The sequence below is a fragment of the Arvicanthis niloticus genome, chromosome X, assembly GCF_011762505.2.
Source record: "Arvicanthis niloticus isolate mArvNil1 chromosome X, mArvNil1.pat.X, whole genome shotgun sequence".
NCBI lineage: Eukaryota > Metazoa > Chordata > Mammalia > Rodentia > Muridae > Arvicanthis > Arvicanthis niloticus.
The window spans coordinates 120,950,827-121,022,915 of record NC_047679.1 but is presented as its reverse complement, the minus strand read 5'-3'; positions in this window follow the sequence as shown (position 1 = coordinate 121,022,915).

The following is a 72,089-nucleotide window of genomic DNA, read 5'->3' as shown; positions in this document are numbered from 1 at the left end:
TGAGAAATACTTAATATTTCTAAAAAGAAATTCAAAATATTCTTAGCCATCAGAAGAAATGCATATCAAACCTACTTTGAGAGTCCATCTTACACATGCCAGAATAGCCAAGATCAATAATTCAAGTTACAACTCATGCTTGCACGGATCTGGTGGGAGGACAAACTTATACATTAACTAAAGAAAACATGATGTTTCCTCAGAAAACTGGAAATCAATCTACCTCAAGATCAAATTATACCAGTCTTTCACATATACCCAAAAGATGCTCCTTCCTACCACATGTATACTTGCTCAACCATGTTATTGCTGTTCTATTCATAATAGCCAGAAGTTGGAAACAACCCAAATGGCCCTCAACATACATTCACACAATAGAATATTATTCAGCTGTTAAACTACATCATGAAATTTGCAGGCAAATAGACAAAACTACAACATCCTAAATGAGGTAAACCAGACCCAGAAGGATAAATATGGTGTGTGTTCAATTATGGATATTAGCTGATGTAGGTGGTAGCGGTGGGAGGGAACTTATGGATCTCCCTGTATAGAGGAAACAATAAATTTTATGGGTGGGTTGTGATCAATTTCAGCTGTGGAGTTGGGTATCCATGAGGAGTTGAGAAAAGGTAAGGTGAAAGGTTATTATCAGAGATGGCTGCAATTAGGGGACTTTGGGGGAGTGGTATGGAAGCCTAGTGCAGGAGAGACTGCCTACAATTTATGAAGGTCTTATTGGGAAAGACAACACCTATACAATTTATTGATAATGGAGAAGTGGAGCTGGGACTTACATGAAGCCTTCACTCCTACAGTCTAGTGTCTTTAAGTGTTGCAAGGTACTACAGTGGTTACCAAAAGAGAAATGTGAACACCAACTCAGCCACAAAATACTTTACCTAAAATATGTCCTGACTGTATAATATTCTAGGGACATGGTAGGACAAAACTTGTGAGATTATTGAACCAATGCCTGATTGGATTTAAGCCACATTCAAGGAAAAGGTACTCATGCCTGCCACTGCTGCCTTAACCAAAATCATACACTACCAGATATCCCAGAGACCTAGGGCAAAATCAAATACTACTAGAAAAAACATATTCTGCTATACTCATCAAGCAGTAACTTATCCAGCTATCAGAGAATGTAACTCAGGCAGCAGATGGGAACAGAACCAGAGACTTACAGACAAAGAGTATTTGGAGTGAGTCTAAATGGGAGGTCATCATAAAATCCATCTCCTCAGTTCTCAGAGAACCCCAGGGTGACTATAATTCAGAGGAGATAGAGAACATCAGGAGAACAATGCCCTCTGAATTAACTAAGCAAGATGCACATGAGGTCACAGAGACTGAAGTAAACACAGTGCCTACATGGGTCCTCTGTGTGTGTGTGTGTGTGTGTGTGTGTGTGTGTGTGTGTGTGTAAGTTTAGTATTTTTATTGGACTCCTGAGATTGAGCAGTCTTTGTCTCTTGTTCTTGCTCTTGGGACTCCCTTTCATCTGTTAGGTAGCCATGTCCAAATTATATATAATAGTTTTAACATATTTTATTTCACCATATTATATTTTATTTGTTCATGTTTGGTAGTTATCTCTTAGAAGCCTGTTCTTTTCTAATGAGAACCAGAAGAGATAGTACATGGGGAGAAATTGAGAGCAATGGATAAAGGGGAACTATAGTCTAGATATTTTGTTTGAGAAAAGAATCAATTTTCTTTCTTTTGTAAATTTTTTATTAATTATTTTATTTATTTACAAGAGCTCCTCACCCCATTTCCTTCCCCTCCATCTCTACAAATGTGCTTCCCCTTCCACTCACACATGCCCACTTCAGCCTCCCATCATCTCCCTTCCCTGGATCATCAGGTTTTTACAGGATTAGGTGCATCCCCTCCCACTAAGGCCAAACAAGGCAGACCTCTGCTATATATGTGCCAAGGGCCATGGACTAGCCCATGTATGCTCTTTGTTTGGTGGCTTAGTCCCTGGGAGCTCTGAGGGGTCTAGGTTGGTTGATACTGTTGTTCTTCCTATGGGGTCACAATACCCTCAGCTCCTTCAGCCCTTCCCCTAACTCTTCCATAGCAGTCTCTGACCTTTGCCCAATGGTTTGCTGTGAGTATCCACATTTGTCTCAGTCACGTGCTGGTAAAGCCTCTCAGAGGACAGCCATGCCAGGCTATTCTCTGCAAACACAACATAGCATCAGCAATAGATAGTACCAGGGTTTGTTGCCTGAGCATTAAATGGATCCCAAGTTTGGGAAGTTTGGGAAGTTTCTGGATGGCCTTTCCTTCAGTCTCTGATCCATTTTTGTCTGTGCATGTTTTTTAGACAGAAACAATTATGGGTCAAAAGTTTTGAGATGAGTTGGTGTCCATATCATTCCACTGGGGCCTGTGGATTACTGGAGGTAATCTCTTCAGGTTCCAACTCCCCATTGTTTGACATTTCATCTAAGGTTATCCCCATTGGGTCCTGGGAGCCTCTTACATCCCAGGTCTCTGGGACTTTCTAGAGGTTCCTCCCATCCCATACTGCTGCATATTTCCATCCATTCTTTTGGCCCTCTGAGCTACTCTCTCCTCCATATATGATCCTGTCAACTTTTCCCCTCCACAACCCGTCTCCAACCCAGGTCCATCCCTCCTTCCTTCTGCCTCCCGTGATTAATTTGTTCCCCCTGTCTAAGTGGGATTGAAACATCTACACATGGGCTTTCCTTCTTATTAAGCTTCATATGGTCTGTGAGTTGTACCGTGGTATTATGAAATTTATGACTAATATCCACTCATCAGTGAGTACATACCAAGTATATCCTTTTGGGTCTGGGTTACCTCACTCAGAATGATATTTTCTATTTCCATCAATTTGCCTGCAAATTTTATGATGTTCTTGTTTTTAATACCTGAGTAATAAGAGTCTATTTTCAATAAGAGAAAAAAATAAAAAAAAATGAAACAATGTTAAGGTTAAAATTGTAAACTTTGGCCTTAGAGATATATAGCACTTGTAGTGAGAGGATTATCTCACAGATTCAGTCTCTTTATACAAAGGAAAAAAATATCATAATGTATGCTGAATAGAAATTATGCCATATGAATTTTCTTCTTTTGGTAGATTTTTGAAAACCATAGACATCAAAATAAATATTTTAACTAGTGATAAAAACTATGTTAAATAGTGTGGACAAAAATTTTACTAGAATATAATGTCTTCCAAAGAACCTTATGGTGAATTAATTCCCCAGTGATAAACATTTCTTTATAGATTCATTTATCTATGTATCATTTGTGCTCTACTCTTTTAGTATTGAACACTGTGAAAAACCCAAGCATCTTTCATTATTTGATTTACAAAAATCATTACATGATGCTGAATCTTCATTTCTTCTTGTGATATGAACAAATTGTGCTTTCATATTCAGGGCTTCAATTCATTGCATCTAGGAAGAAAGAGTTATATAAACTCTTGGTGGATATATGCATATTAAACTAAAGTCTGGACAAAGAAGGGTCTTATTTAGAAAGGATCACCAAATTTGCATACACCAGTATACATAAAATTTCACTAACAGATTTGGTCATTTTCTAAACTGTAAACCCCTGTAGTTAAGGTTCTGTAAGGATATTTCTAACCTTAAGGAATAGAAATTTTGCTTTCCATATACTCTGTCAAACTAATCATTGCTAAGAAAAGGAGGAAAACAAAAAGACATGGATTGAACTTAGTGTATTTAGTGTCTAACATGAACCTAAAATGATGTAATTCTTTTGTTTATATTAGCTTATTTAAATCATCAGAAGATATTCTGACTTTCTCAAACCAATATTTGACTTTATTCATGCATTTAATTCATGAGAAAACAAAATATGTTAACACTACATACACAAAATTCTTAGTACTTTTAGGAATCTTTCCTTTCTAAATACTATTATATCCTGAGATACAGATCATTATGATTGGATTAATTCTCTTCTAATAGAGACCATAAAATGCTCACTCACATTCTCCCATGTGAAGACACAGGAAGCCACTAATTCACATAAACTAGAATTACTGCTGGAATCCTGACATGCAGTGAGCCTGATTTTGTGATTTTGGCTTCTGGTTTTATTAGAAATAAATTCATTTTTATAGGTGAAGTCTGCAGTTCTTTCTTTAATAGTTTGAACTAGGATATTATGATTTCACTTATACGTAGTTGCAGGGAAATACTCACTTGAAATAACTTTGAGCAAAGTTGTGAAGCTTTATAGATGTGTAAACCATAGATAGCTCTGAACCAAGAAATAATTACCTTGATAGCAGTAAAAGTTATTTTCATTTCACTCATATATGAAAATTTGGTTACAGTTATCTATTTCAGTTACTGTTGATACTGAAAACCAATATCTAAAATAAACTCCAATTTAATAAAATGAAGTCTTTGTTACATGTAGTATATGACCTTTTCTACAGGCATACACACTTTCTCACAAGTACTAGACAATGTTTTTTTATTTTCAATGCCAACAACCGTGCTTTGTTGATTTAATTATTTCAGTCTCACACTAGTAACTTCCACAAGTCTCAATGATAGTTATTAATTTCAGTCACTACAATTTTAACTAAACTGTCACATGAACACATTTCAAACCTTAGCTAGTAAAATATACTAACAATAAATACAATGAAAAAGTTTCAATTAATTTTTAAGTCAATAAATCATTACATATATAAAAAGATGAAAAATGACTAGTAGCTAATCATATTAGTTCTTGCAAAAGAATTGTATCAATTCTTTTTTGCTGGGTATCTGTTATTAGTTCGCATAAAGGCAGAAAAGTGTATAGCCACATTCATTCCTTACCAGATAATAATATACAAATGAGATGTTATGAATAATTAATTCAAAATTATCCCAAAAGATGAAATTGTTGCAAATATAAAGTAGGACTAATACTGAAAATACTAATACAATTGAGTGCACAAGCAAATGTATATATGTGGGGATACATACTCGTAGAATATTTTCTTTTTGTAAGATCATATTTATATTTTAATTTGTGTGTGTGTGTGTATGCATTTAGTCAGTATGTGCATCTGGATATGGTTACTTGTAGTGTCCAGAAGAGGGTTGTATATCCCCTGGAACTGGAGTCACAGGTGGTAATGAGTTGCCTGCCTATTGAGGGTTTGTGGAACTAAGTAGCAATCTTTTCTATAAGAAATGCAAATCCTCATAATAAGAGCTACATTTTCAGCCTTTTTTCTGTGTTTTGATAATATATTTATATCCATTTTATCTCCCCCCTATACACATACACTGATACATTCTTTTTATTTCTTTACACTGGGAGTCAGAAAACACCTTTGTATTAGAACATATACTAAATATTTTAGGGTTTGTGAGCCTGGTGGTTACATAATAATAGCTATTCAAACTCATAGTTTTATTTTGAAAGTGTACATTTGGCAAAAATTATGATGGCTATGATTTAATAAAGTTTATGGACAAAACCCAATAACTCTTGGAATCAACAGGCCATATTTCACTGACCTCTGGCTTAAAAATCTTTATTTCAGTATTTATCTTCATAGGTATTAGATCCTCAGAAACATTTAAATTCTACAAATAAGTTTCTATTACTCCCATGAGTGAGTGGTAGGGCAGTCTCCTGTGGATTGCTGGGTTGTGTTCCTTTCCACTTTGCAGTTATATTTTGTCATTCTAGTCTTACTGCAAATGCATTTTTTTGCAGTCTTTAGTCCTGGGTCCCTGTTGCTGTAGAAAGGTTTGATTCATGTTTAATTTCCATGCTTTTCTCCCCCATCAGAGGATGTGCATGAAATTTCTCTTGCCACTGATTTTTAGAAAAAATTGTCTGCCTGTGTATTGGATCCAGTCTTTAAATGCTAAAGTTTTCATGCTCTTGTGAATCTACTTCTGTGTGTTGATGATTTAGTGATTCCTATCCATTACTTTAAATTATTTTCTTCCCAGACTTATAATTAATCTCACATTAGAATTATATCATTACCCTCTAAATCTGCTATATTTTGTCCCCATATTTTACTTATATTATTTTGTTATATTTTTGTCTAAAACATTATTAAATATAATTATATTTTAATCTGATTTGTCTCCTCCCCCAATTCCTTCCATATCCTCTTCTTCTCCATACCCACCCAACATTAAGTTCATTCTAAAAACCAAACCCAAACACAATACAACAAAATATTCAAAACTTAGGAAAAAAACTTGCCCCCCCCAAAAAAGCAAACTAATAAACAAAACAAAACAAGCCAAATAGAAGTACGCAAAACAGCTGTGGAGTCCATTATATGCTGACCAGCAACTCCTAAACATGAGACCTGCCTTGTAGTCGAGGATAACCTTTATTCTACTGGCTAGGTTTTTATCATTCATATATTCATTCATTCATTCATTCATTCATTTTTACATATAACAAAATAAAATATAATAAGATAAAAAAAAAACAGTACCACATCAAAGTTGTCAAGACAAACCAACAGAAGAAAAACAGCCCAAGAAAAGGCAAAGAATCAGGATTTCACTAATTACATACTCAGGAATCCCATAAAAGTGCTAAACTGGAAGCCAAAATATAGACACAGGGGAACTGATAAAGACATATGCAGGCCCTCTGCATGCTACTTCATTCATTATGAGTTCATATGTTGTATTTATATTTTAACAAATTTCTTTCAGTGGATATTTCAAGACAAAATTGATTTTAGTCTTTTCTAAGTATATTTTACAGAAAGATTAAAATAACAGTTCATCTAATGATTATGTAACTTTGCTAGAAGATTTTCAAATATCTCATTACTTTCTTTATTCATTTTAATAGCAAACACAAACATTCATGCACATGTACCTATACTCACACACACCCTATAGTACATATTTCCTCAAAATCAGTTTTTAGTGTCATAAAAATTGTAATTAACAAAATAAAAGTATAATTAACACACAATTTCTTCTATAAAACATATAGGATTCATTTAATATTCAGTTAATATTTCATCCATTGGTTTATTGTAGCCTAGATGTGAAATTAGGATCATGGCTATCACATAATTGATGTTTATATTTGGTCCCTTTCAATAAGTAGGAAATGCACTGTCTTCTTATATAACATAAAATTTCAGAAGAATATAATTAATTATAGAACATTTCTCAATTTCTTGTTCCTGCCAATACCAATATTTTGCGAGTCAGGTTGACCTGACATCAATTTTGATCTTGTCAAATTTTGCTATTATTACACTTACCTATTAGCTATTCGACAAATATTTCATAATTTTGTCATCTTTACACCTACTCTAAAGACCAAAATCTCATCAACTTATATACTGACTTATAGAACACAAAATTACTGAGATTTCAAAACTATAATGGTTCATACTTAATTTAAAATTTTATTTCTAAAATATCAAGTTTTTTCAAACATTTTTTCTTTTTCATATATCTTTATTTGTTCACTTTATAGCCCAATCACAGCACCCCTGCCTCATCTCCTCCCAGACCCACCTTTACAAATCTCTACCCCACTTAACCCTCGACTTCTCAGAGAAGGGGAAGGCCACCTTGAATATCACTTCAACCTGGGACATCTATTTTCACCAGGAATAAGCACATCCTCTCTCACTGAGGCCCATTCAGGCAGTCCAGTTAGAGGAAGTGGATCCAATGGCAAGGACAGCCCCTGCTCCAGTTGTTAGAGAATCCACATGAATATAGAATTGCACATTGTTGGGAGCTGACTTTTAGCAGAAAGCGGCTATCAAGTTTGCAGCCATCTTGAGCCATATACCCTGACAAGAGACTTGTTTTTCAACAGCCTACAACAGTTGAGCACACTCTGATAAACATCTTGCTTATCCCACATATCTTGTTTTGCTGTTTAGTGACCCCAGCTGCATGATGCATGTGCTAAAGTGTCTTCATCTCTGTTCCCCTGCTTGTGCTTATAAATGCCCAGGATTTCCTTGCAAGGTAAGTGAGAGAGAGATAATAAAGGAGAGAATAAGAGAGGAGAGACAATAAAACAGAAACAATAAGAGAGACACAATAAAGGAGACAGTAAACGAGACTTAGTCACACACTCTGGCATGTCTCCATTCTTTGTGTCTCTTCCCCTACATTTACCACTCTCTCTCTCTTACTAGACCCTGACCAGCACCAAAGCAGCACCTCAGGATGGAACATCTTAGCACCAAAGCGTGGGGCTGTGGGATCCTCAACAGTATATTTGCTTCAAAGGTGTATGCTAGTTCCAGCCCCTGTATGTTTTTTGGTTGGTGATTCAGTGTCTGAGAGCCTGCATGGGCCCATACTGGTTATCTCTGTAGGTCTTCTTGTGGAATCTTTGACTCCCCTGTCTTGCTCATTTTTATTCTCCACTCTTCTACGAGACTCCCCAAGTTCTGACTGATGTCTGCCTGTGGGTCTCTGCATCTGTTTCTATCCTCTGTGGGATGAAGCCTCTCAAGCATAGCAGAAGACTATTAATAACATCAGGAGTTGGCTGCCTTACATACAATGGGTCTCAAGTTGGGGCAGTCATTGGTTGGTCATTCCCTCAGTTTCTGCTCCATCTTTATCCCTGTATATCTTGTAGCAGGACAAATTTGAGGTAGAAGATTTTGTGTGTAGGTAGATGTCCCCCTCCCTCCACTGAAAGTCCCATTCTACAGGAAGTGGCCACTGCAGTCTTTATATATCCTGATGCCAGGAATCTCAGCTAGAGTCAGCCATTAGACTCCTCTGAGATTCTCCCTATCCCAGATCTCCAGCTAGTCTCAGAGATGCACCCCAATAATTTCCATTCTCACTCACAGTCCTCTGCTGTCACTCTCTCCCCACACCTTATTGTTATCCCCCTTCCCTTCCTCACAGCCTCTCCCACCTTGGTCCTTCTTTTTATCCACCTCCAATGAGTATTTTGTTTTCCCTTCTGAATGATACTCATGTGTCCTCCTTCAAGCCCTCCTTATTACTTACTTTCTTTGGGTCTATGGATTGTAGCATGGTTATTCTGTAGTTTATAGCTAATGTCCATTGTAAGTGAATACGTATATGTGTCTTTCTGGGTCTGGGTTACTGCACTTGGGATATTTTCTAATTCCATCCATTTGCCTACAAGTTTCATTATTTCCTTTTTTAATAGATGAATATTATTTCATTGTGTACCACGTTTTCTTTATCCCTTCTTCAGTTGAGAGACAGCTAGATTGCTACCAGTTTCTAGTTATTACAAATAAGGTTGCTATGAACATAGTTGAACAAGTGTCCCTATGGAGCATCTTCAGCTGTAGAAGATCTCTGATAAAATTTTGGGGGTATTTTTACCTCTTTTTTTTCAAATTTGTGTCCCTGTGATTTTCCTTAATTGTATTATGCTCTGGATAGAAATTCAAGTTCCAAGTTGAAGAGATACAAGGGACAGTGAACAGCCTTGTCTTGTCCTTAATCATGGTTGGATTATTTTAAGTTTCTCTCCATTTATTTTGATTTTGGCTACTGGCTTGCTGTATTTTGCCTTTATTGTGTTTAGGTCTGTGCCTTGCATCCCTGATCTCTCCAAGACTTTTAACATGAAGGCGTGTTAGATTTTTGTCAAAGGCTTTTTAAGCATCTAATGAGATGATCTTGTTTTTTTTCATTCAGTTTGTTTACATGGTAGATTAAGTTGATAGATTTTCATATATTGAACTACCCTTGTATCCCTGTGATGAAGCCTGCATTATCATGGTAGATGATGTCTTTGATATGCTCTTGGATTTAGATTTGGTTTGCAAGTATTTTTATTGTGTGTTTTTGAATCAATATTCATAAGGAAAATTGGTAGGAGATTCTCTTTCTTGGTTAAGTCTTTGTGTGAGTTAGTTATCAGGGTCACTGTGGCTTCATAGAATGAGTGTATCAATTATTCCTTCTTTTCTATTTTGGGGAATATTTTGAAGAGTATGAGTATTAGCTCTTCTTTGAAAGTCTAATAGATTTCTGAGCTAAAACTATTTGGCCCTAGGCACTTTTGGTTGGGTGACTTTTAATGATTGTTTCTATTTACTTAGATATAATAGGACTATTTAGATAGTTTACTTGATATAAACATTTATTTAAGTTTAGTAACAGGTGTCTGTCTAGACAATCATCTACTTGATTTATATTTCCCAATTTGCTGGAGTACAGGTTTTTGAAGGGAGACCTAATGATTCTTTAAATTTCCTTGGTTTCTGTTATGTATCCCTTTTCATTTTCGATTTTGTTGATTTGAAAATTGCCTTTCTGTCTTTTAATTAGTTTGTCTAAGAGTCTGTCTATTTTGTTGATTTTCCTAAAGAATCAGTTCTTAGTTTAGGTGATTCTTTGTACTGTTCTTTGTTTCTGATTTATTTTAGCCTAGAGTTTTATTATTTCATTCCATCTACTTCTCTTTGGGTATGTTTGCTTTTTTTCCTTTTCTCTTTTCTTTTCTTTTCAATATTTTTGAGAACTTTCAGGTATACATTAAATTGCTAGTATGATAATTCCCCAGTTTCTTTATGAATGCACTTAGCTCTATAAACTTTCCTCTTTGCATTGCTTTCATTTTGTCCCATTATTTTGGGTATATTGAAATTTCCTCTTAACACTGCTTTAATTATGTCCCTTAAGTTTGTGTAGCTTGTGCCTTTATTTTCACTGAATTCTAGACAGTCTTTAATGTCTCTCATTATTTCTTCCTTGATCTAGTGATCATTAAGTAAATTTGTTCATTTTTCATAAATTTGTAGGCTTTCTATTGTTTCTGTTGTTGAAATCCAATTTTAATCCATGGTGGTCTGATAAGATACAAGGATGTATTTTAATTTTCTTGTATCTATTAAAGTTTGCTTTGTATTCAAGTATACGGTCACTTTTGTATAAGGTTCCATGAGTTGCTGGGAAGAAGGTATATTATTTTTGTTTGGGTGAAATGTTCTGTAGATGTCTGCTAGTTCCATTTGTTTCATAACATCAATTAGTTTCATTTCTTCTTTGCTTAGTTTTGACTTGATCTGTGAGTTGGTGAAAACAGGGTGTTGAAGTCTCCCACTATTAATGTGTGGGGTTAGATTGCAATTTAAACTTTGGCAGTGTTTATTGAGAAATGTGGGTACACTTGTATTTGGAGCATAGATGTTCAGACTTGAGAAATCATCTTGGTGGATTTTTATTTGATGAGAATAACGTGTTCTTCCCAGTCTCTTTTGATTAAGTTTCATTGAAAATCTATTTTATTAGCTATTAGTATAGCTACCCCAGCTTGCTTCTTAGTTCCATTTGCTTGGAAACTTTTTTCCAGGTTTTGGGTTCTAGTATGAACCAAATGATGTATCCTGGTTTTGCATCTATCCTTTTAGCCTGTGTCTTATTATTGAAGAATTGATTCCATTGATTTTAACAGATATTAGTGACCAATGTTTATTAAGTCCTCTTATTTTATGTTGACTGTATGTATGTGTATGTTTATGTATGTGTGTGTGTATGTTTTCCTTATTTTGTTTTGCTGCTTTGGAATTATTTATTTACTATATTTTCTTAATTGTAACTAATATCCTTGAGTTGGAGATTCCCTTCTAGTAGTTTTTGTAGGGCTGGATGTATGGATAATTGTTGTTTAAATTTGGTTTTATCTTGGAATATTTTCGATTTACCATTAGTGGTGATTGAGAGATTTTCTGGGTATGGTAACATTGGTAGACATATATGTTTTCTTAGAAGCTTCAAGAGATCTTCTCAAGCCCTTCTAGGTTTTATACTCTGTTGAGAATCCAGGTATAAATCTGATAGTTCTGCCTTCATACATTGCATCACTATTTTCTCTTGCAGCTTTTAATATTTGTTCTTTGTTATACAGACTCAGTGCTTTGATTATTTAGTTGCAGAACCATTTTCTTTTCTGGTGCAATATAAATCTGTACGCTTCTTACATATTTATAGGCATCTCTTTCTTTAAGGTGGGACACTTTTCTTCTTTGATTTTTTTGAAAATATTTTCTGGTCCTTGGAACTAGGATTCTTTTCTTATTTCTATTCTTATTATTCTAAAGTTAAGTCTTTTTCTGTTATCCCAGATTTTATGGACATTTTGTGTGCAGAAGTTTTTAAATTTGACATTGTCTTTGATAAAAGTGTCAAATTCTACTGTTGTATCTTCTACACCTGAGATCCTCTCTTCCATCTCCTGTATTCTGTTGATCTGTTGTTCCTATTCTCTTCCCTGGGTTTTCATTCTTCAGGATTTTCTTTGTTTATATTTTCTTTATTGCTTCTATTTCCATTTTCAGGTCTTGAACAGTTTTGGTTTTATTCATTTCCTTTACCTATTTTCTTGTATTTTGTTAATGTATTTATTCATTTCATCTTTAAAGATCTCTATCATCTTTATAAGATTGGATTTAAGTTCATTTTTTGTGATAGGGTTGTGGTGGGATATTCAGGGCTTGCTGTAGTAGGATAGCTGTACTCTGAAGGTGCCATGATGTCCTGGCATTTGTGTATTGTGTCTTAAGCTTGTCTTTAGCCACCTGGTTGTCCCTGGATATCCCTGGTGTGGCAGATATTTGGAAGCCATGCATAACCTGTATGTTTCTGGTGTAGCACACCTCAGGTAGCCAGCATTGAGATGAGTAACAGAACTTGCCAGTGCATGTCTAAGAGTAGGTTGGTATGCTCCAAGAGACAAGGCAGGCAGTGGTTTAGGGGTGTGGGGAAGGGTCTGACCTGGATGTTCCTGGTGCTGCTGGCTTAGTGAATTTGGGCAAAGTAGTGGCTGGAAAATGGAGCTCAGGAGAACAGTATGCAGCTCTGGGCAACTGGGCATGCCTGGGGGACTCAGTTATTCCTTTATTTAATGGCCATATATAGACCACTCTAGTGCAAAATATGAAATGAGACCATATAATTTCGATACTTAAAAGGTTAGTGAAGTGCAAAATCTGTTTTTGTAAACATCAATGCCCATCTAACAAATAATCTTTACAGTTATTACTGTACCCAAATCACAGATATTGCAAGATACTTTTTACCCATAATGTGCCATTGTTTCTAAGTGGTTATTTCCTAGATGTTGCACTGCTGCCAAAGGGAAGAGCTGTAGACACATTTAGCCAAAAAGAGTTCCAAGCCCAAAATCAGATCTTTACCATCTGTTTTCCAAGACTACTCAGAGTAACAATTAAGATTTATTGGGGGAGGATTATGATCTACTGAAGAATGATCAGGAAACAAGTCTAAGAAAGCAGGACAGAGGAGGTAAAACTGCTGCATAAATTGGGGTTCACAGCTTGAATCTACATTAGATTTCAATATGAAAATTTAATTCCCTCAATGAATGTCAACATTTAAGTGCTTAGAATGCATAGTCAGTTGTAGTGTAAGTCACATTACAACTTTAGGAATAAATATAATCATTGTTTCCATTTCAAAGTGAAGACAATGCCATAGATAATTTAAGTGACTTGAGTGCCCTGACCAAGCCTGCAAAATTCAAAACAGGAATTCTAATCCCAAATGCCTGTTACTGTAATTTAAACATGTAACTTTCTGGGTTGAAGTTTTTCTGAGAGGAAGTATGATTTCTTTCTTCTTTGATGATTTTTTCCAGTGTCTTCTGATAGCTAAATTATGTGGTGTTTCAATAGCAAGATATATTGTATCTCTCATCCAGAATAAGTCTTCCTTTACCTATTATAAATCATTAGGAATCTATGTTGAAAACTAAAAATTAAGGCAAATACAGAGATGAGGGCTTTCTAAGTACAGACATTCTTAGTTCCTTGCCTTGAAGGTGATGATTTATTAGGCCAAAATTGGCATAAGAAATGGTGTTTTAAAAATGTTTCTTATGTTATTTATTGTAGACAGTGAATTTAACTGAATTTTCAAGAGACTTAGCCAAAAATCTCTGGGCCCCATTTTTAACTTAATTTTACTACTGAGATAAATGTTTTAAGCCATACTACTGTTTAATAGAGTTTAAAAATAATGTTTCCATAGTTCTTAAAAACAAGACAATTCTAACTTCAATTAAGTACTTTTTCTGAATGTTCTTTGACATAATTATACACTGTTGCTATAGATTAATTCTTAAAAATTGGTGCTGGTTCAACTGGATGTCAGCATGTAGAAGAATGCAAATCGATCCATTCTTATCTCCTTGTACAAAGCTGAAGTCCAAGTGGATAAAGGACCTTTACATTAAACCAGATACACTGAAACTAATAGAAGAGAAGGTAGAGAAGACCCTTGAATACCTGGGCACAGAGGAATTTTTTTCTGAACAGAACATTTATGGCTTATGCTCTAAGATCAAGAATTGACAAATGGGACTTCATAAAATTACAAAGCTTCTGTAAGGCAAAGGACACTGTCAATAGGACAAAATGGCAACCAACAGATTGGGGAAAGATCTATAGCAATCCCACACATGATAGAGGGCTAATATTCAATATATATAAAGAATTCAAGAAATTAGAATCTAGACAATCAAATAACCCTATTAAAAATGGGGTACAGAGCTAAACAAAGAATTCTCAACCAAGAAAAATTGAATGACCAGAGAAGCACCTAAAGAAATGTTAAACATTCTTAGTCCTCAGGAAATGCAAATCAAAACAACCATGAGATTCCACCTCACACCAGTCAGAATGGCTAAGATCAAAAACTCAGGTGGTAGCAAATGCTGGTGAGGATGTAGAGAAAATGGAAAACTCCTCCATTGTTGGTGGAATTGCAAGCTAGTACAAACACTCTGGAAATCAGTTTGGCAGTTCCTCAGAAAATTGGACATAGTTTTACCTGAGGACCCAGTTATACCACTTCTGGGCATATACCCAGAAGATGCTCCAACATATAACAAGGACACATGTTCCACTATGTTCATAGCAACCTTATTTATAATAGCCAGAAGCTAGAAAGAACACAGATGTTCTTCAACAAAGGAATGGATACAGAAAATGTGGTACATTTACACAATGGAGTATTACTCAGCTATTAAAAAATGAATTCATGAAATTCTTAGGCAAATGGATGAAACTAGAAAATAATAATCCTGAGTGAGGTAGCCCAATCACAAAAGAACACACATGGTATGCATTCACTGATAATTGGCTATTAGCCAAAAAGCTAGAAATATCCAAGACGCATCTTACAGACCACATGAAGCTCAAGAAGAAGGAAGACCAAAGTGTGGGTGCTTTGGTCTTTCTTAGAAGGAGTAACAAAATACTCATGGGAGCAAATATGGAGACAAAGTATGGGACAGAAACTGAAGGAGAGGCTGTCTGGAGACTGTTCCACCTGAGTATCAATCCCATGTGCACTCATCAAAGATAGATTCTGATATGGATGCCAGGAAGTACATGCTGACAGGAGCCTGATTTAGCTCCTGTCAGAGGTCTGCCAGAGCCTGAAATATACAGAGGTGGATGCTCATAGCTAACCATTGAGCTGATCATGGGGTTCTCGATGGAGGAGTGAGAGAGAAGACTGAAGGAGCTGAAAGGTTTTGTGGCCCCATGGGAAGAGCAACAATACCAACCAACCAGAGCTCCCAGGGTCTAAACCACCAGCCTGGGAGCACATAGGGAGGGACCCATGGCTCCCGCTGTATATGTAGGGGAGAATGGCCTTGTTGGGCATAGGTGGGAGAAGAGATCCTTGGTCTCTTGAAAGCTGGATACCCTAGTGTGGGGGAATTCGTGGATGGGGAGGTGGGAGTGGGTAGATGGGTGGGGACACATCCTCATAGAAGCAGGAGGAGGGGAATGAGATAGGGGGTTCCTGCATGAGGAGAAAATGGGGAAAGAGGATGACATCTGAAATGTAAATAAAATATCCAATAAAAGAATTTTTAAAAAAAGAAGTCTCATGCTATCAAACAGTAATGAATACACTTTAGGTGAAAACATGAGGTAGGATATTGTAAATGCAATGTCAGAAATTTTAGAAAAAAAAGTGATTTGTTCTTTACAATGTTTTCATTATCTTAAAGTTGTTATGATGTGTTTTTCTTCACAAATCTGTCTTTATCAAAGATCTCAGACTAAGGTTTGGAGGCTGAAGCTAGTGTATGCATCAAAACTATAGCCAGCACTGCTAGGGAGTGGCTTTTCTTCTGTCTAGAACAAGACTATTTAAACTCTCTAAAGAGAATACTAAAAAATCTAATATAGAATGAAACCTCCTTTCAGTTCAGTATAGTTTTTCTGTGTTTATTAAATTACTTCATTTATTTACATTGCAAATGTTTCCCCCTTCCTAGTCACCCCTCCCAGAGTTCTTTAAGTCATTTCCCTCCCTTTTGGCTCTGAGAGGTTTCTCCTTCACCCACCCATGTCCCACTCACACCCTGAACCATCTGCACCCACCTTACTCACCCACCTACCTCTACCTTACACCACTCAGTATCACCCTTCCATGGAACATCAAGTCTCTACAGGATTAGGTACATCCTCTTTTACTGAGGCCAGACAAAGTACTCCTCTGATATATATGTGGTGAGTGCCATGGCCAGCCCATGTATGCTCTTTGGTTGGTGGCTTCTTCTTCCTATGGGGTTACAATCTTCTTTATATTTCTCTGTGTGTGTCTATCTCTGTTTGTCTGTCTGTCTCTGTCTCTCCCTCCTTCCCATTCCCCCTCCCCCTTTTTCCTCCCCACTCTCCTGCCAGAAAACAGGTGTTTACAATACCATTTTTTTAAATGACAATTTTAGCTTAATGATAAAACTTTCTCATACTATCTATTTTGTCCAGAATTTGGTCCATATCAAACACAAACAGATGGGATTATTCCTATGTGGCCTGTTCTTTCAAAAAGTCTATGCTGGTATAAATCACATATATTTATTGACTTGATTAAGGAAGATGTCATGCAATCAAGGCATAGAATAGAAATGCATATATATATATATATATATATATATATATATATATATATTTGAAGAAATTACTTTCATAATGATTTTGTCACCAAAGTAATTCATAAATATAATTAATTCTGATAAGTCTGTGATAAGACAAAGGCTTCTGAATAAAGTCTTTTAACATGTCTCCACCAGTCAAAGATAGTTGATACATCTACGTTGAGTATTGGGTTACACTTCTGATTGAGCATTACCAAACTTATAAAGCTTGGATTAACATTTTTTAAAAAATTGTATAAAAGCAAAAAGGAAAAGGGGGCATGGGATAGGGGTTTTCTAGGGAGGGGAAATAGGGAAAGGGGATGGCATCTGAAATGTAAATAAAATATCTAATAAAAAAAGAACAAAAAATATTAAATATTTATAATATCAATGTTGTAAATATTAACATATTCTATATGACATACTTAACATGAAGAATAGGCCTTTTAAGATTCCAGAGCAACTTTTTGATAGGGCAAAATGTAAGGTACATAAATATGTAAATATTTACATTACATTGCCCTCTCTTCTGCAAAATTTTAGGAGCCCATTCTGAAATTTGGCTGTGAATCTCTGCATCTGTTTGCATCAATTGCTGGGCACCAATCTACGAATATAGCAAAATATCATGCAGGATCATTTCACATAAAATACTGTTCCTGTATGGTTTTATCCTGGATTTTTATGCTATCCAGCCTCTGATTTCTGGCCCTCTAGTCAGTGTCTAGTCAGGTGGGGACTCCTTCTTACCACATAGGTCTCCAGTGGACCAGTTATATTTTGGTCACTCCCAGTTTCTGTGCTACCTTTACCCCAGTACATCTAGTGCTCAAGACATTATTGTAGGTCAAAGGTTTTGTGCCTGGGTTGGTGTACCAGTCCCTCTTCTGGAGGTCTTGCCAAATTATAGGAGATGGCCAGTTCAGGCTCTGAATCCCTCATCGCTAGGAGCCTTAACTAGTGTCACCTTCATAGATTCCTGGCGGTTTCTAGCTGATTCCAAATATGCCGCCCCTCCCCCAAATTACAGTTGTCTCTCTCAGTATTCTCTCCCTCTATCCACCTCAAACCCTCCTGTTCCCATTCCCACCTGCCCCTGTTCATGTGTGTATTTTGCTTGCATATGTGAATGTACAACTTGTTAGTATATGGTATCTCCAGAGGACAGAAAAATGTGTTGTATTTCCTAGAACTGGAGTTACAAGTGGTTGTGAGTTGCTGTGTGGTTGCTATGAATGAAACCTTAGGTTTATTATTGTTGTTGTTGATGTTGTTGTTGTTTGTTTTTCAAGACACGGTTTTGAGCCACCTTTCTAGCTCTTTTCACTGTATTTTATGTCAAAGCATCTCTCCCTGTATCTGGAGCTCACCAATTATTCAATTCTACCTGGATAGTGAGCTTTAAACCACAGCCTAAGTAAGTCTAGGAACAAAATTACAAGACCTTATGATTGCATTTTTAGCTTGATGATAGAGATTGAACTAAGGTTCTCATGAATTGTGCATACAGTACTGACTTAAGTTTCCTTTCTTTCTCTAGCAGTAACAGTTTCAATAATAAATATTTGTCAAATGTAATTATCTTTCTTATTTTATTCAAAAACAGTGGTAATACTGGTAAACTCTTAATCATTCCTTTAGTTTGATTTTATTTGGGTGTTATTACCCTATATGGAAAAGAAGACTATGCCCTAAACTATGCCCTAAACATAAATGATACAGTTCTGTTGTTGATGACCATGTATGATGCCCAATAAAATCAAACAACATAAAATGAAGAAGGACCTATGCACAGTGCACACTGTGTCTACTGACTCTGCACTTGACATATTGTATGACTGTTGTCAAATTTTTATCACTATTTTCTTGTACTTTATAGATCATAAGATATAAGATATGGTCATATGTCTAATACCTGTCATAGATTTGGTAAGAAAAGAATTACTGTTTTTTGATTTAGGAATATGGGTTTGTTTGTGGAGTACAGGGCAATATCACTAATCATCATATTTATGAAATATAAACCATTCCTACATGTCCTTTTAGGTAGTTTAATTTTCATGAATATCACCATTTACTATGTCTGTGAGATGTTCTCTCTACATTTCTACACACCAGCAGTTTGCTTTGTTTTCACTTACCACCCTAGCAATCTGCATGGAAAATTTTCTTTTACCTTTCCAATATAGAGTTGTTTTCTTCCTGTTGTTTGTTTTGTTTCATGTCAATCAGTGAGAAAAAGCTACAGAAATTTCAATTTTATGAAAATATGTGTATATTGAAAAGAGATGTAGAAAATCCAAATATGCATGTTTTATCTGTTTGAAATGTGTAAGAGAGTAGGCTGGACTTTGGTTTAAGATGGATGTATTGCATTGAATCTGGTAGACCTAAAAATTATTTTCTTAAGAAGTAATGTGAGAAAAATAAGATTAGAAAATGAAACTCACTAAAGATGATCTAAGAGCCTGCACAACAGCTGTTCATTCCCATTGTTTCAGATTGAAGCCTCAACCATTGCATTAGGAATTCAATCAGGAAGCATTGCAAAGAGGACTTAGATTTGTAAGCAAAGCATCTCTCTGCCCCTTGGGAATGGGTTCCTTAAGAGAATAGGTGATTAATGAACCCTTGTTTCCAGGGAGAACATTTCTGAACTGTGTCATTTAATTTAAGATTTTTTTTTTGCAAAAGTAGCATGAAATGTAATTTGCAAATATAAATATATATTTTAATATATATTATTTATTATTTATCCTGTATTTTGAGATACATTTATATATTAATATATTTTATATAATATAGTATATATTATATATTACTATAATTTATATTAGTATATAAATATATATGCTTTTATATGTTTATATGTTAATATATTATATTAATTATATATTATATAATATGCACACTATCAATCTATCTATCTATCTATCTATCTATCTATCTATCTATCTGTGTGTGTGTGTGTGTGTGTGTAGTGCCCACAGTGTTGTTGTTTGTTACAAATCAGTTTTTCTTAATCTTTCATTAAAGTAATTATAGGTAAAAATATGATGTATATGTTATTGAGTTTAAAATTAAATTCATGTGTATGAAGTACTTTTTAATGCAGGTTGCTTTGTAACTCATTTAGCTTATTTTTCAGTCAATAATTTAAAAGCCTATATGGGTTTCTCCTTCTAAACTTTTTTGCCTTTAGCTACTAAGAAGGGTAGAATTCATTCCTCAAAGACTTTGTAGAGATAAGTCCGGTATGCTTTTAGTTGCAGAGTTAATCACACACAAACTTACTATCTTCTGTTACAAATCATCAGTGGGAAACTACAGTAAATTCTGTGTCTATTTTCTACTCAGGTATTCTTTTGTGTTTTAAAACTCAGACTTCTCCTTTTTCCCCACAGGTGGAAATTTTTAAAGTTCACCCCCCCAAAAAAACTTCTGTAATGTTTTATGTTTAAGTTCTGAAAACTTTAAATTAAAATGTAAATCTAGAACTACATAAACACTGTCTAAAATAAATGCATTATGAAAGGTGTTTTATATTTTTGGTTGTGAGCCTAGCCTTTAATGGCTGAGCCATCTCTCCAGCCCTAAAGGTGTTTTATTTGTGTGGCAGTGGAATTTAAAATAGACAATCATTGCTCCAGTTAAAAATACTCTAGAAGTTATATTAGAAGGTGACTGTTCAGAGTAAAGGTGAAAAATCATAGGCAAAGTGTTGTAGTTATAGCTTATTAGTCCAATGAAGAGATTCACAGTCAAAACTGCTAGATGTCTGCTCATGGGGGTAAAAATTCTCCTGATACATTCTGAATGCTGTTGTGGATTTAGAAAAGCAGAGCAGTTTTTAGTTGATTTTCTATTCTAATTTGATACAGCATGAAACACAGTTAATAGACTTATTTTGTGGCTCAGCTAAACATTTAAAAAGTGTGTGAACTAATTTTGTAGAAATGCCTTGATTGGTTCTCAGTTGAGATCAGCATTCCTTCAATGAGTAGTACTTTATCTTTGAAAATATCTAGGACGTAAGTCATTTCAACAGATATTAATATTTTTATACTATAATATAAAAAGGACATACAATAGAAAATATCCAATTGCCTACCATGAGGTCAGCAATGGAAAGACAACTCAATCAGAAGCACACTAGCTGACTGTATTACCTTCCCTAGTTTCCTGTTTTGTTCTCTCTCTCTCTGTCCAGATCACTTGCTATTTTTCTTTCCATTCTTTTAGAATGGAAGCTTTAACTGAGAGAACATTATACTCTTCCTGGGACTATAAAATATCACATGAATATGATATCATATTAGTCCTGGCTGTGGAATGTGGGGCTGTTTCAGATTGTCCACAGCATGTGACTATGATATGCCTCGTGCTCTAACAGGCACATGATTTTGCTCCCTGCAAATAGTTTCTTTACGTGTATGATGTTTGGAATTCTGGGGACATTTCAGGGGATATATAAATGTTAGGGCCCTGAGAGGTCATGGGACTGTTGTTGTTGCTACTGGTTGTTGTTGGTTGCAGTTTATTAAGTAGTAGTGAGCAAAGAGGAAACAAAACCAATTAGAAATTAAATATCCTGGTGGCAAAGATCAAACTTGCCCCCAAGGAACTCAACACCCCTAAACAGCAGGACGTGCTCTAACAAAATTGAGGCTAATTTCTCCTCTATCGTTTTTTTTTCTCCCTTATGTAGTGTTAGAGGTGTGAAAGGTTGGAAACAAAAGGAACCTACAAAGTACCAAAAAAAACAGTTACAGAACTCTCTCAACTGAAATCACCAGGTGACTGTTTCTAAAGGAGACTCTCTAGGTTATTTCTACTAAATCCTTTGAGCACTCAAATTGATGATACTTGTTATCTGTCCATTTCTTTGTATATTTCTCCAAACACTGTAGCTGCTTATATACTTAATTAACTCATTTATTCAAAATTGAAACAGTGGTTTACCTATGTCCTTCTCTAGACCATACAGAATACCTTAATTAAATGATCCTGAAGATTGTATCAGAAGACTATTAGATCTAATAATAATTCCATCAAATCAGTTATACAAAAAAATAACATATGAAATAATAAAGATACTGAGCAAAAAATATAAGTAAATAAAAAGAAGAAAATAAAAAAGTTCCAGTCACTATAGCCTCAAATCAAGTAAAGAAGAAAAGAGTAAAATCAAAACAAAAATTAACTAATCCTAACCAGTGATGAGAAAGATCAGTATAAGGAAGTCTCTAAAACACTGAAGAAATAATATGAACATTTGGTATTAATAAGAGTAGACTATTGTTCTATAACAGCATCATACAGAAGCACTCATCTTTTTACTGCCTCTTCAGTTTACTGTTTACAAAGTGTTATAGAGCTGGATAGGATCTTTTAAATGGTTTCTTTTAATGTAGCAATGCTTTAATTCTATACAGATATATTTTTTATTCATAATTTCATAATTGCATCATAATCTTGCATATGATATAACACAGATTTTCCCCATTCATTTAATATAAAGCATTTTGTATCTTTAATATTTTGGCAATTAGATTTATAAAAAGTTTCTATGTATGACTTCTGGTTTTTGTTGATTTTTTTCCAGTTTGGGGGGAAGTGGACAGAAGTTTTCTTCTTGTTTCCTTATATTCAATGTTAACTACTAATGGATAATATAGTGTTGTTATATTAACTTTTTAGAAAACATCAAAGCTAACATCCAAATCACTGTATCAGGTGCTATTCTTGGTAGCAGTGAGTTAGAGCTACTGTTTCTCAATACACTTCCAATACTTAGTATTGTATTTTGTGTGATGTAATATTTGTGTTTTCTTTTAATCTTTAAATGCATAGTGGTATTTGTAAAGTACTTTTAACATGTTTATTAGTCATCTGTGTATTTATTTATATAGTTATTCAAATGTTTTTATGTCCAATTACTTTTTACTTCGAAAATATTTTATTAGTTCTTGGGAATTTTTATACAATGTACTGTGAACATACTTCCCTCCTTTTGCCAGCTCTCCTAGGTCAACTTCTCTACCACCCAGCTTAATGTCCAATTGATTTTAAAAAAAAGATTAATTTGTGCTGTGCACATATTCTTGAATGTGTTGGATTCTTCTGAAGGATCTTCAACTTACAGAGAACTGAAATCTTATCAAAAAATGTCTTTTCCTTCCTCAACAGATAACAATTGTCAGTATTTGCTCAGTTGGCTAGTTTTGTTCCAGACTTCTATCTCAATGTCAAAATTTTGTTTGGCCTAGGATTGAGCAGTTCTGTGCATGCTGTCATAACCACTGTCAGTTCATTTATTTGGGTGCTCTGTAATAATAATAATAATAATAATAATAATAATAATAATAATAATAATAATGTTTTCTTGGAGTCATTTACCATATGTGGGTCCTCCAGTTTTTTCATTCTACCATATACAGTCTCTTTTTGTCACTTTGATCAGATATAGGACACAATTTTAATTATCATCTACTATAAATAGATGCTTCTCAGAAGAGAGCTGAAATATTGTTTTATCAGTATAATGATCATTCTTTAGGATTTAATCTAATACCATTTCTATTTCACAGAACAATGGTAATAAATTCTCCCCCAGTGATTGTCGCCTGTATATCCTTAGGACTCGGATTGATAATGGTGCCATGTGACAGCTTCATCTTTTGAAGTAGTTCTTAAATCCAATCAGAACATGGTTGATTATTCCCATGATGTTTGTGCCAATATTGCACCCATGGGTATATCTTTCCAGGCCAGTCATATTGTAGCTCAAAGTGTTTACACCTGGCAATAATTGATGCTTATTTTTCTCCTCTGGTAGCATGCATACTGCTTTCCAATATTGTAAAAGCTAGTTAGTAGAGATGAGTCTTCCAGGTCAGTGCCACGTTGATTTATTTTTTCTTGATTCAAGAATATGATGCTCTCAGCTATGTTTTCTACCATTTCATTTCAAAAGTACTTTTAAATTTTTGAATATTAGACTATTATTTCCTAAAGATTATTCTAAACATTCTCGTAGTATATGACTTACCATTTTATGTTCTTATTTTCTGTATGAGAAAATTTTATATCTCATTGTTGTTTAAGCAATAATTGCATATTTTATACTTTCCCCCATAGACTTTGCTTTTGATTTAGTTTATAAAACATTACAACCAAATAAAATCACATAAATTTAAAAAATCTTAATACTAATTTATCATATCAAAACTCATATATATAGTCCAGTATTATTGCATTTTGATACTTATAAAAAGTTGAAAATCATGTTATCAGATATTTACTTTGTAAGATCTTCCCCTAGTAAGGGGACTGTCTTATTCTGTCTACGGTGCCTTTAATATAGTTTTTCAATCTTACTGTGTTTTATTCTGTGTGATATGTAAATTATAGTGATTTTTTTTACTGATTTTCTTACATAGCATGTTCCAGATAAGGAGTTCCCATTAGCATTTTGTCTATGATTTATTTTGAGTTTACTATTTAAATTGTAGTCTCTTTGTCTGAACTTAGTATTCCCTGCTTTTATGAGTGTCTAGTGTTAGCATCAATGATTACAAAAATATATTTTTCTTCTCAGCTGAATTTTTAAATCTTTTCAAAATTTTCATTAAACATCAATTGATTGTACTGTGTCTTTTTTATTATAATAAAATGCAGAGTTTATCTCAAAGCTGAAAATGGTGAGGAATATTTGGGAAAGATAGAGTTCATCACTTGTCTTGCTTTGTTAATACATGTTTATCCACTTGGTACAGGGTTTCTCACTAAACTGAATTTCCTTTTTTAAAAAAAAAAAAAAAAAACTAGAATGGCTGTCCAACACATCCTACTGATCCTCCTGCTTTCAACAACCTGATGCTGGAGTTGCAGGTGCATGTGATCACAGCTGTACTTTATATGAGTGCAGAATTTGTTACACATGATACATTTGGACCTACAAAGCTGTCGCCATAGCTCACAATTAGTTTTAAACTAGATCTTCATATTATTAGTCATGATTCTTCACAATATAATTTTATAGCTCAGTATTCCAGTGTTATCCTTTACTATTGCTCTGTGTATACTTGCTCTTACCAAATAAGCTACTCCCTCTATAGAAAACATAGCTAGCATATGTATTTTTAAATGTGTAATCTTCTTATAGTATCACATTTACTTGAATTCTTGGGTTCCCTAAGACTTCACTTGAAGTAATATGTTAATTTTTTTGTGAAAACCCAATCTTCTAGAAAACCATTCCTGATTACCACAAGGTGTGTGCTTCATTCAGTGTTTAAGCCATCAGAAAATGATGTTTTTCATATTTTCTCTGTAACTGGAAAATGAAATATATGACTTATTACTTTGCCTATTTAAATTATTTGTCCCTACACTTGCTTATTTAATTACATCTCAAGCTTATCACCTCTCCCATTTTGTCACACAGCACATACATTTAAATATAGATAGACTGTTGCTACTATAGTATCAACCTGTCAGAGTGAGGTTTGGGAGAAGCACATAACCTGCTGTCTAGGTGAACTAATATGGATTGAAACTAACATTTTCTTGCATATAAGAAAATATTTAAAATTGAAATATGTACCTATCTTTTTCAAGTTAAGCACAGGAAATTAACTTTTGGTACTAGGTATATTTGAGCAAGTGCTCTTATTCTTGTGTTCATACAAAAATAAAAAGTATAATGTAAAAGTACCAGAAAAAAGATTGGTCTAAAGTTTGAAAGATATTTATCAATTTATTGACTTTCAAAGAGCTATCCTTTTGAATAAACACATAAAATGATTTTATTTGTAATTCTGGTGATAATAGTTAATCTTAACAAAGTCAGCTTTCTCAAGTGTAGGGTTGTAAGAGAGTGCCTCATCAAATTGCAACTCAATTTCTGAAACATAATAAGGAGAAAGAGATCAATTCTACAGATATGTATATCATTTATATATGGGCTGAAGATGCAATTCACTGAATTGTTGTTACTTTAAGAAATACTGTTAACTCTGTATACTTGCTTAACATACATTGGGAAGATTAAGGTGAGATACCTAGGTATCTCTAAATGAATATTTATAGATTTATAGATTGGATATAAAGATTTATAGATAGGATCTAATATCCAAACTATACAAATTCTTTACAATATGAGTGTCTCTGCCCAAATAACTATGTATGTGGGAGTTAGAGATGAGAGGAAAAAAATCAGGGTTTAATTTTATATTATAAGTACATCAGAATGATATAGAAGTTTGATCTGTTGAATATGATTTGTTGAAACAATGTAACCATAATCAATATTAACGGTTGTTATGAATATTAATTATTAGCTATTCACTATATTTCATGCCACCATAAGCAAAACCTCAAGAAACTAAAGTTAAGTATTCATATTATCATAGTTTTGATATTATTTGTTGTAAGATTGTTGACAATATACTAGAATATAGATTTAGTTTATCTATAATAATAATATATAGAAAGCGATATGTGTACAATGAAATAGTATTATAAATGATAAACACTTTTTTCTTTAGATGTAGCATAAACATAACAATGGGTTTTATGTCATGATTAATGAGAGGTAAATGCAATCTCAGTAGATTTCTTTCATAGATCTTTAAAACATTCATTCTGGCAATTATCTATAAAATCCTATTATTATCTGTATATAAAACTTATACAAGCTGTATCCAAAGACAAAGCCATCTTATATTATGATCCCAAAGCACAGTTGCTTAGAGACTTAAAATAGAAAGTAATTTCTAGTGAGCTCATCCAAGCTTTAGCCTACGCAGTTCCTTTTTTTGAACAAAATGACTTGGCTAACATTCCAACCAAGGACCATAAACCAGCAGTGTGCATAGACACTGAGAATAAAGATATATTTAGATAGATTGCATGGATTGAAGAGGCCCAGACCATCTGTCTTTAACACAGTAGAATGTCATTTTTATTCCTGTCAAAGGCCAGTATTTTCCAGCAATATTCTGTAGTTAAAGATACAAAAAAGGTAATTTAACAATTAGATGTGTATCCCATTCACAGAAAAGAAAAATACATCTGTGTCTCTAATTATTACACAATATTATGAACTGAAAGATGTAGTTCTAATTTCAAAAATAATGTCTTAGAATTTTTTTTTTTTTGCTTCTTCACAATATGTTTGTGTTGCTATTCTAAACATACTGGTCTGTCGGAAGTTATTACCATGTCTACCTCTTACCCTGGAGAGTGAGTTTCTCCAGAATGTGGAATGTCTTTTATTTCCTCTTTCTCCATGTTTCACAGTAGTTAGGATGTGATACACAACCACTTGTAAATTTCTGTTGAATGAAATGCATATTACAGAACCCAAGTTGGCACTCTTTGTTCTATGGAAACAGTTTAAGAAATAATATAGGTGGGTTGGCTGGCTACCTTTAGCTAAAATGTGGTTCTTTAAAAACTGCTATTTCCTCTATAAATAGAGGGCATAAAAGAAAAGTAGGACACCAACATATTCCTTAAATCTTCCATTGCTTTTCATCTGTAATTCAAACTCAATTCAGAAACTTGTAGTTTTGCATGTTAAATGGGGAAACATCCACCAATAAGAGTGGGTTTTCCAATGAAACATGACATAAAAGAGGGATATTTCACTCAAATTATTTACTGAATTTAATTTTACAATTACAACCAAATTATTTAAAAAGGATTATAGCTGTTATTTTGACTTTATTTATTGTGATGCATCTTTCACTGAAGTGAAAAAATGAGGAAAGTTTAGTGTCTAAAAGGACTTACTGAAAAAATTCTACTGAATAGATGAGGGAAGATATAAGTTAAATAAAGAACCTTAGAGGGTAATGATATAACATAAAACCTGTGGAAAAGCATACGATTATTTGCATAAGTTATGAGTAATAATGAATAAAATATGTAGTTCACGTAATGATTATTTAGTAATTTTACTATAAAAAATTATTAAAAATGTTCATCAATTACCAGATAAGTACGTTTATGTATATATGTGATGGTGACAAAAAACTTTTTTCTCCAGAGCTGCCAATGAAGTTTAGTTTGGAGAGTTTTTGCCTACAATGCACAAAGCTCTGGATTCAATTGCCAGTACTACAAACACTGGGAATTCCACAAATGTAATTGTCATCTCAGGGGCTTACTGCTGAATAAGCTCACCCTTAGTACCTTGTTCTGATCTCTGATTGGCTGGTTCAACTCAGCTGTTCTGGCTCAAACTCCTTTCCAAGCTGACTGATTTAAACTAGCTTCTCCTGGCTTTCCTAAATTGCTCTGCTTAGCAAAGGTGCCTCTGAAACTCCATAAACTGAACTGTGCTGACTGCGTGAAACTGCACTGAGCTCTACTCAACCAAACTGTTCTGCACTCAAATAAACTCAGCAGAACTGACTTTTTCTCCCTGCACTCTTCTTTTTAGTTGCCTTTCTTTCTTGTTCATTGGTGTGAGAGTTGAATGTATCCTATCTCTGACTCATTCTATCAAACCTTTCTGTGATTCATTACACTGTCTGCCCCTCAATTTAACATCACTTTCAAGTATGGCTGTTTCCTTCTATTAACTATCCCTACCAACATTGTGATTAAAAGTGTGTACTAAGGAAGTGTCCATATTCCAGCCAGAGGTATTAAAGTATATAGCCTGTCTGCATTCCAGACAGATCACACAGACCTAAAAGGTCTTTGCTAGATCAAAATTTCTCTAGAGAATATAGATCAAATAAATACTTATTAATCAAGCCTAATATTTTGTGGTCAAAATATATCACAAAGAAAACATTTTAGTTTGTATAACAATTGAATAGGAAAAAGACATAGCATGTGATGATGCTCTTTAATTTGTGGTAAAGATTAATTATTCCTTTGTAATTCAAAAATGCCTCCACATTGAACTATTGTGGTCTCTTAACGTAGTTTTTCATGTTAGAATAATAATTTTAACTCAATCTATGTAAAGTACAGTATGCATTCCAAAACACTCAGGAGTAGAAAATAGTGTAGAAAAAGTAAAAGAAATAATAAAGCTTTCAACATACTATAAAGTTAGTGAAAGAACAAATAAAATATGTAGAAAATAAACATAGTGATCTATCACCAGCATTTGTCTACTCTACATGACCATCAAGAGTTCAACCTTCTGACTTTAATTACTTTCAATAGACACTATCTCTTTCTTCCATTGGCAATCACCAATTTTCAAATACATTTTTATCTTGTTGCTGAGCCTAGGAAAACTTCACTGTATTCTTTATAGCAGAACCATTATTTATGCTTAAATTATGGTCTGTCTGAAGACATGGCTCCATTATTAAAAGTGTATTATGTTCTTCAGCAACTTCCTATAATTTCCAATCCATTGAATCCAAGAACCCATCAGGCTTCTGCAGGCACCATCATACATATGGCAAACATTCATATAAACAGTTATACAGTTAAGTAAAAATTCTAAAAAATTATTTAAATGTATTACTGTGTTTAAGGTACATGTATAATATATCATTAAAAATTTGAAAATTTTTTCATAAATTTTATATATATATATATATATATATATGTGACAGTAGCAGTAAACATGAAGAAATGTGAATTATGTGTGCTCTTTCATACAGTGATACAAGGTGACTTGTGTTTCTAAGGCTTTCTTGTAACAGAGAGTACCACAAGGTGAGAAGTTTAAAACAGAGTTTGTTATATTATAGTTCTTGAGGCCATAAATTAAAAATGATCATGCCAGCAAATCCATGCTACTTACTACCATAGAGCTTTATCCTGCTTTGTTCTGCACAATTGAATTTTGTCAGTAATTTTGGGTATTCTTCAGATTTCAGCTCATATTTATCTCTGCTTTGATCAACACATGTTGTTCTCCGTGACTTTCATTTTGCTTTACATGGCCATCTCATTAAATGGATCTCTGTCATACTAGAATAAGTGCCACCTCTAACTCAGGGAGATCTCTTACCTGCATAATTCCAAAATAAGGTCAAATTATAAAGTAAAATTCAATATATCTTTTATATGGGAAGGCAAGAGATATAAATCAGCCATAAAGCCAATATCCCAAACAAACTGAAAACAAGTGGAGAAAAAGTAGGATATCTGAGTTTTTTCAATACCTGGACTTTTATGATTTCATTTGATTTTCCGTTCCATTTCTCCTAAGAATACATCTACTTACCTGCTTTGAAATGTGAAGTCTTACATAATACAGAAATAAATGCTTGACTATTTTAAAAAAATAACATTCTTAATTTACATAGAAGTGAGTTTAAATTTAAGAGATTAGGGAACCTTTTATCTATAATTATCAGCTTTACATTCCATATTATTGTCTGGTTTGGTGAAGATATATTTTCTTACTAAACACTTAATTAAAAGTTTTAAAGATTATAGTATTTGAGTTTCTGTAATATGAAGTAGTATATGACTCCAACTTCAAAACTGTTTATATAGTATTCATGGATTCATAATGCTTGTATTACATGCATGCTTGTACAAGAAAAAAAAAAGAATTGTGGAAGACCTCTAAGTGAAGAGAAAGTGTTTCTATTTAAATAAGAGTGTATGTTTATAGACAGAGGCAGTTAGGTGATTTTCTATGGGATTCTGAAGAAACTTTGACTAATTCAAGGAAAACCATTGACTGAAAATGAGAAAGAGGTGTTTGACATTTTAGAGGAAAGAAGATAAATATTAGATATAACTGTCAGATACTAAGAGGAAAATGGAGTAAGAAATAAACTACAAGGTAAGACTAAGAACTTTTGGGGATGAATGAACAAGAATTTAAACTGATAATAACCATTCTTCTTCTCTGAAGGTGTGTTCTCCTGGTCTTTTTGAGAAGAGGAAGTGTTTGCTATGGAAAAGTATGAGTAAGATAGAACAAAATGAGTTACTATGGATGAGTGCTTTCCAGTAGTATGGAATTGAATAAATTAAGCTATATCCAGGGAGTGGAAATGCTGTCATATGACTTAAAATGAAGAAGTGAGTTGTAAGGGTTAGTAGTGCCATGAAGACCAAACACTTTTATAATGGAGGGACTAGAGGAAGTATCCTGAAGTCCTGAATTTAGAATACATCAAAAAATGTAGAGAGATTAGATTCCCCTATGCTGCTTCCTGTTGCTATGATAAGCACTACTACCAAAAGCCCTTTAGGAAAGTAGTGTCTGTAGGCATAATTTTATTGTGCAATGTGTAGCAAATAGCCTTGCAATATTCAACGGCTGAGTTCTCTGCCCCCAAGTCTGCTTGCAATCATGACATAGTATTATAATCCTTATTCTAAGTGTCTCCTGTCTCATTGTTATGTAAACATTGCTCCCTATTTATTTTCTGATTTGTCAATAAAATTTGATCAGCCAATAGCTGAGCAGAGGGATTTCTGATCCCAGCCAGAGGAGGGATAGAGGGAGAGGAAAAGAAGAAGGGAGAATGAAAGGTAGAGGGAAAGAAGAAGGTAAACAAAGAGGGAAAGGGGGAGGAAATACCATAAGAACTTAGCTGAAGCAGAGAGAAGCAGATCAATATTAAAATGCACGTATCTTAGGGATTTTGGCTAGGAGATAGCTAGATTAATTTAGAGGATTAAAATAGATAAATACTGCTCAGCTAATGTGCAATAAATCTTGATTTAATAAATCCTACAGTCTCTGTTTCAAATTTAGGAACTAGCATGGATAAAGATATATTACTTTTAAAATCCAACTAATAAAGATCTTATTATATTTTACAGGTTATATTCTTTCACAGAGTAACTCAGGGCAGGAACACATGAGAGAAATCAGGATGCAGTGACTGAAGTAGAAACCAAGGAGGAATGTTGTTTACTGGCTTGCTCCATTTGCTTTCTCCCACAAGTAGAACCACCTGCTCAAAGCTTATACCACTCACAGTAAACTAGGCCCTCCACATCAGTCATTAACCTAGAAAATGTACATGCATTTCCTTGGGCCAATCTGATAGAGAAAAATCTTCTGTTGAGGTTTCCTCTTTTAGGTTCATTTCAAGTTAACAGCTAAAGTGAACTATTGCAATATTTTAATGACTGAGATGTTCTTCCTTCTTTTCCATACAATATAGATTTTAAAAGTTGATGTCATATGTCCACAATTGATTAAATTTAATAAAATGTTTAAATCATGACTGCTTATTTGTTTTTTGATATTTCACTATGAATATAGTAATTTGTCAAGCTGGTAATCATTCTTTGATATTTTTACTACATGATCTAATCTACTGGTGATATTTTCTATTAATTTATTTGATTTATTGAGGTGTATATTTATAAAACTTCAAGATTTCCTTCAGGATCTCTGTCTCCATGGAATTTCTAATCTGAGCCTGCAATTGATTTCTTTACTTCATCAGTTTAAGTTGTCTTTCAGATTTCTGATCACTTTAAATTCTTCTATTTGTATTCAACAATTTCAATTCTTTACATGTAATTATGAAAATTTAAAATTTTCAGAGGTTCATTAGTTTGCTTTTTATACTTTTTGTGTATCTGTTATGGCCTTCACATATGTTGGATGGATCTCTCTTTGGATTTTAGTGAACAAACTTCTTTTGAGCTCTAAGCTCCCAAAGTCACTGCTCTAAAATCAGTAATCTTCCCTGGGAGGTCTGGAGGGGTCTGGTTGGTTGATATTGTTGTTTTTCCTGTGGATTTGCCACCAAGCTAAGAGTACACATGGAGAGACCCATGGCTCCAGCCACATATATAGCAGAGGATGGCCTTTGTCTGGCATCAAAGGGAGGGGAGGCCCTTGGTCCTGTGAAGGCTTGATGCCCCAGCATACAGGAATGCTAGGGTGTGGTAGGGCAGGAGTGGGCAGGTGGGTGGGGAGCACTCTTGTGGAGGTAGGGGGAGGTGGATGGGATGGGGAATTTTCAGGGAGGAAGCTGGGAAGTGTGGATAACAGTTAAAATGTAAATAAACAAAATAACCAATAAAAAAATTAAAAAGATCAGCAATCCTCAGGGGAAAAAAGAATATGCGGCATAGATGTGGATTTTGGAAATATTTGGAAAGCTATTTTTCAATTTCCTTTTCATAATTGATGAGATATTAGTTATTTAGCCAATCTTTATTTCAACATACCGTTAATAAAAGATTAACAACACTGGGGTACAATTTTCTTCTGAAGGTATTTCTTCAGTATTAATAATCCACAGAAGCAGCTGTTCAGGGCAACAAAATTATAACCCAAGCTGGTCACTGAAATTGGCAATTTAAAAGTAGGCAGAGTGGATCTAGGAGAGTGTGGAGCTGGGAGGTGGGAGGTTGGAGGTGGGGAGTAGGAGGAGTAGAGGAGGTTGGAAGCAATTAGAATGTAATTTATAAAAGAAGAGGTCAAAAAATAGAGATGCCCACTTAATATTGGCTTTGAAGGCATGGGGAGGTCATGGAGGGCACATGAGACTTGTGACTGTGTGAAGTTTCTTTAGATATGCCAGAAAAGAACCCTGGTAAAGAGCCCGCCTCATTAGTAGTGGAGAAACCACGACTGAAAGGGGTCCTTGAGAGAAATGAAGCAATAGCACTAGTTGACAGTGTCAGAGTTTCTCAATAGAACCAAGGTAAAGCCATTGATGAAGGTGTGATATTTGGTTGTTGAGGTCCACACTAGCCCCACGTTGGGGCGGCCAAAATTGTCGCAGCCCAGGCAAAATGTTGAGGCCTGGGGCGACCCACATTTGGGCAGCCACTGTATCCCGGCCCAAGCTGCCGCTCCGGTCGGAGGGTCGGGGTTCAGCAAGAGCGAGGGTGAGGGCAGCTCAAAGAATGGAGACCAGACAGGGTGTGATTCAATCCCGTTTATTCTTCAGTCTCTCTTCCTCTAAGTGTCTTCTTCTCTGCCTCCTCTGTCTGCTGTGTCTGATTCTGTCTGGAGCCAAGTGTCTTCTACCTAATATCTGATGTGTCTGATTCTCCCTCTATAGTCTGATTTCTGATCTGTTCTGTCTCTGCCTTTTATATGTCTCACTTCTAAGGCACGCCTCTAAGTTACACCTATAATCATGCCCTTAGGTCTTGTCTCTAACTCTGATCTCTATACTTCTAAGTCATACTCTTAAGTCACACACCTTTAATCTCACACACCTTTAATCTCACACACCTTTAATCTCAAGGTATCTAAACCAAGATTATCGAAGTGTGCTCAGCTGTTGTAGGCTATTGTAATCCAAGTCTCATGTCAGGGTATATGGCTCAAGATGGCTGCAAAGCTGATAGCCGCTTTCTGCTAAAAGTCGGCCCCCAACAGGTCCCCCTTTTTAATTTTTTTTTTTCAAAAGGGAAGGCTGGGAAAACTTACGGAAACCGTGCCTGTCCTAGGTTGGAGCAAAGGACCCCAGCCTTCCTTTCCCGTCCTTGGATACTCAACAACCATTGGTTGAGCTCCTGTCTTAGGATGGTGAGGCCTCCCTTCTTTTAGGGGCAAGGGCCTCGGTATGCTCTCTTACCCGTCACTGACTATCCAGCTTAGCGCGTAAGTTAGGGGATACACCTCATTAGTCTTGATGACAGAGGTTTTACAATCCCTTACTTCCAGCCTGTAATAATGGACCTGTGTGGGTTTCATTTGAATAGCATCTCATACAAAAAACATCAGTTTGTTGAACTGCATGGACCCAAAAGACAAGAGACTTAACGACGCCTGAATAGTTAGTATGACAGCAGCACTCTTTTTAAAGGGCAACATATAACTCCCTCTATCAGAGGAGTAAAAAGTGTAAGACTCTTCTATTCTGTTTAAAAATGTCTTATATCAGAATCTAAATCTATATACATACAAAACTGATCATAGTTTTGATCTAAAGAAAACTAAGGAAATCCCTGTTCCTGCTCTAGTCAATCTCAAACCCAAAAAAACAACTATAGTAACTGTGATAGTGGGTTTTCTCCTAGGTCTAAACAATCTAAATTCCCACTAAATCTAAAACAATCTTGTTCCCCACTAAATCATACGTCAGGGAATCAAGAGTCCAATAGAGCCACCCTGGAGATTCAGGTGGTGATGTCTCCTTCAGCACTGATAACTTCCCAAGTCAGGTTTACTCGTTGATCTGTTCCAGTTTGAAGGCAATTGTGAAGCATCTTTATGTTTCCTGTGAAGAAAAAATATGCTTCTCAGGGGGTTTCTCCTCCCTGGATTTGTTAGTGTTGTCTATTTGTTTAATCAGTCTCTCTGGCAGCCAACATGCAGCATCTGCAGTTTGGGAATATATGCAAACAGAACCTCTTCCCCAGATAAGCACTGGATCTGGCCCATTCCAGGTTCCAGTTAATGGGTCTTTCCAGAGGACTGTTGCAAAATTCTTTTTGGTATCAGGATGCCAGAATCTATCTGCGGCAGATTTTCCTTCAGAATCCAAAGTTAAAAAATTTAAAATAAAGAGTGCATGATGAAGGATATTTCTGGGGGATCCCTTGGTAGGGTACCATTCCCCCTTTTTAATTTTTTCAAATTGACATTTAATGGTTTGATGTGCTCTTTCTACTATACCTTGGCCCTGTGGATTATATGGAATACCCGTTTTATGTAGTATTCCCAATCTTTCACAAAATTGGTGGAAACTGGAGCTTGTATAACCTGGGCCATTGTCAGTTTTTATCTGTTTAGGCATACCCAATACAGCGATTGTAGCAAGCATATGAGCGATCACATGCTTGCTTGCTTCTCCAGTTTGTAATGTTGCATAAATGAAACCACTGTATGTGTCTACACATACATGTATATATTTTTGCTTGCCAAATTCATTATAATGAGTAACATCCATTTGCCAGATACTATTTGGTATCAGTCCCTTTGGATTTACACCCAAATGAGGAACTGGTAAAAGTTTAACACATGATTGACATTGTTTAACTATTTGTCTAGCTTGTTCTCTGGTAATCTTAAACATAACTTTTAAAGTTTTAGAATTAAGGTGATGTAACTCATGAGCCTTTATGGCCCAATCCAAATTAGATTTCAAATCTGATAAAGCCACTTCAGTGGGTAAGGCCTGAGGTCCCATTTCTGGGGTTAATACTGTGTGGGTGGCAGAACTAAGGTCTAGTCCTGCACTTCCTGATGTTGCTCCACTAAGTTCAGAAAGGGATTGGTATTTGCTGGTAGGACACTGACTGCTCCATAAGCCTGTTTTGGCTTGTGTCGGTTCGGGGCCTGGAGCTGGCCCCTGTTCCCATTTCCCTGATTATGGGAAAGGGTATCACCTTGTGCGTCTTGTTTAGACCTACAATCACTAGCCCAATGCCTTCCACGTTTGCAAATTGGGCAGAGCCCAGGCTGTTTTCTGGGCTGCCCCTGGCTTAACTCATTTTCTACTTTGCAATCTCTTGCAAAGTGTCCAGGCTTACCACATTTAAAACATGCCTTTCTGTCTTTACTTGGCAAAAAATCTCTTACTGATTTTCCTTGCATGGCAGCTGCCATAGCTAAGCCCTGTTGGTAAGAAGGACCTATGTCAGAACAGAGTCTGATATACCCCACGAAAGAGACACGTGAGGCAGTGTTCGGGTGGTTACCACAGCGAGGCTTTATTCTTGTATAAGCAGAAGCTTAAAGACCCAAAGCCTGGAAAAGGCACTGCTTATATACACCCTAGAGTGACGTGTTCACTTCTGATTGGCTGTTCACTCATTACCCATAATATGCCCCGGGATGTGCAGTGACTTTGGCGTGCTTTTTGCCTTTTTCACCTGCACTGTCAGTTGTTTACTAGTGAGAGGACAGGATGCCCGCGCCATCTTGTAATGGCAAATGCTATCATGCTCACGCGGATCCTAACATCTCCCCCTATCTATATATTTAAGATGGAACAGCCTATTGCCTATCAAGCACGGCACCAACTCAGTGAGGGAAAGCAGAGGCCTGATCCCCTGTGCAAAATGAGATATTGTAATGGGTTTCTTCTCTCTTTGTCGTGCAATGAGGAGTACTTCCCATACCCATCTCGGGGAAAGGGAGCCTCCACCCTGGGGTGCCATCAGGGGAGGTTTCTTGGCATCAAACCTTTGTGCAATCAGGCATACTTTGGGGAAATCTATCCAAACTCGTGGAACATTCCCTGTCAAGTACCCACTCGTAACACCTCTAGATATTCAGGTACCACAGTTATTCAGGCAAGGGCTGGCTAGACTTAGACCTCTCATCAACCCAGTGCAATGGGCTGAACCCTTGGGGTGCATCGACTGAGGGTCTCAGTCATCAGCTGCTTTCTTAGCCTAGATAGCCAAATTTCAGGGAGAGATGCTTGCTCAAGGCTCCGAGTGCTTGGGTGATAGCGACCTTGTCACGTTTTTGTTGGGCTCTGAGCTTGCAGACCAATCATAACATGAACACTAATCCACAACATAGGGCTGCACCAAACAGGCCTATCCCCACCCTTTAAGAAAGAAGGAAAAGGCAGAGGTAAGCCAAGAAGTAAAATCGCCAGGGGTAACAGGGTCCACTCGTGTTCCATTAAGGCTCGAAATCCGGATGTGCAATTGCTGCTGCACCTGGTCCAGCTCCCCAGTCCACTTCCCTTGTAAATAAGAAGAAAGATTATGGCTTTGAATAAATGTATCATTCATAAATCTCTGAGGTGTAATACCTAGATGTGGGGTTGCTGACACGCAGCTCATTTGAACCACATCCGTGAGCTGCTCCACATGGGCTTGGAGCAAATCAACTCTCTGATTGACCAACAGGATGCCTGATGCCAGGTATGCATCCACTTTCTGTAGAATGGTCGAAGCCTCAGAGGTCTTTTCTGAAATTTGATTAACAAAAGTAGCTGCTGTAACCTGATCAGCCAAGGCTGTGCCGGCTGTCACAGCTGTAGTTGCAGAGATGGTAATAGCAGGGATAATGGCTGCAGTAATGTCAAAGTCTCTTTTATGTCTCAATAATGGTGTAGTAGGGAAAGTTTCAGGATCAGCTTCTACTGGGATGGGTGCAAAGGTAGGCACATGCACAACCAAGGCTAGGTCTAGTGATCCATTCCAGCATTGTGCCAAAAGGCATGTAACATTCTTACAATCCAAGATATCAGAATTATTTTGAAAGTTGGATAACATAAAGAAAAATGGGGGGTCCACACACACCAACACCGGTTGTGCAGATGCATTCCTAAACACCTTATTAATTTTAATGTTATTCAAATGGCTAGAGATATTAGATCGTGTAGTGGAAACATTTTGTACCTCATGAAATATACCATTCAACAAGACAAAGGCAAATACACCTTTTTTTTAACATTGTAAACAGTGGCTATAACACATAATTTAATTGTGTTGAAGCAGGGTAAACTCAAGAAAATACACATATGATTTAATTACATATACTGTCTTCTCAATAGATGAGGCATCTGTAAATATAGTAAATATAGCAAACATCTTTTCTATGGTCTGCATGCATAGTAAATTTTAGGAAATATAAAAGCATGTATAGAGAAAAACTGTAACATATGATTATCAAATTTGTCTAAAATGTTTGTCATGTAATAGGCCAAATTTAATAATTCAATTACCAATTTAATTGTTATGTGGAATAAAGAATAAACCTTTTATCTAAAATGTTTTTAGGATTTTATCATATAAACTTTATTTGTAAATGAAGAAAGACAAATCCACATTAATGGTTTCTTTTGTCAAAAGGCTGTTGTGGACATATGAGTAGTAATAACACAAACAGCCAACAATTTATTATAGTCTATATAATTTATCTGTTGATAACTAACAGCTTACTTTATTTTCAGCAAAGCTATCTATCTTTTATTAGTTAATTGTCAAGGGGAATTAGGACTTGCATCCCTTTGAAAATATCAAACAGAGGTTTAAATCCTCCTATGGTATGCTTAAGATGAGGTTTTAGCCAATTAATATCTCTAAACAACTTTTAAAAATCACTAAGAGCAAATCAAGATTAAAAGTAAACCATTTTCTTTTTGCATGTACACTCACAAGCCAGAAGATGGCGTTAGATCCCCACCACAAATGGTTGTGAGCCACCATGTGGTTGCTGGGAATTGAACTCAGGATCTCTGGAAGAGCAGTCAGTGCTCTTAACCACTGAGCCACCTCTTCAGCCCCTACTATCTATTTTTATTAGAATTTTCTGTGTCACAATCTGATTAGGATATAACTGAGATCTCAAATATTGAAAGACACTGTCTTTGAATCATTTTTGGAGCAACAAGTACTCTAAAAAATTTTTTTAAAGCTCGTTATATTGAAGCAAAGGCTTGCTGAAAAAACTTCTTTAGAGAAATCCACTAATAAAGTATCACACAATGAATAATATACACTAAAAGATTTAACCTCTTAATTTTTTGTATTAAAGCAACAACAATATTTATATATATAAAATGTAAAACAATTAACCATTTTCTGAAGCAATTATTTCTAACAAATATCGCTTCATGGGCTCTTAAAAATTATGAATAAATTTACTGACTGTAAACCTCTGACCTTTACCAGAAATGTAAAGGGATGGTATAAAAACATCTTTTATATCTATAATAATTCTATAAGCATTTACTGAAATGGCAGCTGGAGTAGACAAGTTAGGCTGTATAAATCTTAAATTTGAACTTTATTTTGGATTAATTTAATAACCAATCTTTTTTAGTCCAATGAATATATCGGATAAAAGCCAACCTTATTCTCTAATAATTGTTACATATATTAGAGGAATCCAAAGCATCTCATTTTTAACAACTTTGAATATAAAGGAATTAAAACAATTTAAACAATATTTTATCAGCAGGTACAGTTATACTCATGGAGGGAAGTAGGCATAATTTTAATGTCTCCAGCATAATCATAACTTTTAGCCCACAGACTGTTGTAAAGTCTTTGGGTCTTAGATTTATCCCTCTTCTCACAAGAAATAATGAAGACAAAAGACAAATTCCAGTAAACACATTTCTAGGACCTGGTCGTGAAGACCCAGGACAAAAGGAACTTTTGGCACCTGAGCTGCAGAGCTCAGTCTGCATTGTCTTAATTCAAATGTAAATGTTCTTAACCTCCCTCTGGCCTGTTCTCTGAGGCTTGGCTAGGCCTGAACTGTGCGATTTTGACTTTAACTTTAACTTTAAACCTTAAATTTAAAATGTAAACTTTAAAAGACACGTGTTGTATCTTTTCTCTATAAACATAGGCAAATCAAAATTTTTCAAACTCTCGGTTGAACTACCAACTGTAGCCAATGGAATATTGGCAGTTTAACTATGTTTTTAAGCCTCTTTTGTAATATTAGAGTATAACCATATTTTTGAGAAACAAACCCAATCTTTAACGATGTAAGCAATCTATTTTCTCTAAAATCAACACCAAGTAGATTACCTTTATGCTATAAAGTTTTGCTGCCACAAAAAAAAGTGTAAAATTTAATGGAAAACTTGTAGCATTATATAACTCAGGCTGCTGGCGTGTGCACCGTGAGGATGGGGCAACCAAGTAACATTCAATAGCTGTAAACAACGTCAGCACTGCAGAATTTGAATATACTGGCATGGGAACAGGCCAAGATCTAACTATGGCCCATAGTGGTATACTTATCCCCAAATTGAACATCAGTATCAGGAGAATCAGAGCCGTCATCTTGCAATCTAGCTTCATTCTTCACAATCGGCACCAGCCATGTAGGAACCCAAATTGGATTGTCTTCACCTGTGGAATAAGCACAAACAGCTCCCCTCCCCGGCCATGGCGGGGGCCTATCGCGTCCCTGACCTTGGAGAAGGGCTGCAGCCATTTCTAAGTTTGCTGCTGCAAGTTCTGCCTTAGTGAGGAGGCCTCCCAGGCCGCAACAGGCTCTCAGCCAATTTTGTAGCCCCTTGTTCCTACGAGGGACAATGGCTGCATGGCATTCAGCTGTGGCATTTTCAAAGATCATCTGTTCTATCCCTGGCATTGCTTGCTCTGGTTCCCCAAAGATTCTGCCATAAAGGGGGGGGGGAGTCCGTTTGTCCTCCACTCTCTCTCCACCAACCGGTGGAGGGTCCTTAACCTTAATAGGCTCTGCAGTAGACCTTGTTTCTTTTGAGTACTCTTTTCTTTCTCCAGGCTCTTTGGCCTGATCCTCAGGCTCCTTGGCCTGATCTCCAGGCTCCTTGGCCTGATGCCGGCTAACATGCTCTGGTTCTGGTATGCTAGGGTGGCCCTCTCCTGAAACCTCTGGACTTGCACTAATAGCTGAAAGCAAAAGCAATGCAAACAAGAGGCTAGCTAGTAGAGCGGCAGCGGTGAGTGAAAGTCAGCTCGCAACTAAGGCTTCCACCCCAGGCATATCTCTCAGAGACGTACCTCATTCCTGTAGTCTTTTCACCCACCCCAAGTCTTGGGGGTCATCCACGGCACCTTGAAGATCCTGGGTTTCGACACCACATGTTCCGAGCCCCTCCGTGTCCCCTTCGCCTGCGAAAGAGACACGTGAGGCAGTGTTCAGGTGGTTACCACAGCGAGGCTTTATTCTTGTATAAGCAGAAGCAGAAAGATCCAAAGCCCGGAAAAGGCACTGCTTATATACACCCTAGAGTGACATGTTCACTTCTGATTGGCTGTTCACTCATTACCCATAATACGCCCCGCGATGGGCAGTGACTTTGGCGCACTTTTTGCCTTTTGCACCTGCACAGTCAGTTGTTTACTAGTGAGAGGACAGGATGCCCGCGCCATCTTGTAATGGCAAATGCTATCACACTCACGCGGCTCCTAACAAGTTACCAGAATCCGCAGTAAAGAGTTCACAGCAAACTCTAATTGCAGCTCCAGGGCATTCAACTTTTGATCACTCTTCTACACATACTCACACAGAAATGCATTAACATACACATAAGCCAAAATATATATAATTTTTAAAAACTGGAAGCCAATTTTCTCTAATTTAGAAGTGAATTGCATTTCGGTTTTTGCAAACCTGTTGAAATATTCCACCATTCTCTTCTATCCATGCATTTTTTCCATGGAACATTATTGTAGGATGCAGCAACTTTGTTGATGGTACTATGTACTATCTTATTCTTTGACATGACACGCTGCCTATTTAAAGGATGTCATACGCAATTTTGACACACATATTATATGTAATCATGTAATGTTTGTATCAAATTAAATGCATCTGTTTCTTCAAATATTAATATCTGTTGCAGTGGTTCTCAACCTTCCTAATGCTGTGATTCTTTAATACAGTTACCTATATTGGAATGACCCTCAACCATAAAATTATTTTCATTGTTACTTCATAACTGTAATTTTGCCCTGTCATGAATCATGATGTGTTGTGCTGTGGCAAGAGCATGGGCCTGGGACCTGAGGGCTGAGTTGTGTGTCCCGTGTCTCTGCTGTCCCAAGGGGTTGGGGCCACAGATCAGAGGGGCAGAGGGGCAGGAAGTTGACTGTGTTTTCTCCACACCATGCCAAGTGGATGTTCGGCTGTGAGAAGCCACAGGGCTCTGCTCCAAGGGTAAGGGAACACAATCTGGGGTCCCAGTAGGCTGGAGATCTTCTGTTGGGAATCTGAGGCCAGGAGGCACCAGGAGGCAGCTGGGAACCAACTGGTCTCAAGCCCTTGAGCTCTCAGGCACCGCTGAGAAGCCACAGAAGGGCAGCGATGGGTGCATACAGGCTAGATCCACCTGTAGCCAAAGGGACAAGGGGGACAAACTACAGCAGCATCCCACCTGGAATGAGACTCTTGGTCATGGCAACTTACTTGGCTGGGTCACAGCTGGCTTGGCTAGGAGTTGGTGGCCTCTGTGGCAGGAATGTAGAGAGGTTGTCAGCTTGGTAGTTAAAGACCTTCTCAACAGTTCCCCAAGGCAGGCCCCAAAGAAGAGAGGTAGTCCATGGTCTTAAAATGTTTATTGTGATGGTAGAAAATAGATGAAGCTATACTCTGCATTCTGATTTGTTTTTTAATGTTAACTAACTCCATTTTTCTTTGTCTACTTTGATTTCTATACTTTGGATGGTTTACTGAAAACTGTTGTCTATGGTAACATCTTGAAACTTCCTCCTATGTGTACACTTCTTAAATTTTGACATTACAATATGATTATATTTCTTCCTTCTCTTTCCTCTCTTGAATCCCTTCCATTTACTTCTCCTTTCTCTTTTTCAAATCATGGTACCAGTTTTCATTAACTATTATTGCATGCATATATTTATTCTTAAATATAACCTGGTTAATTCATGCAATGCTACTTGTATATATGTTTATTGCTTGCTGTTTTACAATTTTGTGATCTCAAATTTAAGTCTTTAATCCATCTTTTTTGATAATTGTGAATGCTGGAAGTTAGAGTGTTAGTTTCATGCCTTATAAATATTCAATAAATGTTATCTAAATAGTTGTAATTTGGAGAAAAATAAGAACAAATCATGTCTACTAGTGTTCAGTAAAGATAAAATTAAATAATTTTAATCTATATTGATAAAGCCTGTGAGTGTGAAGGATAAAATTTATAATGAAGAATATAAACACACAAACATAAGGAAAACAAAACATCTAGTCAGTAGAAATTCTTTTACTGTCTCCGGTATCATTAACCACCAATTTAGCACAGCATAAAATATCCTAAAATACCATCTCATTTAAGTCATCATTTTATCATTTTTTTTCCTGTAGAAATGTCTGTGTGATATTTTCTTGATTGGGTTAAGTGATATAGAATGGACCAGAACATTCTGGGTAGCCATGTTTCCTGGGTAGATGGCCATGGGATATGTAAAATGACCAAATAAGCAAGAAACTGTGCATGAGCTAGAAAAAAAAAAGTTTCTTCCATAGTTTCTCCTCCTAGGTTCCTGCCTTTGATAACTGCACTGACTTGCCTCAATGATGGAATGCAACCTGGAAGCAAAAGCCAAATGAACACTTTCTTTCCTAAGATTTTTTTATGGTCAGAGGGTTTATCATAGAAACAGAAAAAAACAGAACTGTATCCAAGAGCCTCTTTTTTCTTACATTTAATTGTAACATCAAGCAATACTGTTGACAATAGATGTGTTAGAATGTGGTATTCATTAATGAATGCAGAATGAAATGTACAGCATAATTCATCTTAAAATATTGAATAATTTCAAGCAGGTGAATTTGATGCTGATTTTAGGGATAGCCAATATTCTCACTTGAAATATATAAATAAATATGTGAAAATATAGGTTATGTTTCAGAGTATACTATATGAGCAACTTATACAAAAAGATTTAGGTTGGCTCCATCTAAAAATGTCAAAAATAATAGAATATTGTAACTGATTCTTCTGTGAGTGTCACAGAAGAAATCACCTATGATAACAATAATATATGAAACGTAGCTAATTCTGAGTTATATGTTGTTCATAACTTTAGAAACTACATCCATTATATCAACACTCTGACTTACTTTGCTTCATAGCACTTATTACAAAAGATTCTTATTCACTTATTTATTTTCTTTTTATGCTCTTATGAAATATTATTTCTATGAGACAGCTGAATTTCTCTATTATCTTACCATATAGTCATTCCCATACATTGGATACTCACTAATAGATAACACTTTCAAAATAAATAATAGTAGAATGAATAATTAAATGGATAAATTTGTACCTTGTATTATCAAAGCACCCAGAATGATGGATATATACTCCAAGGTTGTGACTTCTTTGTTTTGCCCTAAAGATAGAAACCAAGGTTTTTGTTCATATAGGCAAACACTGTATCACTGAAATGTATCCTTGGCCATAGGATTTGTTTTATGAAGAATTTGCAATAGTTCTAGTTACAGTTTTTTTCTACTCTGAAAGAAGAAAATGACCTTACTTATTATTTATTGTCCTCGATACCTCAAGTAAATTCTAAAATCATTTTGACCTGGTTAAAATTTACAAATTTATCACAATGTTTTCCAAGTCAGCACTGGTTTATTAATGTTTCTTTCCTTAGATTCCTCTCTTAATAGCTAAATGTATTATTGAATCAATAAAAAGAAAAATCAATTGCCTATAATACTGATGGGAACTGGTATCCTTGAATAGTGGGTGATCAGAGAGTATTCATTGCAAAGGGCTTAGTACTGTAGAATGAAAGGAATTGGAATGCAGTTTCTATTTCATTCAATAGCTCAAAGAATTTTACTTAAGAGTGATAAGGATTTCCTATTGGTACTGTATTCTTACTCATGGTAATGACACATTTATAAAAGCATTTGGGCATAAAAATATAAGAAATCATATTGCAGTTCTATGGCTATAATGCAGTTCTTGTATTTAGCAATGCCCTCTAATGGGGTATGTAGGGCAGAAAAGCATAGGATTCTCTTGCCTTTTGGTTAACACATAGATAAGGTTTCCCTTATTGTTGTTTAATTTAAATTTTATTTGCAAATCAATATTCAAAGGAGTTTCAGAGCCTGCTTGAATTAATTACTTCTGTATTGGGCTCCTTATTGTTAAAAAAAATTCTGTTGGCTTTTTGTACTTATTTGTATAGGAAATGGTAGATACTAATATTCTCTAAGATTATTTGTCCTTTATGGAAAAGAAATGAAGCAATGACAAAACACTCAATACTTTTCTAAAGTTTTAACATGAAATGTTTTGAGCCCTTACTCTTTGAGCATTTAAAGCACTATGCCTTGTCTCAAGGACAATAGGAGAAGGTTACTTCTACATTTTTTGTTGTTGTTGACTGCATTGTCCAATTTTTAAAAACTTTACTTTTCTTTATTTTTCTAATTTTATTTTATTTTATGTTTATTGATATTCTACTTACATGAATGTATATACACTACCTTTGTACCTGGTATCCCAAGAGGCCATCCTGTGTAACTGGAGTTATAGATTGTTGTGAGCCACTATGTGGATACTGGAAAATAAATCTCCATCTTCTGGATGAGCACCCAGGGCTCTTAACCACAGAGCCATTTCTCCAGCCCTCTGCTTTTGATTAATGGAATCTCTGTTGTATCAGTCATTCAAATACAAGACTCTGCATTATATTTGATTTATTTATTTATGTTTTTGTATTTATTTACCCACCTACTAGTATGTTTTGAATACCTACTCTGCATAAGAGAGTATTAAAAAACAGAAGAGACAGACTGCATAAAACACAAAAGTATCTACTCTGCTTATCACTGAGATCTACAGATTTCACCTTGGATAAGGTCTATATTATAGACCTTGACTTTTACAAATGTATGTTATTTACTCGTCTTCTCTTATGTGCCTTTGCCCTCTATTCTCTACATCTGATACTTGTAAAATACTTGGCGAATGATTTCTAATCAAAGCTATTAAGCACATATTGCCATATTCATGATTCATATATAATATAACTGTATTTTACTAATGGTATATTTCTGAAATATAATCTTACTCACTTATTTTCTCCTTTACAGATATGAATAAAATGAATATGCTTTCATTTAATTTGTATGCAATACTCTGCTGCTTTTTTCTAAAACGGACACACCACAAGAACATAATAAAATGTTAGCCTTCCTTTTTCTGGGAAGTCTTCTCTTATCTTATTAGCTGCCAGTAGTTTTGTCTGTAGCTGTCCTTCACAATGTTGTATTTGTGTCTCCACTTCAAATTTTGATAGAAGTATCTGTGTATAAATCTACCTTTGGTATTAGACCAAATACTCCTCCTGTGGGCAAGGTCTATATTTTCCACCATTTAATATTCTTCCCAAGGGCACTTTGAAGAATTGTTTGATAATTGAATAAATAGCTTATTAGGTTATACAACATGAATCTTCTTATATGCTTATTTTCCATACAGCTTTTTTCTTCTGACTGTGTACAATTAAAGCTAAGTAGGCCAACTTATTAAATTCTAATCATTTGGATGAAGAAAAGCTGACTTCATAAATCATAGCTTAATAGCCTGTCTACAATTTCTTTAGTGTTTCACAGCTGCATGGTAGTTCTTGTTTAGGCAGTCACCTCAACTATTGAAATTATGGAGTCTGTAGTCAAGGTAGTAAATAGCCTCTTTGCATTTTATCAACAAGTATAAGTCAATGGATTTCTATGCTGAGAATTCTCTGATGATTGTCATATCTCATGATAGTCTCCATATAAAAGAGTATGGAATATATTATATGGAAATTTTCTCGGTGTTCCTTGATTAACCAAGCTGAAATTCTATAGTTCATGAAATAAAGGTTAATGTAAGTTCTCTAATTTTTTACTTAGGTATCTGAAGCTCTTACAAAAAAAAAAAACACAAATAAAAACAAAATTAAGAAGAAAATACTATATTTAGCATCGAGTCATGATTAAATCAATACATTTGTACATGCACTCTCATCTTTCTTTCATCCTATCAGGAGCCTTTACTTAGTTGGCTTTGTAAGAATTTGGAACTTCACTTGCCTACACTCTCTTTTATAATAATAGAGAATTATGGGCAGTAATCAAATATACAGACTATGTGGCTAACAGTACAGATGTAAGAAACTAGGATCAGAAACAATGGATGTTCTTTTACTGGAATAAAAAAACCTACAGATCTTAGTAAGAAAACACCTCAAATTTCTGTACAATATTGACCATGTACTTTCTGGAATGATAAATTATGGACAATCATATGAATAAATTGCTTGCAATTTCTGAGGCTTGTGTTTTATATACAGGCTGAAGATGACTTTTGTTCACTGCCCTGTTTTAAAATTTAAATTAAATAAAGAATGATGAGCTCTGTTATGGCACTCACAGCATGTGTTTCATCTAACCTGTCCTCTCTTCAGTGTCTAATCTTGATAGGTAGTTTGATTAGATCTGGGATTAACTTGAAGCCTAGACTTTGTGCACATCAGTGAGAGACTTCCTTGATCAGTTTGTTTGAAGATAGCCCAACCCAAATGGAGCAGTACTGTCTATTGGCAATTCAAATAAAAGGACTTGAAAGTAGGAAAGTTTTGCTTTTGCCTGCAAATCTGTACATTTAGAAGTTCATGTATCTTGATGATGTAGCACTCCTCCAATGATATAAGAAATGATTTCTTCAGTGTTCTAGGACTCCAATGTAGACTGATTCCATACAGCTATCTGTGAATCCCCCAGAGCTTCAGAACCACATTGAGATAGATGAGATACTTAGAAATACCACTCTCTGTGTAGCTGCCTGCAGCTATGGGAAACCGGTTTCTCCTGAGAAGAAGCCTGGGAAAGGAATGGGAATGGAGGGCAAGAGAAACATGAGGCCAAAACAAAGTATTCTGATCAAGGCCCATAGTTTAATAATTTGCTTTCACATATAAAGGGAAGCCCCACCCCCCAGAGTCTCTTCTTGGTTCAGCCCAGGGTCTGGGCAAGGAGACAGCAGTCCCAATAGTGTCAAGGCTAGCTCAGCAGGCAGTCCATTCTTCTTAGCTCAGGTAGCAGGCTCCAAGGCACCAAGGCTGGTAATGCAATGCATCTCAGGTCCTACTATTGCTTGGTCTATTGTGGTAAAACTCACAGGCCTCCTCAGGCCTGGGGGAAGGGCACAGTTTCCCTCTTAATTTTTTAAGATGGCAATGCCAATATCTGGACGGGGCACAATATTTCATCCTATCTAGGGTCTAGAGTGGCCGGGTGACCATGCCTGGCTTAGGTTGGCATTTAAATTACTCCTATTGTAAGGCTCGGGAAGCCCCCAAAGGGGACCCCACTCAAGTCACAGGATGGCATGCACCCAAAGGACACACGAAAGACCAACTTGCTGCAAGAACATGAGGTAGTTTAATGGCAGAACATTCCGGGCCAACACGTGTCTCAATGTAGGAGACAGAGGCATTGACCTCGTGGCTCCGGGGTTTAGGGTTAATATAAGCTCGGGGTGGGGAAAAGGAGAAACTTTCACGCAGGTGCACACGATTGGTTGTTTTCTAATTTTTGAACATCTGGCCAAACTGGTCCATGGGGGCAGGGAGCAGTTCCTGCAGGCAGATGTTTATCTCTTATCTTCATTCCTGGGATGACTCAGTAGCCCATTGTCCTGTAACTCTGCATTCTTTGTTAACGGATTAACTGGCCTCTGGTTGGCAAACCAGAATGGCGGCTTTAGCTACTCAGGTTAGGGAGAAGGAATCTATAAGGCCCTTTTCTTTTATATATGTTTTTCATGGGACCCATAAAATTTTCTTTTACTATATTACCCGTCATTGAGGAAATCATACAAAGCATATTGATGTATGCCTCTGTCTTAGGTTGATAGGAGCTAAAAATTACTCCTATATTACCCGTCATTGAAGAAATCATACATAGCATAATGATGTATGCCTCTGTCTTAGGTTTATAGGAGCTCAAAACACTCTTATCCATCATTGACTAACCGGCCATCATTGGCTCACTCTTTGGACAAGACCACATTCAGACCAAAGGACCTGTGGGCATGCACTAGATGCAGTTCTTCACAGTGATGTGTAACTGCCATGATGAATAGCTGAGCTTGTTGAGAGCGATCCTGTGTGAGGGCAACCAATCTGCTTAAAATACAAGGTTCAAAGGTTAAAAGCAACATAATTATCCAAGTAATGTAGAAAATAAGGTTCGAAGTGGAAGTATTTCAGTATCTAATCCAACTGCTAATTAGCAGGGATCAGATACAAAGTCTGACCAACAGGTATATAGTAGGTGGCTTTGTAATGATAAAAAAAAAAAAAAACACTCTCCAGTAAGAGTGGATATTATATATCAAGTTAAATCAGTTGATTGATAAAGATTTTGAGCCATCTTTATCATTAGAATCATAATTATTAGGCTCAAGATCTGTGTCCATTTGACAGACCAGTCTTTTAGGCAGCCATCAGGCTCCAATTTCTTTTTCTGAAAAATGTAGACTGACCCACGACCCCAAATTAGAACAGGATCGAGACCACACCAAGTATTGTTAAGGGGGTCTCTCCATAAGACCCTGGCAAATGAGTTGGAAGTAACTGGGTGTCAGTGGTGATCTGCTGCAGACTGACCTTTAGCATCAGTTTGCAGAAAACTTAAAACAAGACAAAAACAAGGTGTGATTTGGGTGACCTTCTGGGGTATAATTACCCTTTTCTAGTTTAAAAAAGCCAATTTTTTAGAATTACTTGTAAAACCAGGGAAGAAGACCAATAGCTGCTTTTTCCACACTCACAGAGTTATGAAGATATTATTTTAAAGTCTCATAATCTCTCTTTTATAATTTCTTGTCCTTGAGGATAATAAGCAAATATCAGTAATATTAAATTGTCAACAAACATCTCAAATGTTTGACTGTAGCCAAATAATTATAATAGTCAGTTCCATTACCTATCTTAGTCTGATATGGAACACCAAGCACAAGAAAATAATATAGGCAATAACTAATTATATTTTTAGTTGCTTCTCTTGTTAAAGTAGTTGCAACTAGAAAGTCTAAAATGTGTCAAATCACATGTACATATTTTAATTTTTTAAAATCACAAATGAGTAACATCTATTTGTCAAAATTGATTACATATGAGTCTTTAAAGCTTAACACTATTATGAAAAAATTAAAGATATTGAGAACAAGTTTTTTCAATTTAACTTGCACACTTTTTAGAAATGACAAATTGTTGTCTCAAGCTATTATTATTTTGATGTTGTAAAGAATAAGATTGTATGGCCAATTATTTTTTGAAAGGCCTAGAATATGTCTAGCATATAAATCTGCACTGGCATTGTCCTGGGGTTCAGTCAATCCAAAGAGCTTTTGAATGTCTTATAAAGTTAAGAAACAGTACATGTTTTGTAAATTAAGGTGTATTTTTATAAATAAAATTTGAGAATTAGCTATATCTAAAGAGAAAACAACTTTAAGCAATTATAAATCATGAGCCTGGCTGGGCGGTGGTGGCACAGGCCTTTAATCCCAGCACTTGGGAGGCAGAGGCAGGTGGATTTCTGAGTTCAAGACCAGCCTGGTCTACAGAGTGAGTTCCAGGACAGTCAGGGCTACACAGAAAAACTCTGTCTCAAAAAAAAAAAAAAATCGTGAGCCATATACTGGCTATGAGTATATAAATAGAAAGCTTGATTTCTCAGCAAATCAAATGGTGGCTACAACAAATAATTTAACAATTTGTGTTGAAGCAGGGGAAACTCAAGAAAATAATCATGTGATTTAATTACATATACTGTCTTCTCAATAGATAAGGCATTTGTAAATACAGTAAATATAGCAAACATCTTTTCTATGGGCTGCATGCATAGTAAATTTTAGGAAATATAAAAGCATGTATAGAGAAAAACTAACAAATGATTATCAAATTTATCTAAAAAGTTTGCCATGTAATAGACCAAATATCATTATTTTTCAATAACCAATTTAATTGCTATTTGGAATAAGGAATAAACTTTTTATACAAAATGCTTTTAGGATTTTATCATATAATCTTGTATTAACACAAGTATAATTTTATAAGAGAATGTTTAAACTTTATTTGTAAGTGAAGAAAGACAAATCCACATTAATGATTTCTTTTCCAGAGGGCTGCTGTGGGCATATGAGTAGTAACAACACAAACAGCCAACAATTTATTATAGTCTATAAAATTTATCTGTTGATAACTAACAGCTTACTCTAATTTTAGCAAAGCCATCTCTCCTTTATAGTTAATTGTCAAGGGGAATTAGGACTTATATGCCTTTGAAAATATCAAACAGAGGTTTAAATCCTCCTATAGTAAGCTTAAGATAAAATTTTAGCCAAATAATATCTCTTAACAACTTTTAAAAATCATTAAAAAGCAAATCAAGATTAAAAGCAAACCATTTTCTTTTTGCATGTACACTTACAAGCCAGAAGAGGGCGATAGATTCCACCACAAATGGTTGTGAGCCACCATGAGGTTGCTGGGAATTCAACTCCTATATTTTTAATTATAAGTCTAGCCTTTAACAGCTGAGCCATCTCTCTAGCCCCAACTATCTATTTTTATTAGAATTTTCTGTGTCACAATCTGCTTAGGATATAACTGAGGTCTCAAATATTGAAAAGATACTGCCTTTGAATCTTTTGTGGAGCAACAAGTACTCCAAAATTTTTAAAGCTCGTTATATTGGAGCAAAGGTTTGCAGAAAAACTCCTTTAGAGAAATTCACCAATAAAGTAACACAACGAATAATATACACTGAAAGATTTAAACTCTTAATTTTTGCTTTAATGCAACAACAATTATATATATAAATATATAATTTCATATATATAATAATTTCATATATATATATAATTTTATATATATAATTTCATATATATATATATATATATATATATATATATATATGAAAGCAATTAACTATTCTTTGAGGCAAACTTTTCTAATGATATCAATCACTTCATGGGCTCTTAAAAATTATGAATAAATTTATTGAATGCAAACCTCTCACCTTTACCAGAAATGTAAAGGAGTGGTATAAAAAACATCTTTTGGATCTATAGTAATTCTGTAAGTATTTACTGGAATGGCAGCTGGAGTAAGCAAGTCAGGCTGTAATGCCCCATTGGTTTCATAAATCTTAAGTTTGAACTTTGTTTTGGATTAATTTAATAACCAATCTTTTTTAGCAGAGTAAGAATATCAGATAAAGGCCAACCTTATCCTCTAATAATTGTTACATATATTAGAGGAACCAAAAGCATCGCATTTTTAACAACTTTGGAAGGAAGTAGATGTAAAGGAACAAAAACAAATTGAACAACATTTTGTCAGCAGGTATAGTTATAACTCATAGAGGGATGTAGACCTAATTTTAATGTCTCCAGCATAATTATAACTCACAGACTATTGTAAGCTTCTTTAGGTTTTAGAATTACCCCTCATCCCCTGCAAGAAACACCTGGCTGGTCAAGACCCAGGACAAAAGGAATGTTTGGCCCCTGAGCTTCTACAGTGCTCAGTCTGCATTGTCTTAATTCAAATGTAATGTTCTTAATCTCAGCCTGTTCTCTGAGGCCTGGCTATGCCTAAACTGCACAATTTTTTTTAAACCTTAAATTTAAACTTTAAAAAAATATGTGTTGTATCTTTTTTTTACAAGTTTGAGAGTTTCAAAAAATCTCAAACTCTTGATTGAACTACCAACTGTAGCCAATGGAATATTGGCAGTTTAACTATATTTTTATGCTTCTTTTGTAACATATATAACCATAATTTTGAGAAACAAAACCAATTTTTAACGATGTAAGCAATCTATTTCCTCTAAAATCAAAACCAAGTAGATTACCTTTATGTTACAAAGTTTTGCTGCCAATTTTTATATATGAATGTATGATAGTGCAGCTTTTAATATCTCACTAAAGAGACATTGTTCTTAAAACTTATCTTTATACATCTGGTTTCTGAATGACTCTAACCCTCAGTTACCAATCTTAAACCAATTTTTTTACCAAGATTGTAACTTTTTATTCATACCCAATAACTTTAAGCCAATAATTTATAACCAAGACATATAGAACATATTTATACCATAAAACCAATTAGAAACAAAAATGAAGTGACAACACATCTTATATATTTAAACCAAACAAAATTTCTCACTTTTTATAGCTGTAATTTCAAGATAAAAGCATCTTGTCACAGAGATTTTTCTATGGACAAACAACTCTTAGCTTTCTTATTGAATCCAAAAAAACCTGCTGGTCCTTTTAAAGGTAGCTTATAAGGACAATCAACTGTTACAAAGGCCTTTTCCAGCTCAGCTTGACTCTTAGCTACAGGTGTTAAGCAAACTTATCAGCTGCTGCTCTGCACATCAAAACTGCCTTTGAAAACCAAGTTAAACTAGACCAAGGGTTGGATCAAGCAATTTTAACAATCTTTTGAACATTAAACATAGAACACCACAAAACAGACCACCAATCATTCACAATGAGACACATGGACAAAAAACACAATGAGACATGTGGACATTGGCGTGCCAAGGGACAAACAAAGAAGGCAGAATTATGGATACTACTCAGTGCTCTGCCCTTTTTTGTTTTTCAAATTCTTTTAAACCCAGTTCCTCTCATCTAAGGCCACCTCTCTTGGGCCTGACAAATACTCTCCTTTCCCCAACTCACTGTCACCTCCCTAGATGAGTTTAGCATCAGGTCAATTGCTCACTCAATTCTAGACACATATCCAAGTTACTCATACTTCCTGTAAACACAGCCATAACTTAGCTAGCATCAATGGCGTTGCTTGTTTACCCAGTGCTCCGGATACTCTACTTTTTCTTCCATTTTCCGTGGAGCTCCACCAAGACAGAGTTTCTTCTGCTGGTCTTCCCTTCTCAGGTTCCATGGGTGGGCACCATTCTGTAGCTGCCTACAGCTATGGGAAACCGGGTTCTACTGAGAGGAAGCCTGGGAATGAACGGGAATGGAGGGCAAGAGAAACGTGGGGCCAAGACAAAGTATTCTGATCAAGACCCATAGTTTAATAATTTGCTTTCACATATAAAGGGGAAACCCCACCCCCCAGAGTCTCTTCTTGGTTCAGCCTAGGGGCTGGGCAAGGAGATAGCAGTCTGGAAGGTGTCAAGGCTAGCTCAGCAGGCAGTCCATTCTTCTTAGCTCAGGTAGCAGGCTCCAAGGCACCAAGGCTGGTAATGCAATGCATCTCAGGTCCTACTATTGCTTAGTCTATTGTGGTAAAACCCCCAGGCCTGAGGAGGCCTGGGGGAAGGGCACATCTCTGGAATAAGCAACTACCAGATTCTTGGTATTTCCAGTATCAGACATTTGTTGTTGGACTACCTGGACCAGATCTTTTAACCAAATATAACAAATTTACTTCTAATAAACATATTGACTCGTCTATTTCATTTCTTTAGAGAACCCGAGTGAACAACATAAACCCAATTTGTCTCCATTTAAGGACCAGGCCTGATTTAAAATAAAGGCCATAAGGCATGAGCTCTAGGAACAGACCATAAGTCCCAGAAACTAGGTCTTAAGACATCAGCTCCAGGGACAGACCATAAAATCCAGAACAAAATCACAAAACTTCCTTCCAAAGAACAACCTGGGGATAATCACAAAAAATGGGGAAATATCTTATCTCAGAATGGGTCATCTGTGTTGGGCAGCCCTATCTCATCCTATGGTTAAATGTACATGACGTAGAAATGCAGACCGCTGACCACCTGCGACCCTCCTAGCACCCAACAGTAAAATATTAGATTACCTAATCCTTCTAGAGAGTTTCCCCTGTTCCTTATAAGAAGGCCTGTGTGCCTTTGTCTTAGGTCGCTATTTTTGAGAATCATTGACCTGAGCATTCTGGACGTTTCTGAAGAATAAATGCTCTTTGTTTTTACTTACTATCAGAGTCTGGGATCTTCCTTTAGTAATTTTCAAGGGAAGCACTGGGGTACTCCTTGATGCAATAGTATAGTGATTTTTGGAGAGCAATTGACTCCCCACCAGTCAGTTAGTTGGTGTGTTCTGTGTGCCTTATATTTGTCTTGCTCTGAGTAGTCTTTTGTCTTGCTCAGTGTGTAGTGATTTTATTGTTTGCACAACCTGGAGGCCAATGGGGGTAGGCCAAATGTGCCTGTAACTCCCTCCTGGCACGCTTGGGTGGGGGTGTTCAGAGGACTCTCCCAAAGCCTCCTAAGTTGGTTATGGAAAGCTACATTTCAACCCAGGTCTTAGTGGAAGCTAACAGCTTCTTCCCAGACAGGGGAACCCCCTCGAGGGACATGCTACCATCTCTGGAAGCTCTTCAGTTAGAGTCAGAAAACACCAGACCAACCCAGGCTTTGGTGGAGACTAGAGAGATATTTCTGACTGGTAGAATCCATTTTTTAGGGAGAGGGATAGGCTGCCATCAGCTTCATTTTGGCTTATTTTCTGGACCCATGTAGAGTTGTTTTCATGTTTCTGTTCTTGTGTTTTATTTGTTCCTTTTTATTTTCTTGATAACTACCATAGAGCCGACCACCAGCTCCACCCACTGAAACTAGTCCAGTCATACTTCAAGAAATTAAAATGCCTGGCAGGAAATTTGGGCTTAACTGTATGGTCAAGAAGACTGTTTTTTGTTTGTTTGTTTGTTTGTTTGTTTGTTTGTTTTGAAGGCAAGAATGGCCAACTTTCAATGTGAGATGGCCAGAAGGAGGCACTCTATACGTTTCTACTATCTACTTGGTTAAACATATGATGTATGGAAATCCTGGGCACACAGACTGTGGTATAGACCCCCTATCTAGCTAAGGCCTGTTCTACTACATACTCCAGTGATCTTATACAGCAAAGAGTGGAGCTTCTACTCCCCTCAGCTCCAGAAGAAGACTACATCCTATGCATTATCACTCTGTCCCAGTGCATGCCCCTCCCTTGAAAATGGTGAATACTGATTTAGGCCCTGGGGAAGCAAGAGGAAACATAGCTACCTCTCCTTACACATAATCTCTCAGGGCAAGGCAGACAGATACCACTACAATTTTACTGCCCTTGCAGGCATCTACCCCTACCCCATGGGCAGGGCAGACAGTACATGACCCATATCCCCTTTTCCTCTAGTGATCTATACAACTGGAAGTTGCAGAATCCCAACTTTTGTGGGAACCCTGTGCCCTTATAGACATATTAGACTCTAATGGTTACTCACATGCTCACCTGAGATGATTGTCAACAGCTCTTGCAGGTGCTCTTTGTGAGGGAGAAGTGAGAGTGGGTGACAGCTATATACTGAAAACTGGTTCTGAGTGCAAATGGCCAGCCCCCCACTCTACAAGCTGACATTTACCTAGCTTTTCCCTTGGTCCATCCTGACTGGAATCCCAACAACCTTATGGTGAGGAGAGACAAAAAGTCTATTTGAGTCTGGGACTTTCCTTCAACGATTTTCAGACCCTTACAAATCCTGATTACTGTACCTTCCATCTCTAATACTCCTCTTTCCACTTTTATGACACATGGAGTTTTACAGCTTCTATAAGCAATGTGTTCTCGTTATGCTATTTTCTTAATTGGTGTTTATTTTTGACTTGTAATCTTATTTTAGATCTTTCTATTCTGATTGTTTGTTGGGGGCCGACTTTTAGCAGAAAGCGGCTATCAGCTTTGCAGCAATCTTGAGCCATATACCCTGACATGAGACTTGGATTACAATAGCCTACAACAGCTGAGAACACTCCGATAATCTTGGTTTAGATACCTTGAGATTAAAGGTGCGTGAGATTAAAGGTGTGTGAGATTAAAGGTGTGTGAGATTAAAGGTGTGTGACTTAAGAGTATGACTTAGAAGTACAGAGATCAGAGTTAGAGACAAGACCTAAGGGCATGATTAAAGGTATGACCAAAAGGCGTGGCTTAGAAGTAAGACATATAAAAGGCAGAGACAGAACAGATCAGGAATCAGACTATAGAGGGAGAATCAGACAGGAGACACTTAGAGGAAGAGAGACTGAAGAATAAACGAGATTGAATCACACCCTATCTGGTCTCCATTCTTTGAGTCTGCCCTCAACCTCGCTCTTGCTGAACCCCGACCCGCAGACCGGAGCAGCAGCTTGGGCCGGGATACAGTGGCCGCCCAAACGTGGGTTGGCCCAGGCCTCAACATTTTGCCTGGGCTGCAACAGCTGCAACATTTATTTTGGCCGCCCCAACATGGGACTAGTGTGGACCCCAACATTATTTTGGCGCCCGAACAGGGACTCGAGCTTGGGCCTCAACAATTGTTATATAAAACTCATTAATATATGTTGGTATTAGATCCTTACCCATTGTGTTTTGAAAGAAAAGATTGGAGGCAGTGGTATGAAAGCTTGATTATGGTTACTTCAGTCCTTCTTAGAAAGAGTAACAAAATACTCATGGGAGCAAATAAGAAGACAAAGTGTGGAGCAGAGACTGAAGGAGGGGCTTTCCAGAGACTGCTCCACCTGGGTATCCATCCCATGTGCAGTCACCAAACACAGACATTGTTATAGATGCCAGGAAGTGCATGCTTTTAGGAGCCTGATATATCAGTCTCCTGAGAGGCTCTGGCAGAGCCTGACATATACAGATCTAACCATTGAACTGATCAAGGGGTTCCCAATGGAGGAATTAGAGTGAAGACTGAAGGAGCTTAAGGGGTTTGAGGCTCCATGGGGAGAGCAACAATACCAACCAACCAGAGCTCCTAGGGCCTAAGCCACCAGCCTGGGAACACACATGGAGGGACCCATGGCTCCAGCTGTAAATGTAGTTGAGAATGGCTTTGTAGGGCATTGATGGGAGACGAAGTCCTTGGTCCAATGAAGGCTGAATGACCAGTGTGCTGGAATTTGAGGGTGGAGAGGTGGGAGTGGGTGGATGGGGGCACACCCTCATAGAAGCAGGAAGAGGGGGGATGGGATAGGGGGTTTCAGGGGAGGGGGATGGGGAAAGGTGATAACATCTGAAATGTAAGTGTAAATAAATAAAATATCTAATAAAAAAGAAATTATAAACTCTAAATTAAAATGTGTACCTTTGATGAAATTAAAGTACATATATACAGATTTAGTCTATATTAAGTAGTAAAACTAATAATGTTTTGAGTGAATGTATATTTTCCCCGTGTCTCCTCAGCCACCACCCAAATTCATGACTGTTTTTATTATTATTGTTTTACACACACACACGCACACGCACACGCACACGCACACACTTGCATATGAATATCACCTATTGAGTGCATTTAGCTTTGCACTTAAATCACTTTAGCTTGGACAACCTGTGCAAGAGATTTTCTCAATAGAAAACAGAATCTCCTTCTTGTATCAGCCATTAATTGCCTATAGCTCTACATTTATGGATAGTATGTTCTGCAATCTCCCTTTCTCTACTCTCACTAGTTAAATACCCCCTCCATTTTCATTACCTCTTGAAGCTTTTGTATCATAATCACCCTGTTTTGAGCTTCTTTATGTCCTACATGGCCCGTTTTCTTCACTATTGACTTCTATAATTCTTAAAGTTGCATACCTAAATATAAAAATTGAAGCTATGATCCACAAGTAAGATAAACGTGGTGTTTTACTTTCTAGAAACATGTCCAGGTCTCAAACTTAATAGCAATTCCTTTTTCCCACAGAGGGATCTTCCAAGCCCTTACCTGTACATTGCAATTAGTTAAAGTAGCATCCTTTTAGTAATTATGGCCAGACATTTTAGAGTCTTCCACATTTTTATTAGTAATTCACATTTGTCGAGGACCTAAGCTTTTTTTTTCCCGACTTCTATAGAGACAAATAATATGATCACTTCTCTACTTTTCTAAACCAAGACAACATCAATTCTCTTGGATTATTACAACATTTACTGTAGAGTCACGTCGGCACTTAATTACTTCCAATGTCTATTCTCAGCACATCAGCCAGGTGATTTCTTAAAAATATGCACAAACCAATGTCATTTTTCTACTCAAAATTCCCCTCTAGTTCCCCATCTCAATCAAAGTAATAATTAAATTCCTTAAAACAGATTTTAGGACCATTTCAGTTTTGACATCTATTTTCTCTGTCTACATCCTGTGTCGATTTTCATTCTTATTCTAACTAGAATCAGACACATTGGTCTCCTTTATTTTTATTGAATTAACCAGTCCATCTATTGTCACAGAAGCTATGTTTGGTCCAACAAAAAGAAATATAACTATTATATTGTCTCTGCTTCAGAAAGGAAGCCTTTCCCATTCAGTTTACTCAGTTAATTTCCATCTTACTGCCTATACATATGCCTGTATGCCAATAAACAATATGTTTATACTTGTTCCACTTAGTATTTCTTATTTAATACTTAATATTAAATTGAAAACTGTTTCCTTATTTTAAGTATATTAGTTGTGTGATTATTTTTTGTAAATTTTACATATAATGTATTTATGTCTTGTGATCATATTCACTTCTTATTACTACCACTTATCTCTCTCCCACTTCTGCTGTCCCCCTTCTTCCTCTCAACTAATCCCTTTTTTACTGTGTGTGTGTGTGTGTGTGTGTGTGTGTGTGTCTGTGTCTGTGTGTTTGTGTCTTGTAATAGTTAAAAGGAGTAAACTTGTTTGTACTTGTCTGTGGTATATTTGTCAATTTTATTTGACCTTTCATACTACAATTTCTCAACTACATCTTATCCTAACTAGTCTTATTCTACAGTAACTCAAAAATACCTCCTCTTAACAGCAGAGCTCAGATGTAACCACTTACATGCCTGCCAAAGGGGAGCTCTCTACAAGTATATTGTTAATTAGTCCTTGTGATTTCATGTACAACTCTGCTCAAATGTTATCACCTTAGAGATATATTTTGACAATATTGTATCTAAGGAGCTAACACAGGCACTAGGTCCTTTAACTTTGTTTTCTTCTTGATACTTATAACTGTTTTCTTCATAACTTCCTATGTGAATTGCCACAACGTTAACATTTTTCCAGGCAAAGGCTTCTTATTCTTTGTTTGAATGAGCAAATATATGTATGAAGTTCAGATTCAAATATCCCTACATTGTTCAAAAAGCTTTTTATATTTCTTTTTATTCTGAATATACAATTTTCTCTACTTTGTAATACTGTCTCATTTTACCTTTATTTTACTCTTTGCAGTTTTCCACATGAAACTGTTCACAGTAAGCAAGTGATCTACCACGTATCCACATCCCAGTTTTTTATTCAATTACTTTATTTTGTAATCATTTTTAAGATCCTGTGAGACGAATATAAAAATTCATCACATTTACAGATTGAGAAAAGAATGTTATACAGCTTGTCTCAAGTACCCAATTTCAGATGACATATAATGGAGGTAGGAATGTGAATCTGACCAGTACTAATAGCTTTGCTTTCTTGTTCTCAAAATTTACATTGTATAATTCTCTGAATGTACCTATTCAAGTTTCACTTAATGTTCCTTAAAATAGATAAGCACTCACCACTTGCAGTTATCTGCATGGTATGTGTCCTTTTTCATTATTTTTCTATTGTCATTTTAGTCACAAATTATGAGGATCATTATCATCTAAACTCACTCAAATATACCTCATTTTAAAATTAGAATTTAGATTTAAGCTCAACATTCTGATTTGTTCTAGCTAGCTACAAAAGTTGTGAAACTATTAGTTTATAATTCAAGATCTCATTTTCTTTTTATTGTAGAATTTTATATTTGATGTTAAACAGAAAAGTGGCACGTGAAAAAAAAATGTGCTCATGGAGAAAATATAACTGTGAAGTTTTCTTGATGTGACAGAATTTGACATGGTGTATCCTCCACAATCAGTTGACTCTAAATAGAGATTAAATAACCAATACTCATTAAAACTTTGAAGTGATCTACAAATCACTTTCCAAGAATCTTTTTTGCATTCATCAGAACTGCCAGCTATACGTTGAATATTATGCTAGAAAAAAAATGTGCTTACTTGAAAACTAACAAGTTGAATTATTTGAATTCATTTTTGATTCATATTATTTAAATATATTTCTTGAAAAGTATAAACAGTTATTAAGTTAAAGTTAACCAAAACTGACAAGTATACAAATATCAGTTTAAGAAAGATTAAGTAAATAAATTGACCAATCTGTAAATTTAGAGGAATGTGATTAGAAGACACATTTTTTTCCATTTTAAAAAGTACTAGTAGGTTTACCCCTGTGGTCCATGAGCTTTCTATGGGAATATCTCTTAATTTATAGTACCAAACATGAGTTCCCTCTTGTGAAGCAGGCTTTAAATTGAAGAAGAATGCAGTTGGTTAATGCAGAACATCCATATTTCTGTTTCACCCTTGGGGATATATTGTCATTCCAGCTGTTATTGTCATTCATGGATGGATAAAACTATAAATAAATTCTCTTTATCCATCTTCCCATCCTCCACAACAGTCTGCTTAGCCCCTTCTGGTATTATTAATACTAATCTGCAAAGGAGAAAATTCTGAAAAAGCACTTTGGCTTTTCCAAGTTTTAAGACCAAAGCATATGGCATCTTTAGCAATAGGGTCTTTTGTGAGGTGGTAAGCTTTCATGTGAGTGGGAGTGGGTTCTGTTGGGCAGAGTTGGTTCCCACATGTCTGCCACCCCAAGTAGCTGGAACTGTGGCTCTAGAGAGCAGAAGCATTGGAATTTGACTGAGTTCACTCCACGCAGCACTGGGCAGACACTGCAGGGCTCCACCTGGGTGTGGGGAGCGGGGCAGGGCTTCTGAAAGAGGGTGTCCGGGGCTGATGGCCCCCGAAGGCCAGTGGTCTCCAGCTTTGGGCCCCCAGATGCCACTGAGAGATGCAGAAGAACAGAGACTGGGGGGCATATGGGCTGGACCATCCCACAGCAGAGAGGAACAAGGGGGAGGGAAGACCCCAAAGCACCCCCATGTGTTGAGACTCTTTGTTACCAGGACTCACTTGGCTGGGTTGGATTGGCTAGCTTGATTGAATTGGCAGCCTCCATGGTGAGAATGTAGAGAAGTAAGTACTCAGTGGGAGATTAGGTGGAGGCAGCCATGATGGCAGCAATGGCTCATTAGTTAAAGGCCTTCTTTATGGTTCCCCACGATGGGGCCCCAAAGACATGAGGAAGTCCATGGTTTAAAAGGTTTATTATCATGGCAGAAAGTGGGTGAATCTGGCTGCACACCCCAGAAACTCAGGGCAGACCTGAATTAAATAGGGAGGGAGGAGAGTCTAAGAAGGAATGCTTAATTGGCTATGCCCTCTGGCCTTTAGGTATCTCACTAATATGGAAATCTCTTGAGGTTGAAGCCTGTAGTCACGCCCTCTACCTGTAGAGGGGCTGGTAAGGGAGTTGCCCTATGTGACTGAAAGGCACTGATCAATGGAGGTCTCAGACTGCTTGTCAGGAACCTGGAGTCTGGTGTGTGGCAAAATGTATGCTGTCCCTCACATGGTCTCTGGCCATTTCTTAGCCAGTGCTCTACCAGTAACCAAGCTATCCTTTTCATGGTCCCACAGGTCTTATCATGTAGTTCTGGTGACCAACAAAAGCAAAGGCAATACTGTAAATAGTTTTGAGACTTTCTGGTACTCCATCCATCCAAAAACTTTAGAGTAGGTATCTTATACCTGGTACAGCACCCTTTTGTGGCAACTTGCAGTTTTCAGGAGAATTATTATCCTCTGTATGCGGTAAGGCTCAAGGAACCTAAGAGAAGTGGTGGCAAAATGATAGTAAGAATCTGGGATCAGGGATACTGAAATAAAATAGCATCTTCTGGATATGACAGGACAATAACACTCATGACCTCAGACCAATTATGATGGCCTGTGCAAGATCAAGTCAGTTATCACCTTAACCTTGAGCTGAGAGGAGTTCATGAGTCTACACTACTGATAGTTGGTTGCTTCTATATGAGGCAGAGTCAGTTTTCTTTAAGGACAACTGGTGGGTTGACCACACTACAGTGAATTATCTCACACCATGGAGAATATGGACAGCTCAAATTGGACTAAGTGACATCAATTTTGGAGGAGGAAGTAAGAAGGATTTGTGAGCATTTAGGGAAGTGCTGGGAGAATGTAATTAATATATATCTAATAAGAAATTCTCAAAGTGTTCATGTCGACACTGTAATTTCAAGTATCTGAAACTTTTTTGTTTTCATATTGCCTAATATGTTATGAGCAATTTAGGAAAAGAGGAAATGGTCTAGAAAAGCCTTAGAAGCATTAAAGAGTTTCTGCTGACATTACTGCTACTTCTGTGATCCAGTTTTCATTTCGACTTCTTAATGACATCATGTCCCTGGGTACATAGTATCTTCAGATTTGGCAAAGTACTTCAAGCCAAAGTAAGATTCCTTGTCACGTTTGCAGTACTATCTTTTCTCTACAGATGGTCCTCTTACATAGAGTGTTCCGTTTGAAGTAAACCAGCGTTGGAAATCTTCAGCAGGGAGGAAACAGGCAAACTGCAGCAGTTTGTTTTGCTTACTGTGTGCTCATTTGGGAGCTTTTAGATCACTCAAACTGCAAAGAAGTTCTGCATTCAAACATTTCACTAATGACTTGGGGAGTAATACATTTATAATTGTCTTGGATCTGAAACTGAAATATTACCACAGTTAAAATTATACCACCATTATTTAGTGTTTGTAACAGGAGACAGTATAATACAGTGTGTTGGGAGCCAACTTTTAGCAGAAAGCGGCTAAAAGCAGCTATCCACATGCTATCCACGCTATACATGCCTGCAAGGCACATGGTGTACATGCTATCCATGCTTGTAAGGCTTATGTCATATCCACGAGCCTACAAGGCACGTGGCAAAAGTGTATAAATACCCCAGATTTCCCTTCAATAAATGAGATTTGAGCAGAACCTCTGTCTTGTCTCCATTCTGTGTGTCTCTTCCCCTTATCCACACACACTCTCTCTCTAGACCCTGACCCGAAGACCGGAGCAGCAGTTTGAGCCGAGGTCCCAGCACTTGGGAGGCCAAGCCAGGCAGAGCGGAGCAGGTCGCAACATTTTTGTTATAGTAACTATTCAGGCATTGTTAAGTCTTTTGTCTCTAGCCAGGCAGAGTGGAGCAGGCCGCAACAACAGTGCACAGATTTTTAAGACATAATTTGCTGAGCACTGGAAGAGGTGTGGTGTTCCTAAAATATTTAAACTGTGCAGTAAAACATTTTCATAATACTAAATGTTTTCTGTCTCTTTGCATTTTCTTTCTTTGATAAATTCCTGGTACATTATCTCAAGGACTATGTGGGATTTGATGTAACTTGTAGATTGCAAATACAGATATGAGAGTGTGTTAATTCGGACTCCTGTGGGATAAGATATGCTTATCTGCATGTTATGTTAGGGACCAGACAGGCAAGAATTATCTACTAGTACATTGGTATCAAGTTACTAAGAGAGAGATCCGACCACTCACTGATGGGATTTAAATCCTACTCCACAGTAGGAAATCCATATCTGGTACTGTAAGCTTCATCCAAAACTTATGATGGAATAGTCAGAGGCCAGACAGAGTAAGAAGTTTTTATTAGATCACCAAAATACAGACTTGACCATGAATGAATGTGACAACTAAATATAAAGACAGATTTTCCTAACTCTTAACTCTTATATGTCCTTCTTTCTTCATGTCAAACCCAATCTGCCATTGATGTGAAACCCAATTCTAACTGTTCCACTCAGTATTTCTTTCTTGAAAGAGATTGCAATTCCTAGAAACCCAGGACCTTTGAGATTTCCCAGGCTTGCACTTAATTACATGCTATATTATCTGTGTCATCAGTTATTTTACCTGTGGGTACATCTTCACATCAAGCTGGCTGGCAATAGTTTCAGAACCTCAAGCAATTTAGCAGGTTTTTCTCTTTTCTTGATAATTGTTTTTGAATGAGTTAATTATATCTAAATACAATATCTATAATAATTGTACATGTAAATCTCATATAAGTTAATTTCATATTTGAGCATCTATCATATTTTTAGTATTGTTAATTTAACCATTAAGACATTTTCAAGTAAAGTCTAAAGTAATAATTTCTCTTGAAGCAATTGTTTAACTGAGTATCACTAATGCGTGATTATTATTACAAATGAGGAAAATGATATAAAACCATATTTTCATACTGATGTCAAATCTGCTAGCAACATTTTGAAACATATATATCCTCTCAGTATGCCTGTATATGTGCATAATTGGAAGAAATAGTCTGTTACTAAAATACCACATTCAAAAATATGTGGTCTATTTCTGTTTATTAACTACATGACTCTAGCTATATAAAACTACACATTCACAAATACCAAATACAGACAAAATTTGAGTTGAAACTATATGTTAATTCTTGGGTAAATTTCAAAGAGAATTAACCAAATTCTTGGGAGAGATGTTATCATATCCAACTTTGGGGAACCATTTATACTATGAATCATATGAAATAGAAAAAAAAGCATGTCAAATACAAGCACCAGTAAATATACAAATATGCAATATAACATAATAAAAAATAATAAAGGAATAACATGTGCTGAAACTAGATTGTGGGAGGCTTCTTGATTCGGTGCCAGAGTTAAGCCTCATACTAGGATTGGCCTAGAGCATGATAGCTCAATTTTCTCAAACCTCAATACCACATACCTGCCAAGTTAAACTACAATAATAACACAGCAGACTATAAATGCCTCTGTATTTAGAAAAACAGGATAAAATCTTATAGTTGTTTATGGTGGGCTTCTGTCAAAAACAGGAAAACAAAAACTCCTTGGAAAAATGTTTACATGGAATCTGTGTGTTCAGTGCTGAAAGAATAATGCTCTTCATTTCTATTTTCTCCTTTACTCAATCAGTGACACTTTGGCATTTTTCCCTCTGTGCTGCCTCACACAGCACCTGCCATAAATCTTTATTATAGTGTGCGTCATATTATAGTATTTATTAGTTTCTTCGTCTCCTTCCCTCAAGCCTGCGTTCTTAACCTTATTTTGAGCTGCAGAAACTTTACAAATTTGATTAAAGCTCTGGATTTAAGCCACTGGAAATGTAGTAGCATACAGTAATCATTTATAAGTACACATTCTAGAATACACTGTTTGAATTTGAATTTCACGTCTTCCAGGATTTTTGACCTTAGAAATGTTACTTAACCATGTTACTTAGATACTTTATCAGCAATATGGACATAAAAGGAATAGGATATATATGAGAGAATCTTCACTTTGTGTCACATACCTAAGAAGTGGTGCATAGACATGGATTTGTGTATACTAATGAATGGCTTTAGAGGGAGATATATCTTTTTATTCCTGGAGTATAAAATATTATTCATAAAAGACAGGTGACATTGGTATTCTACTTCTAATGTCTGTAATTTCTTGTAAAATTATCCACAATTTAAAATAGAAAAATACAGGTTGAAATTTTTTAAAATTTTTTTTATTAGATATTTTATTTACACTTCAGATGGCATCCCCTTTCCCCATTCCCCCCCACCCCCCTTAGGAAATCCCTATCCCATGCCCCCTTTTCCTTTTTGCATTTATACATTTTTTAAAAATAATGTTAATAATAGGCTTTATAAGTTTGGAATTGTTAAATCAGAGGTGTAACCCACTGACCAACCTAGATATAACAACTATCTTTGACTGGTGGAGATACATGAATATCTGCCTCCCTGTCTCCCCCCTCTTTCTCTCTTTCATCACCTAGCTTCTCCTCTCTTTCTTCTTCTCCTCTTCTTACTCCTTTTCTTCCTCTCAGTACTCCTCCCACCTTAGCTCCTCCTACACATCACCCTTCCTGTTAAAATGAAACTTTTCTCTCAAAATACAATTAGAGCATAATTATGCCAATTTGTACCAGTGAGGTACAGGATAGTCCTAATACCCAGTCCATCCTTTTGTTGACTAACCAGCTCCTCTGTCATCTATTCTAACTAAAACATTTAGTTCTGAACCTGTTTTTAGGATGAATGTCAGCTGACGACCATCCACTCAAATCTTTTCTCTTAAGGTCAATAGCTATATGTTTTCAACCCCATCAGAAATCCAGAATGACTGAGTTAACTATAATTGTGGGAAGCACAAAGCATAGCTTCTAAAACTTAGCCAATTTATAGAGACCTCTGAACACCTGGACACTCGCTCTACTTCAAAACGTTGGAGCATCTGTTCTTCTACCTTCTGGCCCAGGATCATCTGACAGACCTTAGTGCTGCAGAATTATTAAGAGCTGATTACTCTGTCTAGGCAGATATAATCAGTCGACTATTCTGCAAGTGTGTCCTTTTCTGGACAGTCTTTTGTCTGTAGAAGGAAAGTGGAAATTCTTGCCTAGTTGCTGTCTCACCACAACTAGAGTAACTCCAAGGATGCTCAATTTCTTCTTAGAATTTAACATAGGAAGCTGTCCGGAGCAGACAGGTCTCTAATGAAAATGAACATTAATACTGAAATGTTTGTCATGTCAATTCTAAGGATTTCTGATGTTTTGAAAACCAGCTATCCATGTAAGGTAATCTGGACTGTTGCCTGTTAACTCCACTCAGCTATTTCTAAATAAAACATAGAGAACACCCTTATAATAAACTCCAAGTCATGAATTTGCTATAATCCCTTAACTCACAGGCTGACCATCTCAAATCAGTTAAAAAAGTTGAAGAAGGGCTGGGGCTAAGCTTTGTATTCCTAAGTGTGTTATACTGGTACAATGCCTATGAGAGTAACAATATTCATCTTACTCTTATATCACTAAGAAGCTCGTGCCAATGAAAACCTTAAAATTTGTAAACAAAGTAAATTGGTGCCATTTAAGAATTTATATCTTCATCTTGATAATAATTATACAGATTTCCACTAATAGGTTATGGCTATGCAATAAACCCTAGCTAATCCTCTCTATTCCGACAAAACCACTACTTTTCCCTAGAGAGACAGCCCAACATTTACCACCTTAGTCCCCATGCCCAGGGAATAGGGGCGCTGACTCATCATTAGCTTCTTCAAGCTGATTATGGGTGTTGAGATATTAGAAGAGGAGTGGGGGGGGGGAGAGCAAATTGACAATCCTCTGATGCTGTGTCTTCGCTGCCTCCAGATGGAATTCCCGGACTTGAGAGGTTTGAGCAGGTCTGCCCAGCTTGCTTGTTGAGTAGATACACCAAGGCTGATCATTCTGCAATATACAATTCTCAAAACAAATTTTAGTATCAAGATAGTTTTTTTTTTTAAAGAGGGCTGACATTTTATTAAGAATGTTGGTTCTAACCACTTTTCTATTTTTTCCCCTCTTTTATTGGATATAATATTTACATTTCAAATTTTATCTCCTTACCATATTTCCCCTACTACCCAGGAACCCCTTATCCCATCCCCCCTCCTCCTGCCTCTATGAAGGTGTTTACCCACCCAGCGCCCCTCCCCACCGCAGGTTTAAATTTTGAGGACCTCTTCTTTAGCCAAAAATGTTAAAAATTCTTGAATTTTGCTTGAGGTGAGAGGCATTGGAAAACTCTCAGGTTGTCCCAAGGTTCCAACCTACAGGGAGTTTACCTTTCTCCTGTTTTAGAAACATTGTGTCTTCTTTTTGCCTCATTAGGCAGAAAGGAAAATGAAAATAAATATAGATATAAAAAAGAGGTTTCATTCAAGAATGATAAAATAAATATTCTTGAAATTTAGCGTCTCTCTCTCTAGTTCTAATAGTAGTCAACAGGAAACACTTTGGTAATAAATACTTTGTTACAGTTAGCAACCAATTTTGGCATAAAATACTTTTGGCTAACTCAGATGGTGTTCCAAATATGTTCGTTTGGTATTATCTAATGAAATATTACTGATATTTTAAGAGAAATAGAAGATGTTTAAATAATATCTTTCTATATATCAATTAAGCTTCTTGCATTCCCAGTTGTCTTAATGAAAAGACTATGAACGCTACTTTGAAGTATATAGCAGACTTTTTAAATTAAATTCCATTGTCAGCATCAAAAATCACTAAAAAGCTTAGTTATAAATACCAATATGCATATCTAACAGTGTCATCAGGAGTGAGTATGCTACAAATAATGGTGATCCTAACATATAGTCTCCACCCACATTCCATCTTGTTTTTTTGCCTCCGTGCCTTGTTACCATAGTTCCCTTTGCAAAATACACATTAGAATAGAACTTCCTTGTTTAGAAAACATTAATGCCTCATCCCTCACTTTGTTATTCTCAAGACTTATTGTGTGCTTCAGGATTACTTAGGCAGTTTTATAATAAACTCATGAATATCAATAAAGACTGTGATTCTAGAAGCTTAGAATAAAAGTCTGGATGCTGCCTATTAGTCTATAATCTAGACACATTTGAATCAGGTACCTTAAACATTGCACTTTGAGAATGAGTTAGTTTTAAAACAAACATCCTGGCCAATACTTTAATCTTTCAAAACCCTGATTTTATTGATTTGCCTCTGCTTTCCAAATATGCTAAGGTACTTTAATGAAATGTAGGCCTCATTGAGCAACTTTTCAGAGTGTAGAATCTGGAAAAAGCCCTTTCTAGTTGTCAAACTCTGCTATTATTCTTCCTCTGCTTTAAGTCTAGGATAGACTTTGTAATTTCTCTCATATCCACTCATCACTTATTTCTGTAGTCAGACTTTTTCCTATGTGGCTATAATCACTGAACTGGTAACCTAAATCTCTGAACTTGCACATTTTTATCTATCTTTCATAGTACAATCAAACATATCTTTCAATAATATTTATATTTATTTAACTGAAATTCAACTGTTAGGTTTCATTCAATTCTTCCTGAACCCCAGTAAGTTGTATACTCTAGATAATTTTAGTTTGTATGTGAAGACTGTAAATGAATATAATGAAATTGAATCTTACTAATTTCCTGAGTTTCATTTAGAAACAAATATCTAAAGTTTCAAAACTACTGTTCACATATTAGAGGAAACATAAAGCATTTGTCTTTCCTTTTAAGTGTATTTATTAAAATTCTTTGAGAATTTCATACAGTGTATTTTGATCACATTTATTCCACACCTCCCAGATCCACCCATACCTCCCTACTGACTCAACCTATTGTATTTTTTATTTTCTAGAACCCACCAAATATAGTTTATCTCACCCATATATTATTAGATGTGTAATCTTCCAATGGAACATGGTCAACTTCTCAGGGGCTACACTTTTAAAGAAAATTGACTTTCCCTTTCCCAGAAGCCATAAGTTGCCAATAGCTCCTTGTTTTGGGAGTGGAAATTTGTACTCATAAGCCACCTCTATTCTGGAAATTGGTCTGCTTGCATGTCTTGTATGCTGTCACTAATGTAAGCATATATATGTTACTATCTTGTCCCGGGAGAATAGGTCTCTTGTGGTCACCAGCCAATTCTGGCTCTCATATTCTTTCTACTCCCTCTGCCTCAATTATCTCTGAGCATTGGGAGGCAGGGCATGGTATAAGTGTCCCATTTAGGGCTGGCAACATACCTGTCTCTTATTCTCTATAGGTTTATCAGTTGTGAGTCTTTCTGTTATCTTTCATCTACTAAAAGCAATGCTTCTATGATGAGGTTTAGGAGATACATTAATCCAGAAGTATAGAAATAAATCATTAGGAGTCATTTTATTACTCTGTCCATTTAGCAGGATAATAAGTTCTCTACTACACCTATGGAGTGTCTAACCACAACTTCTTGGCCCAGTAATGGTGACAGGTATGGATTTTATCTTGTGGAGCATTACTAAAATCCAATCAGAATATGGTTGGCTAGTCCTATGGTGTTTGTGCTTACTATTGCACTAGTGAACATATTGTTCTAGGCTGTTTGGATTCAGCACACTAGCAAGAACATGGATTCTTTCCAAAGATCCTATAAATTATCAAATAAATCAAATTTCTTGATTTTATTGTATTGTAACCTATATAAATCTGTGACTTCAAAAATTAAGTAATGGCAAATTATCACTTATCCAAGACATCACTTTATTGCCTTATCAATGTCATTCAAAATTATAATTGGTGTATAAAATCTTTAGAGTTCACTATTATATAAAGATTGTCACCTTAAAATACCTGTTATATATCTTTCTAAGGAGCATATCAGAAATATATTACTTGGTGAATTTCTACTTCAGGGGTAGTCAGGGATATGAGACTGAACTGGAAATATGGAAGCAGCTCTTTATCTAAATGTAGCAAGATATCCCCACCCCCTACATTTTACAATAAAACTCGGTAATTTGGGAGGAGCTAATGTTGGAGGAGCAAGGACAGGAAGAGGAAAAGGATGTGGAGAAGACAAAAGAGGAGGAGAGAAGACAGCTGGAGAAGTCAGCCCGTCTTTAGCAGTCTCCAGTATTTATTCATATCTAGGTTAGTTAATTGGGTTTACAATTCTAATTTGTGGGCATCTTGTTAATTGAGCATTTCCAAATATATGTACCAACTGGATAGCCATTAAGTATAAAGAATGAAGATTCTACCTGGTACCACGGAATGGCGGGAATTATCTGGGCTCAGCCAAGCATTGTGGACAGCGTGGTGGAATGGCTGATCTAGACACCATGATGGAGTCTCATGGGTGCTAGGGCCGGTGCTTCTGGCTGGCCCGAGCTGCGGTCTCCCACGTCTAGTTGTGGTGCATGTGGCCTATGGCCACTTCCAGCTAGCTGTGGTGTGCTTTGC